This window comes from Chelonia mydas, chromosome 3 (genome assembly GCF_015237465.2).
Source record: "Chelonia mydas isolate rCheMyd1 chromosome 3, rCheMyd1.pri.v2, whole genome shotgun sequence".
NCBI lineage: Eukaryota > Metazoa > Chordata > Testudines > Cheloniidae > Chelonia > Chelonia mydas.
The window spans coordinates 10,727,706-10,797,637 of NC_057851.1; the positions used below are offsets into that span (position 1 = coordinate 10,727,706).

The following is a 69,932-nucleotide window of genomic DNA, read 5'->3' on the forward strand; positions in this document are numbered from 1 at the left end:
GTGATTGGCTGGAGCTGGGATTCATTCCCGTCCTTCCAGTTGGGGTCCTCCCCTCACGCTCGACTATTGGCTGGCTGCTAGCCGGCGCCGTCAGAGGCTGGCCAATGGGAGAAGGCCAGGCTGGGAACCTTTTTGTGACCTTTTCCGTGGCGGGAAAATGCATCGCGTTTTGGCGCCAGGGGCGGAGCCGGCGGCAGTGCGAGCGCGAGCGCGGCGGGCCCGGCCTGCGCCCCTCCAGCCTCTGCCCCGCGGGTTCGCGCCCCTCCCCCCGGCCCCGAGCAGCCTCTGGTCCCGTCCCGCCGCCCCTCGCCCCCGCGCAGCCGGCCCCGAGCGCAGGGAGCCCCGGGCAGGGCGCGCTCCCCGCTCCCCAGCGCGGGCAGCATGGCGGCCCCCCCGGCGGGGCTGGAGGACGCGGAGCTGCGGGAGGCGCAGCGCGACTACCTCGACTTCCTGGACGACGAGGTGAGGCGGCGGCGGCGGCGGGGGGCCGGAATCCCCGAGCTCCCGGCCCTGCTGCGGGGCGGGGGGAGCCCCGAGTCTCGCCGGGCCCGGCCGCGCCAGTCGCGCCTCTAGCCGCTGCCGGGGAGGCTGCAGAGGGGATGGGGAGGGGTCAGTATGGAGGAAGGCGAGGGGTGCTGGGGGGAGAGAAGGGGGAGGCTGCAGAGGGGATGGGGAGGGGTCAGTATGGAGGAAGGCGAGGGGTGCTGGGGGGAGAGGAGGGGGAGGCTGCAGAGGGGATGGGGGAGGGGTCAGTATGGAGGAAGGCGAGGGGTGCTGGGGGAGAGGAGGGGGAGGCTGCAGAGGGGATGAGGGAGGGGTCGGTATGGAGGAAGGCGAGGGGTGCTGGGGGGAAAGGAGGGGGAGGCTGCAGAGGGGATGGGGGAGGGGTCGGTATGGAGGAAGGCGAGGGGTGCTGGGGGGAGAGGAGGGGATGGGGGAGGGGTCAGTATGGAGGAAGGCGAGGGGTGCTGGGGGGAGAGGAGGGGATGGGGGAGGGGTCAGTATGGAGGAAGGCGAGGGGTGCTGGGGGGAGAGGAGGGGGAGGCTGCAGAGGGGATGGGGAGGGGTCAGTATGGAGGAAGGCGAGGGGCGCTGGGGGAGAGGAGGGGGAGGCTGCAGAGGGGATGGGGGAGGGGTCGGTATGGAGGAAGGTGAGGGGTGCTGGGGGGAGAGGCGGGGGAGGCTGCAGAGGGGATGGGGGGAGGGATCAGTATGGAGGAAGGCGAGGGGTGCTGGGGGGAGAGGAGGGGGAGGCTGCAGAGGGGATGGGGGAGGGGGTCAGTATGGAGGAAGGCGATGGGGTGCTGGGGGGAGGAGAGGGGGAGGCTGCAGAGGGGATGAGGGAGGGGTCAGTATGGAGGAAGGCGAGGGGTGCTGGGGGGAGAGAGGGGAGGCTGCAGAGGGGATGGGGAGGGGTCGGTATGGAGGAAGGCGAGGGGTGCTGGGGGGAGAGGAGGGGGAGGCTGCAGAGGGGATGGGGGAGGGGTCAGTATGGAGGAAGGCGAGGGGTGCTAGGGGGAGGCTGCAGAGGGGATGGGGGAGGGGTCGGTATGGAGGAAGGCGAGGGGTGCTGGGGGGAGAGGCGGGGGAGGCTGCAGAGGGGATGGGGAGGGGTCAGTATGGAGGAAGGCGAGGGGTGCTGGGGGGAGGAGGGGGAGGCTGCAGAGGGGATGGGGGAGGGGTCAGTATGGAGGAAGGCGAGGGGTGCTGGGGGGAGGAGGGGGAGGCTGCAGAGGGGATGGGGAGGGGTCAGTATGGAGGAAGGCGAGGGGTGCTGGGGGGAGGAGGGGGAGGCTGCAGAGGGGATGGGGGAGGGGTCGGTATGGAGGAAGGCGAGGGGTGCTGGGGGAGAGGAGGGGGAGGCTGCAGAGGGGATGGGGGAGGGGTCGGTATGGAGGAAGGCGAGGGGTGCTGGGGGGAGGAGGGGGAGGCTGCAGAGGAGATGGGGGAGGGGTCGGTATGGAGGAAGGCGAGGGGTGCTGGGGGAGAGGAGGGGGAGGCTGCAGAGGGGATGGGGGAGGGGTCAGTATGGAGGAAGGCGAGGGGTGCTGGGGGGAGAGGAGGGGGAGGCTGCAGAGGGGATGGGGGAGGGGTCAGTATGGAGGAAGGCGAGGGGTGCTGGGGGGAGAGGAGGGGGAGGCTGCAGAGGGGATGGGGGAGGGGGTCAGTATGGAGGAAGGCGAGGGGTGCTGGGGGGAGGAGAGGGGGAGGCTGCAGAGGGGATGAGGGAGGGGTCAGTATGGAGGAAGGCGAGGGGTGCTGGGGGGAGAGAGGGGAGGCTGCAGAGGGGATGGGGGAGGGGTCGGTATGGAGGAAGGCGAGGGGTGCTGGGGGGAGGAGGGGGAGGCTGCAGAGGGGATGGGGGAGGGGTCAGTATGGAGGAAGGCGAGGGGTGCTGGGGGGAGAGGAGGGGGAGGCTGCAGAGGGGATGGGGAGGGGTCAGTATGGAGGAAGGCGAGGGGTGCTGGGGGGAGAGGAGGGGGAGGCTGCAGAGGGGATGGGGGAGGGGTCAGTATGGAGGAAGGCGAGGGGTGCTGGGGGGAGAGGAGGGGGAGGCTGCAGAGGGGATGGGGAGGGGTCGGTATGGAGGAAGGCGAGGGGTGCTGGGGGAGAGGAGGGGGAGGCTGCAGAGGGGATGAGGGAGGGGTCGGTATGGAGGAAGGCGAGGGGTGCTGGGGGGAAAGGAGGGGGAGGCTGCAGAGGGGATGGGGGAGGGGTCGGTATGGAGGAAGGCGAGGGGTGCTGGGGGGAGAGGAGGGGGAGGCTGCAGAGGGGATGAGGGAGGGGTCGGTATGGAGGAAGGCGAGGGGTGCTGGGGGGAGGAGGGGGAGGCTGCAGAGGGGATGGGGGAGGGGTCGGTATGGAGGAAGGCGAGGGGTGCTGGGGGGAGAGGCGGGGGAGGCTGCAGAGGGGATGGGGAGGGGTCAGTATGGAGGAAGGCGAGGGGTGCTGGGGGGAGGAGGGGGAGGCTGCAGAGGGGATGGGGGAGGGGTCAGTATGGAGGAAGGCGAGGGGTGCTGGGGGGAGAGGAGGGGGAGGCTGCAGAGGGGATGGGGGAGGGGTCAGTATGGAGGAAGGCGAGGGGTGCTGGGGGGAGGAGGGGGAGGCTGCAGAGGGGATGGGGGAGGGGTCGGTATGGAGGAAGGCGAGGGGTGCTGGGGGGAGAGGCGGGGGAGGCTGCAGAGGGGATGAGGGAGGGGTCAGTATGGAGGAAGGCGAGGGGTGCTGGGGGGAGAGAAAGGGGAGGCTGCAGAGGGGATGGGGAGGGGTCAGTATGGAGGAAGGCGAGGGGTGCTGGGGGAGAGGAGGGGGAGGCTGCAGAGGGGATGGGGGAGGGGTCGGTATGGAGGAAGGCGAGGGGTGCTGGGGGAGAGGAGGGGGAGGCTGCAGAGGGGATGGGGGAGGGGTCGGTATGGAGGAAGGCGAGGGGTGCTGGGGGGAGAGGAGGGGGAGGCTGCAGAGGGGATGGGGGAGGGGTCGGTATGGAGGAAGGCGAGGGGTGCTGGGGGAGAGGAGGGGGAGGCTGCAGAGGGGATGAGGGAGGGGTCGGTATGGAGGAAGGCGAGGGGTGCTGGGGGGAGAGGAGGGGGAGGCTGCAGAGGGGATGGGGGAGGGGTCAGTATGGAGGAAGGCGAGGGGTGCTGGGGTGAGGAGGGGGAGGCTGCAGAGGGGATGGGGGAGGGGTCGGTATGGAGGAAGGCGAGGGGTGCTGGGGGGAGAGGCGGGGGAGGCTGCAGAGGGGATGAGGGAGGGGTCAGTATGGAGGAAGGCGAGGGGTGCTGGGGGGAGAGAAAGGGGAGGCTGCAGAGGGGATGGGGAGGGGTCAGTATGGAGGAAGGCGAGGGGCGCTGGGGGAGAGGAGGGGGAGGCTGCAGAGGGGATGGGGGAGGGGTCGGTATGGAGGAAGGCGAGGGGTGCTGGGGGGAGAGGCGGGGGAGGCTGCAGAGGGGATGGGGGATGGGTCAGTATGGAGGAAGGCGAGGGGTGCTGGGGGGAGAGGAGCGGGAGGCTGCAGAGGGGATGGGGGGAGGGGTCAGTATGGAGGAAGGTGAGGGGTGCTGGGGGAGAGGAGGGGGAGGCTGCAGAGGGGATGGGGGGATGGGTCAGTATGGAGGAAGGCGAGGGGTGCTGGGGGAGAGAAAGGGGAGGCTGCAGAGGGGATGGGGAGGGGTCAGTATGGAGGAAGGCGAGGGGTGCTGGGGGGAGAGGAGGGGGAGGCTGCAGAGGGGATGGGGAGGGGTCAGTATGGAGGAAGGCGAGGGGTGCTGGGGGGAGGAGAGGGGGAGGCTGCAGAGGGGATGGGGGAGGGGTCAGTATGGAGGAAGGCGAGGGGTGCTGGGGGGAGAGGAGGGGGAGGCTGCAGAGGGGATGGGGGAGGGGTCAGTATGGAGGAAGGCGAGGGGTGGTGGGGGGAGAGGAGGGGGAGGCTGCAGAGGGGATGGGGGAGGGGTCAGTATGGAGGAAGGCGAGGGGTGGTGGGGGGAGAGGAGGGGGAGGCTGCAGAGGCGATGGGGAGGGGTCAGTATGGAGGAAGGCGAGGGGTGCTGGGGGGAGAGGCGGGGGAGGCTGCAGAGGGGATGGGGAGGGGTCAGTATGGAGGAAGGCGAGGGGTGGTGGGGGGAGAGGAGGGGGAGGCTGCAGAGGGGATGGGGGAGGGGTCAGTATGGAGGAAGGCGAGGGGTGCTGGGGGGAGAGGAGGGGATGGGGGAGGGGTCAGTATGGAGGAAGGCGAGGGGTGCTGGGGGGAGAGGAGGGGGAGGCTGCAGAGGGGATGGGGGAGGGGTCGGTATGGAGGAAGGCGAGGGGTGCTGGGGGGAGAGGAGGGGCAGGCTGCAGAGGGGATGGGGAGGGGTCGGTATGGAGGAAGGCGGGGGGTGCTGGGGGGAGAGGAGGGGGAGGCTGCAGAGGGGATGGGGGAGGGGTGCTGGGGGGAGAGGAGGGGGAGGCTGCAGAGGGGTGTGGGGGGAGAAGAGGGGGAGGCTGCAGAGGGGATGGGGAGGGGTGCTGGGGGGAGAGGAGGGGGAGGCTGCAGAGGGGATGGGGGGAGAAGAGGGGGAGGGGTGCTGGGGGAAGAGGAGGGCTGTTCCTGGGTTTCCTATTTCCTCCTCTAGCCCCACAGGGTGAGCTGTGGGTTTTCAGCTCTCCCCCACCCTGGCCTCTATTGGGTGGAGATCCTCCCCCCCCATTACAAACTGCTCCTATGCTGCCATTCCCAGCTGGAGGAGACATTCTTGTGCTTGCTCTGATTGAGCTAATGTGCTATAAATAGATTGTAACTCTGGCGGCAGGAGGGTTACACCTCACATATGTGCCTGTGGTCTCAGACAGGTACATTATTTGGGTGGTTAGCCCCTCCTGCGGCTCACACTGGTATGGCTATGCTCTGAATTTAGTGAGCCAGCTCCATCAGAGCTGGTGTGGGTATGTCTCCACAAGTTGGGAACTGCACCTCCAACTCAAAGTGCAGACATACCCCAGGGTGGGGAGGGGGATTGAGAGTGCCTCCCTCTATCTGGCCTTTCCCTGTGTCAAAGTTCCTTCCCCACTCTGAACTCTAGGGTACAGATGTGGGGACCTGCATGAAAACCTCCTAAGCTTATTTTTACCAGCTTAGGTTAAAACTTCCCCAAGGTAGAGACTATTTTCCTTTTTCCCTGGACTTTATTGCTACCACCACCAAGCGTCGAACCGATATATAACCGGGAGAGAGCCCGCCTAGCAACGTCTTTCCCCCCAGAATCCTCCCAAACCCTACACCCCCTTTCCTGGGGAAGGTTTGATAAAAATCCTCACCAATTTGCAGAGGTGAACACAGACCCAAACCCTTGGATCTTAAGAACAATGAAAAAGCAATCAGGTTCTTAAAATAAGAATTTTAATAGAAGAAAAAGTGAAGAATCACCTCTGTAAAATCAGGATGGTAAATACCTTACAGGGTAATTAGATTCAAAACATAGAGAATCCCTCTAGGCAAAACCTTAAGTTACAAAAAGACACAAAGACAGGAATATCCATTCCATTCAGCACAGCTATTTTATCAGCCATTTAAACAAAACTGAATCTAACGCATATCTAGCTAGATTAGTTACTAAGTTCTAAGACTCCATTCCTGTTCTGTTCCGGCAAAAGCATCACACAGACAGACAGCCTTTGTTTCTCCCCCCCTCCAGCTTTGAAAGTATCTTGTCTCCTCATTGGGCATTTTGGTCAGGTGCCAGCGAGGTTACCCTAGCTTCTTAACCCTTTACAGGTGAAAGGGTTTTTCCTCTGGCCAGGAGGGATTTTAAAGGTGTTTACCCTACCCTTCCTATTTATGACACCTTGCAACAAAGAGATTCTGGCATCAATAACAGTTAGGGACTTTCTGAGCCACTAAAGACATTCCTCTGGAATCAGATCAAAGGGGCTGCATCTCACTGGCTTAACTTTGTAAAATGGAACCCTTCTCCCATGGCATGTTGCAGGAGGATCAGGGGATTTACCAGAGCAAAGTCCGGGATGTGATCAGTGACAATCAGTATCGTCTGATTGTCAGCATCAATGACCTGCGGAGGAAGAATGAGAAGAGAGCCAACCGGTAAGAGTGGCCTCTGAAGGGACTGGATAAGAGCGGTTAGCAAGATACTTTCCATTTGGCTACTGCATAGCACGCAACCTTCTGAATGTCCTTAGGTTTTGTGACTGGCATGAGAGGAGAACCATTACAGTTGTTGCCCTGTTGGCAAACTTTGTAGGCAGGCCAATGGGTTAAGCTATTACTTTCTCTCTAAAGCCCAGTCTGCGCTAGAAAAGGTTTGCCTGTGTACTTATACCAGCAAACCATCCTAATGTAGATGCAGCTTACACTGACATCTAAAGTGTTTTTGCCACTATACCTTATAACGGGTCCCTGAGCAACAGAAGATATATCAGCCAAAGCACTTAACCATCTACCATAGGCCATATTAAAATGGTGCTGCCCCCCCCCCCCCCCCCCCCCCCCCCCAAAAAAAAAAAAATTAACATTAACAGACTTGCAATACTGGCAAAAGTTTCTTGTGTGGACCTGACCTAAGGTTATGTCTTCGCTGCCAAAAAGGGGTGCGTGTGTAGTGTGTTTTTTTTTGTTTTTGTTACCGTGCATTAGCCATCTTGATGTAAAATCACAGGAGATGAGTCACAGGTAGCTTTTATCATGATGTAGTTAGATGATGTCAACGCTATGCTCCCCTCCTGGGTTTGACCTTGGCAAGCAGAAAGCGAATATAAGGGATGGGAACACTTTCAAAAGCACCCAGGTAATTTAGGAATCTAATGGGTTTAGGGCCAGACTTACACAAATATTTCAGCACCTACAGATAGACACCTAGTAAGACTTTCAAAACTGCCTCAGTCACTTTGGTTCCTAAATCCCATAGACTTGCGGTGGGGGTTAGGTGCGTAACCTGGTTAGGGACTTAATGTCCATAGCACATTCACTTCTTGACTGAAGTGAATTCTCATGTGAGTGGTGGGGAAACATCTGTTGGTGTTTGCCCAGCTCTGCTATTAACCTGTGAAGGCATTAGGAATTGCCACTGTGTGAAAGAAGGGTCTTCCTGCTGCGGATGTGCTGGCAAGATCCTCTCCTAGCAGCTGAACTGACCAGAGTCCTGCTGCCCTTTGCTACAGGCTCCTGAGCAATGCCTTCGAGGAGCTGGTCGCCTTTCAGCGCGCCCTGAAGGACTTTGTTGCATCCATCGATGCCACGTACGCTAAGCAGTATGAGGAGTTCTACGTCGGGCTCGAGGGCAGCTTTGGTTCCAAACACGTGACGCCCCGGACACTGACATCCTGTTTTCTGGGCTGCGTGGTCTGCGTGGAGGGCATTGTGACAAAATGTGAGTATGGTGTGCTGGGGCTGAGATGTTCCCTCTGAATGCACACGTGGGATTGATAGCTATCTGTAGACACTAGAGCGGTGGGAACGTCAGGGATGCTCTAGGGTATAACTAGGAGTCATGGAGTGAAAGGTAGCTGAGAAATTTAGGCTTGTTGTCAAGGAACATGCCCCGAGAGCTGTTACTTTGTGGGATGATCTCCCAGTGGAACAGGTAGAAACCCCACTGCTGAAGCCATGGTGAACAGGAGTGGACTATAAGGTGGATAGAAAGCTGGCTAGATTGTCAGGCTCAATGGCTAGTGATCAATGGCTCCATGTCTAGTTGGCAGCAGGTATCAAGCGGAGTGCCCCACGGGTTGGTCCTGGGGCTGGTTTTGTTCAAAATCTTCATTAATAATCTGGAGGATGGCGTGGACTGCACCCTCAGCAAGTTTGCAGATAACACTAAACTGGGAGGAGTGGTAGATATGGAGGCTAGGGATAGGATACAGAGGGACCTAGACAAATTAGAGGATTGGGCCCAAAGAAATCTGATGAGGTTCAACAAGGACAAGTGCGGAGTCCTGCACTTAGGGCGGAAGAATCCCATGCACCGCTACAGACTAGGGACAGAGTGGCTAGGCAGCAGTTCTGCAGAGAAGGACCTAGGGGTTACAGTGGACAAGAAGCTGGATATGAGTTAACAGTGTGCCCTTGTTGCCAAGAAGGCTAATGGCATTTTGGGATGTATAAGTAGGGGCATTGCCAGCAGATAGAGGGACGTGATCATTCCCCTGTATTCGACATTGGTGAGGCCTCATCTGGAGCACCGTGTCCAGTTTTGGGCCCCACACTACAAGAAGGATGTGGAAAAATTGGAGAGAGTCCAGCGAAGGGCAACAAAAATGATTAGGGACTGGAACACATGACTTAGGAGGAGAGGCTGAGGGAACTGGGATTGTTTAGTCTGCAGAAGAGAAGAATTGGGGGGGGGGGGGGGGGGGAAGGGATTTGATAGCTGCTTTCAACTACCTGAAAGGGGATTCCAAAGAGGATGGATCTAGACTGTTCTCAGTGGTAGCAGATGACAGAACAAGGAGTAATGGTCTCAAGTTGCAGTGGGGGAGGTTTAGGTTGGATATTAGGAACAACTTTTTCACTAGGAGGGTGGTGAAGCACTGGAATGCGTTACCTAGGGAGGTGGTGGAATCTTCTTCCTTAGAGGTTTTTAAGGTCAGGCTTGACAAAGCCCTGGCTGGGATGATTTAGTTGGGGATTGGTCCTGCTTTGAGCAGGGGGTTGGACTAGATGACCTCCTGAGGTCCCTTCCTGAGAGTCTATGATTCTATGAGTGGGGAAGGTCTACAGGGTTTCTTCCCTCCTAACTTTTTCCTCCCACCAAACAAATCTGAATGCAGGCTCTCTGGTACGTCCAAAGATCGTCCGCAGCGTCCATTACTGCCCTGCTACCAAGAAGACCATTGAACGCCGATACACGGACATGACGACTCTCGAAGCTTTTCCATCCAGCTCTGTCTACCCCACTAAGGTGAGCAAACGGAGGCAACGTCAAATATTTGCCAGAGACCTGGGGAAGGAAGTGACTTGCCCAAGGCCATACAGTAGGCCAGTGGTAGAGCTGGGTATAGATCCCAGGTCTCCTGAGTCCAGTGGACCTCACTGCAGTCGTCCCATATAGCTATTGGGAGCGAGTTACCTCCCTCTGGCTTCATCTGTGGGGCAAGCATGTTGATTAAACAACAGTAATGTATCGGCTCTGCTGTAGCAGAGGTGCCGATATATGTGGAGCCCCTCCTAGCGGCCAGTTGAATGCCCTCCCAAGAAACAGACATCCGCATCGGCTAACACCGTTTCAGTCCTGAAGGCAGCAGCGCAGAGGAGGCAGCTTATGAATTGTTTTGCAGTCTGTGCTGGATTTGATGGAGTTCAAACCTAGGCTCCTGGTGAGACGGAAGCATCTGTTAGTCAGACTGGATCAAATGGTCTGTTAGGCAGAGTGATCACTCGGTCTCTGGAGAACATAGTGGGTAATTGGGCTGCCAGTGACCAAATAACACTCTTCTCACCTGAAGGTCTTGCACGGGTGATCTGTGACTGCCTGTCTGGTGTAGCCAGCAGAGCTCTCCATGACTGCTTAGTCTGTCCTAGTGCTTGGGTAGGCCCAAGGGGCTCACGCTAGGTAGTACAGGCTGTTAGTCTGGGAGCTGGAGAGCCTGGGTGAACCACAAGGTCTCTGTGTCCAGCAGCCTCAATAAAAAAGCCCCTTGCAGCACAGTCCTGTCTCACTGCTACCACAAGGGACACTCCCGCCTCCCTTCCCTGTGTGGGTGACCCCATCTGATCCCAGAGACTCCTTCCTCATGCTCCTGTGAATGAGGCATCTCATTACTGTGTCGCTCATCCAGGATGAAGAGAACAATCCCCTGGAGACGGAATTTGGCCTCTCCGTCTACAAAGACCATCAAACCATCACCATCCAGGAGATGCCTGAGAAGGCCCCAGCTGGTCAGCTTCCTCGCTCTGTGGACGTTGTTCTGGATGATGACCTGGTGGACAGGGTGAAGCCTGGGGACCGAATCCAGGTTGTTGGAACTTACCGCTGTCTGCCCGGGAAGAAGGGGGGCTACACATCAGGGACATTCAGGTGAGGCACACAGTGTAATCGCCTTCCCTTCATATTGCTGCTTTCATCGTGAAAGATCCCAGAATGCTCTGTACCTTTTATAGGAGGAGCACTTCACTTGCCACTGAGATGCAGCCAGCTCTGGGGTGGGATGCAATAGCTGTTGAACAGCAGCATGGCGTTGTAATTAGGCCAGAACACAGAGTCAAACACCCTGAATCTCTTGGAAGGTTCCATTAGCTCTCTAGTGACTGTGGATGGCCAGGACCAAACAAAGGATAGAGATGTAGTACTGCAGACACAGATGAAGAATGGTCTTATTGCTCAGTTAATTAAGCAGACACGAGGGCACCAGGATACATCGTTTTCTGAGCTTTCCAGAGTCTCCAAGACTCGGCTTGAGGAGTTGACCCTTATGGAAGGACGCTGTGGGTGATTGCTGTAATCTGTCAGTCCTTGGATGGTTGGGTCTGTCTTCAGGGTTTTTGTGTTCTAGACTTGACCAAGCTCCCTCTCCTTTCCAGAACCATTTTGATCGCCTGCCATGTGAAGCAGATGAGCAAAGAGGTTCGGCCTCTCTACTCTGCCTCTGATGTGGCCAAGATCAAGAGATTTAGCAAAAGTCGCTCAAAGGTATTAAGCTTTATTTTCAAACACACCTTGTAGAAAATTGTATATTAGAGATGGGAACATAAACACTGGTCAGCTAACCCATCCCCATGGCACAAGGCGGGGTAGCTCTGAATGTTTTCTAGTACTTTGTCCAGCTTTAAATGGCTCTAAAGATATAGCTTCCCCCACTTATCCTGTGCAGGTGTAGGGGGGCTCTTACTCAGTCATCCCTGTATCATTTGCTTAGTTTCTTCTCATCGCTTCAGCCCAGCATAAACAATTCCTTTGCTTCATGTTGATCCTCTTCAGATACTAGCTCAGCGTCTATCTGATCAAACGTCTCTCTTGTGCATGCACTGATCACACTTGAATCCAGTCGTGTCTGCTCTTTGCAGAAGTCTTAGGTTTTCTCACTCTCAGACCCTCCCCTTCTCCTTAGCTGATCAAAGTTTGAGCATTGCCAAGACTCAAAGGATACAAGGTCATATCCTACACTTACCTATTAGAGAAACAAATCAACCCTAATCCATACCCCTCCTCTCTTACTGCAGTGCCTGCAGGTCTTTTCTTAACCAGAGAGTGCCCTCAGATTGACCTTCCCTTCAGAACCATGTCCTGGAGAGATTTCCCAGCCGACCATGCTCTTAAAGGGGTTGCTGCTTTACCATGAGGGGGAGAACTTGAGCAATGGGCAGGAATGTTAAAGGAAGCTCAGAATCTTTCTTCTGTAAATAACATCGATGTAAGGTCTGGCCCAATATAAAAAACAAAACAAAGAAAAATCCTCCCTTTTTTGTCTCTCAGAGGTGCACCCAGGTTAAAATAGCATTGTAAAAATTCTTCCCCTTAGGTCACTGCTGAAGGGATTTAAAACACCCATTTTTTCTCAGCTGGCTGAGATACAGTGGACTAGTTGAATCAGTGTCTCTCTTTCTAGTTCTCCTGACCTAGCCCCGTGTTGTCGGGTCTCCTGTCCTGCAGGGGAACGTGCCTGATGTGCAACAATTGCCAGTGAAAGCCCCTTCCTTTCCTCTTGATTTAAGCCCACTCATTAGACTAGCAAAGCCTGAACTACCTGATCGTGTCCCTTGAGAGGGAAGCCATTCTTGTTGGCTGGATTTTTTTATGTGGTACACTTCGTTTCCTCTGCCTTAGGATGTCTTTGACCAACTCTCGAGGTCTCTGGCCCCCAGTATCCACGGGCATGAGTATATCAAGAAAGCGATTCTCTGCATGCTGCTTGGAGGGGTGGAGAAGGTTCTGGAGAATGGGAGCCGCATCCGAGGAGACATCAACATCCTGCTGATAGGTAGGGCGGAGGGGAGTGGCATTGGGATGCTATGGTGACGGGAGGGCAAAGCCTGTGTGATGGGACACTTCATAATTGCTTGGACTCTTCCTTTCCAGGAGACCCTTCAGTCGCCAAGTCTCAGCTGCTGCGTTACGTGCTCTCCACAGCCCCCCGGGCCATCCCCACCACCGGTAGGGGCTCCTCCGGGGTTGGTTTGACTGCTGCCGTCACCACGGACCAAGAAACCGGTAAGGTTATCGTTGAAGTGCTCTGCTGGCAGAGGATGCTGTGAGGAAGGAAGTAAAGGGAATGGCTCTGTAAGATGTGAGGCTGCTGTAACATCTGTCAGCCATCACAGAACCACTAGTTGCTCTTGCTGGAAGCTTTTACATGATGGGAACCTCTTCTCCGGTGCAAGAGCATTGTTGGTGGATGTCTGCTGGGGTTCGCCTTCTTACATCTTCTCAGGCTGCATGTCTCTGAGTGGCGCCTGCCCAGGCAGCTAGGTAGATGGCTCTCAGCTCTCCCATATCCTGTGTGGGATCCCAATAGGCAGCAGGAGCTGGTTGTGCCATGTCCCTAAATCACTGCACAGATGTTCTTGACCTTCCTGCTGCTGGAAATACCTGTGCGAGAACTAATGGTACTTGCTTCTTTGAATAGGATCTGGTTACTTTCCACCCAAGGTGGTCCCATCCCACCCCCAGGTCCTCCCATGCCTCTCTGTCTTGAAGATTCATCTCCCTGGCTTTCCCTGCGTTACCCCCACCACTCTCCGCTGCGGAGAGCTAGGCAGAGCTGTCTCTGAAGCCAGGATTTCATGTACTCCTTGGGCACCAGAGTTTTGGGGATTTGAACCCCCAGATGCCAGGGATCTGTCAGATCTCTGTGAATTTCAGAGCAAAGGGGAGGGCTTGGGGATGATGGCCCATACATAACCCTGGACTACTCCCTGCTCCACCCCCCAGGTGAACGCCGCTTGGAAGCTGGAGCCATGGTCCTGGCTGACCGGGGCGTGGTCTGCATTGATGAGTTCGACAAGATGTCCGACATCGACCGCACGGCCATCCATGAGGTGATGGAGCAGGGTCGCGTGACCATTGCCAAGGCAGGCATCCATGCCAGGCTCAATGCCCGCTGCAGTGTGCTGGCTGCAGCCAATCCTGTCTACGGCAGGGTGAGTCAGGGCGAGTGCTGGCGGGGGGGCTCTCTCGGATCAGCTCTTCTCCTAGTAGCTACTGAGACCGGACCCACGTTCCAGGAGAGGATCATCTGATCTCCTGAGGGGTGAGCAAGAGGCTCTGATGGAAATTCTAGATGGTAAAAACCCTTGATCAAAATAACAAGGTCCTGGGTAGGTCTCCGTGCAGCTGTGGATGCCAAAAACATATCCTAATGTCCACACTGGGCCCAGACTCTGCCCTCACGTCCAGTGCACCCCATCTTGAAATGAATGAGCTGGAGACTGAACATGGCCTCTAGCCCATTTTCTGGAGCTCAGCCCAAGAGCTGTTAAACTGAGCAATTAAAGCAACACGAGGTTTTCAGCTCTGATCTGGAAAGTGCCTGGCTTGGTGTCGACTCTGGGGGAGGCAGAGTGTAAAATGTACCAGTTCCCTTTGTAAATGGGGCAACAAGGCATGGTGAAGCGGAGCAATGCTGCTGGGTTTATTTTCCAGGGGCAGCGTTCAGACCGGGGTGGTGTGTTAGCACCTTCGTTCTTAAATCCTGTGACACCCAGTCCCTCGAAAAGCCACGATGTCCAAGTTCTTCTGATAGTTTCAGGGTCTCCTGTAACTCATCTCCCTGCTCTTTGCAGTACGATCAGTACAAAACTCCCATGGAGAACATTGGCCTTCAAGACTCCTTGCTGTCCCGATTCGATCTGCTCTTCATCGTCTTGGATCAGATGGACCCGGAGCACGACAGGGAGATCTCGGACCACGTCCTGCGAATGCACCGGTACCGAGGACCTGGCGAGCAGGATGGGGATGGTGAGTTGAGTCTTCTCTCTTTTTTCCCCCCTACCTGCTTTCATCCTGACTCCTTTGTGAAAACATCTGCTCAGTGTGCAGTGGCAGTCCAAGCTAACAATATTATGAATCATTAGGAAAGGGATAGATAATAAGACAGAAAATCATAACGCCACTATATAAATCGATGGTACGCCCACACCTTGAATACTGTGTGCAGTTCTGGTCGCCCCAGCTCAAAAAAGATATATTAGAATTGGAGAAGGTAGAGAGACGGGCAGCAAAAATGATGAGGGGCATGGAACAGCTTCCATATGCAGAGAGGTTAAAAAGACTGGGATTTTTCAGCTTGGAAAAGAGACGACTAAGGGGTGATATGATAGAGGTGTATAAAATCATGACTGATGTGGGGAAAATGAATAAGGAAGTGTTTATCCTTTCACATACCACAGGAACCAATGGTCACCCAATGAAAGTATTAGGCAGCAGGTTTAAAACAAAGATAAGGAAGTATTTTTTTCACACAACGCACAGTTAGCCTGCGGAACTCATTGCCAGAGGATGTTGTGAAGGTCAAAAGTATAACTGGGTTCAAAAAAGAGTTGGATATGTTCATGGAGGATAGGTCCATCCCTGGTTATTAGCCAAGAAGGTCAGGGACGTAACCTGATGCTGAGTGTCCCTAGTCCTCTGACTGCCAGAAGCTGGGACTTGACAACAGGGGATGAATCACTTGATAACTGCCCTGTTCTGTTTGTTCCCTCTGAAGCACCTGGCACTGGCCGCTGTCGGAAGACAGGCTACTGGGCTTGATGGACCATTGGTCTGATCCAGTCCAACTGACCGTGTTTCTTCTCCCTTGCCCAAGACCGTGGGATCCCTCCTACCCATCCCACCCCCAAATTTCTCTAGGCTTTATGTTGCACTCGCCATCTGGGGACCCGTAGTCCCTGGTCGGAAGCTTCTCTTTATTCCTGTGCCCTGAGGGGCTGGACTCTGATGTCCCCCATTGCAGTGCATTGACCGTTAAGCAGACTAGCTCTCGCCCGCCAGTAGCTTGCTGCATGCCTGGTTATCCGAACTGTCGTGGCAAACGTGGTAGGTGAAAGCCAGCAGCAGAATAAACAGCAGGTTGAGCTACTGGGAGTGGCTGAGGTATCTGACTCGGACAGAGCCATACTAATCTCCAGTGCTCTCCTGCATTGTTCTGTGTCTTGGTTGATTTAGTGACCGGGTGAGCTCAGCTGAGTGATATGCAAAACTCCTGGGGGCTCAAAACCTGCAGCATAATTGGTCTCGAGCTTCTCCTTTCTTAGAGTCTTAAATAAGAGGAAAATCCTATTGGATCTAGTCCATCTCCGGGGTAGGGCCAGTGCAAGATTGTTGTCTGCAGCACGTTCTCCAGTGGCTTGTCCTGTCCAGTTGGGCGTTTCCTCCACTCCCCCTGGAAGGATACTCAGATCTCGCAGAAAATGAGCTTTCCCTGATGTGTGGTCTACAGTTTGCTTTGTTCAGTCGCATCCCATTTTGCCTAGTTATACACGCCCTGTTACCACCCTAAACCTTGGCTCTCTCACCTCGGTGCTAGTCAGCTGTAGAGGTTTCTGGGGTGATATCTGTGGCTTAGCCAAGCTACGTATTAGCCTCTCAAGGGTTCGGGCCTGGATGATGTGTAAATCCTGCTCTCCTAATGTCTCCCCCAGCCATGCCCCTGGGCAGCGCAATAGAGATCCTGGCTACGGATGATCCTAATGTGGTGCAGGAGGAGGACCAGGAGCTACAAGTGTATGAAAAACACGACAACCTTCTGCATGGCCCCAAGAGGCACAAGTGAGTGTGTCCCTGTCTGCCCCATCCCTGTAGTGATTCAGTCGTGGTTTTTATCTTCGAGGAGGTTCACGGTCTGACTGGTTGTAAACTGCTGGGGCTTTGGCACCTAAGCTCCTTTGTGGGCTTGGCAAGGGAGTGGGAGAAATGTCGCCTGCAGCAGCAGTACCTTGCCTTTATATAGTGCCATTTGTGTGGAAGGATCCCTGGAAGGATCACTAGCCCACTACAGACAGGTGTCCAGCCCTGGGATGGAACACAGCAGCCGTTCTGCACCTGGCCCATACCACAAGTCTGTAAGAGGATCATGAAGAACATTGTATGTGGCTGAGCATTCCATGCATGTGTGTGTTCCTGTTCTTTGTGTGTTGCTCATGTTGCTGGGGGGACGACTTCCTTTTGGAAGGGAGCGGCACAGTAAAAATGGAGTCTCCTGGTTCCATTCCGTAACTTGTGTATATGTTTGTGTGTCTCTGCCAGAGAGAAGATAGTTAGCATGGAGTTCATGAGAAAATACATCCACGTGGCCAAGATCATCAAGCCGGTGTTGACCCAAGAGTCAGCGAATTACATAGCGGAGGAGTACTCCCGCCTCCGCAGCCAGGACCAGATAAGCTCCGACATTGCCAGGGTGAGCAAATCTTTCCGGGGTGTGGGAGGCAGGAGCAGACAAGGAAAGAGACCAGAATGGGTTAGCTCCATCCTTTTGCCATGGGCCAAGGAAACAGTCACACATCTGGCCCTGAGATGTTCTCTCTTGTGAGACGCCCACTTAGGGGCATGATGCTCCAGAGAGGTGAACTCCTCTCATTCTCCCAGGCTTTTGCTAATAATTCTCTGGGGTAGGGGGGGAATGTTGGTCTATTTCCCTTGCCCTAAAGTTGAATTGCAGTTTGGAGCCTGCCAGTGCTTCTCAGAGCAGCACATTTCCGATGCTGATTCCCCGAGGTGGGGGGCACAGAGGAGGAAATCGCATGCACTTAGTTTCATGGTCCTTTCTCCAAAGACACATGCTGAGCCTCAAGCGAAGGCTCACTCTGGCCTAGTACGCTGGGATGCTATGGATCATGTGAGGCTATAGCCCACAGCATACCATGTACATACTATTCCTGTTCCATGACTGGCACTGTCCCTCAACTCTTTGAGGGGTGTGTCTTCCACAGGCTTCCTTTGCATCCTAAGACATATGTAGACTACAGCAAAGATGCACGTGACTAAGGCTTTCGGGGGTGTGGCCTTGCTCATTCTGTGCTGGGACTCTGCCTGCAGCTGTTCAGCATGGACCATAATGAACATGTGGGCCTTGCCGCAACATGGAGCCATTGTCTGATCCCTCAGTTGCTGGACTGTCTTCTCCTCTCCTCTCCCCTCCCAGACCTCCCCTGTCACGGCCCGTACGCTGGAGACACTGATCAGGCTTTCCACAGCCCACGCAAAGGCCAGGATGAACAAAACGATCGACCTGCAGGACGCGGAAGCTGCCGTAGAGCTGGTGCAGTTCGCCTACTTCAAAAAGGTGAGAGTGTAGCCAGGGTGCCCGCAGGTAGTGGCAACCACCCAGGGCTCTGGGTGCCAAAGGATTAAATTAAAGGGGCAAACCCCCTGTTGGAATTTCCAGGATCTGGCTTTTCTTTGTGTGGCTCTCAGCTGTGGTGCTGGCTGTTGCTGTAGTCCAGGCTGAGTGCTGGGGCTTGGCAGCTGTAGCGCAGGGTAGAAGACTCCCTGCTGCGAGCCACCTTCCAAGACCCCAGCTGCGATGGGCTCCTTGTTGCGTGGTCTAGGAAGCAAGCAATGGCAGTTGCTCTTGGCAGTCTTAATCTGGGAGGGATTTGGAGTTTTGCTCTTTTTCGTGGCGAGTTGACTTAATCCTGGGTCATGGTGCTTGGAGACTGCAGCAAGAGGTACCATAGGAGTAAGCATTGTAGTAATTTTGGAATCCTGGGTGTCAGGACTCCTGGGTTCTATTTCTGGTTATGCTGCTAACTGTGGGCAGGTGACTCCACATCTGTGCATGTTTCCCTGTATGAAATGGGCATGACAGGCTACATCTTGGGGTGTTGAGGCTTAATTACGATACCCAACTCTCTGAGATCTCCATTGCTACATAAAATGCTTTCTGTTCCCAGACCACGGCTGTGATTTCTCTGTTGGAGGCTCAGCATGTATCAAATAGATTCATAGATATCAAGGTCAGAAGGGACCATTATGATCATCTATTCTGACCTCCTGCACAATGCAGGCCACAGAATCTCACCCACCTGCTCCTGCGATAAACCTCTCACCTGTGTCTGAGCTATTGAAGTCCTCAAATCATGGTTTAAAGACTTTAAGGAATGGAGAATCCTCCAGTAAGTGACCCGTGGCCCATGCTACAGAGGAAGGCGAAAAATCTCCAGGGCCTCTTCCAGTCTGCCCTGGAGGAAAATTCCTTCCCGACCCCAAATATGGCGATCAGCTGAACCCTGAGCATATGGGCGAGATTCACCAGACAGATACCCAGGAAAGAATTCTCTGTAGTAACTCAGATCCCACCCCATCTAACATCCCATCACAGGCCATTGGGCCTATTTACCATGAATAGTTAAAGATCAATTAACTGCCAAAATCATATTATCCCATCATACCATCTCCTCCATAAACTTAGAGTTTAATCTTAAAGCCAGATAAGTCTTTTGCCCCCACTGCTTCCCTTGGAAGGCTATTCCAAAACTTCAGTGCCTGAGGGGTTGACTCTCCTGTTAATCTGCTTGGGTTGGGTTGTTTGGCTCCCTTTTGCAGGTGCTGGAAAAGGAAAAGAAACGTAAGAAGCAGGCGGAGGATGATTCAGAGACTGAAGAGGAAGAAGAACCAGAGGGTGGAGAGAGAAAGAAAAAGAGGTGTGTTGGGGGGGGGGCTGGAGATGCATGTTGGGAGGGAGCACTAGCTGGGACTGGCGAACCCAACTGGGTGGGAGAGACTGTGAAATTGACCAGCCGCATCTGTGTGCAGAGACAACCCCAGGAATGGATTTTCTTGGAGAGGTCAGACTGCATTTAACAAAGCTAAATCCCCCAAGGCTGTTGGCTAGAGGGTATTTCACCAACTGTCTGTAGGCTTGGAACCTCTCTCTGGGACTTGGGGGCAGAGGAGAAAGCTTTAGAAAATGTCATGTTTTTTGAGGGGTGGAAATCTGAATCTTTTTATAAACTTCCAAATGCTTTGGCCAGCCTCAGAGCTGCTCCTCATTTGTTACCAGAACCAACCCAGGTGTCTTCCTTCAGTGTTTGAAGAGAAGCACTGAGTTCCCCAGTAATCTGCAGGTGGCCCAGCTGTATCCCCACCCAGTGGTTAGAGGTGTGAAGTGCCTCCCTTGTGGCATTGGAGGTGTATTGCCTAGAGTGGTGAGGAGTGGCAGTAACCTTCTGTTGCCCTGCAGGAGGAAGAAGGCGCACCCTGGCGATCAGGAAGCGAAGGAGGGGGAGTCCTATGACCCCTATGACTTCAGTGACACAGAAGAGGAAATGCCGGAAGGTGAGTGGCTTTCTTTCCCTCTCTTCCTGGATCCTGTGTGCACAAGGGGCTGTATGGTGCTGTCTCCTGCCTGATGCTGGACTTGAGCACGCCGTGGAAGAGTCCACTGGATGGCATGCTGTGTTTCAAGCTGCCTGCTGACACAGCTTTTGGGGCAACAGATGAACTGAGCTTCTCCCAGACACTGGAAAGTGGGAGCGAGACACCTTGGATGATCAGCTCCAACCCCTGGGGCCAGTGCAGGATTGTTCCCTATAGCCTCTGTCCAGTTATAGAAAGTGGGCTTCCACCGCTTTGCTTGGGAGACTGGTCCAGGATATAGCAACCCTTGCTGTTAGCAAAAGTTTACCGTGGTCATTACACGTTGATGTTGCACTCTAAATTCTTGCGGTGCTTTACAAGGGCCCACTTTCAAGGGACTGTTGTTTTTAGGCAACCAGGGATGAAGACCCTGCTCCCATCTCAAAGAGTGTGCATAGGGCAAGTCTTCCTGGGAGGGAGATCTCTTGGGCTGAGGAACAGTTTATTGGCCATGATGGGCACATGAGTGCTAAAGACCTCCTAAAATCCAAACTGAGTACCAGGGTGGTATGCTATAGGTAGCAATGCTGTGTCATCGTCATGGTCCCATTTCCCCAGACATCTGAATGTAACCACTACAGAAATCAGATACAGCTATGGAAATCACCAGGGTGTACCAGTGGCATTATTCCTTCCATGGCTTTGGTGAGAGAGTGGATATTAATTATTATGGTAGCATCCCAGGGCCCCGTTGTGCTAGACACTGAATTAACAGTAAGACTAATTAGCCACTGTAAAACTACATGGAAGGAATAATATCCTTGCTCTGGAAAGAAGTTAGTGACAGCGCCATGCTGCAAGATACTGTACAGATACAGGCTAAAAGATCGTACTAATCCCCTGGTTGCTGCAGCAGATTCTACTGTGTCTTGTGTGCGTGCAGGCACTGGAGGGATGACGTGTAGCTCTTAGTTGCCAGATGTCTCATCTTCGCTTTCTGCTTCCAGTCCAGGCACATACCCCAAAGACTCCTGAACCTGCGGAGACTGGAGGGAGCAAAAAGACCGAGTTGGCTGACTCAAGGTGAGTGGTGGGCTAAAGAAGGCGTGGGGAGTTATGTCATTGGATCTCAAACGGGTCAGCTCTGTGGCTTAGCATCAAATAAACTCTTATCCAGAAACAAAGATGGAAATCCTGGGGGATTCACACTCTTCCTTTTAAATAAAATACTGAGCCAGCTTGACAATCCTGGAGACTGATGTTCACAAAACAGGTTCAGCCTAATTGGGCAGTATGAGCTGGCCCACCCTGTGTGGCCTCTCTTCTTGCTTGGGGGAGAAAGAGGGGCAGTCCAGACCTTCCTCTTCCTGCTGAGTGTGTATAGAAAGGCTGCTTTTGATGCAGGTACTTAACTAGCCCTGACTCACTTCAAATAGGCATCTGGATGGTAGCAACTCCTGGTCATTACTGGCTTGGGTGGATTTGAGCCAGACGCCATGTAGGTAACAGACTCTTTGTCCTGCTCGCAATATTGAGTGTTAATTGGGGGGGGGGGGGGTGGATGGGGTAGGGGCTTATACTGCAGACAGAATTTAGGATAATGTACGTGTCTTCATGGGATTTAACTCCAGCTGGGGGAGCAGACTGGGCGTTGGAAGACGTCCATTCCTTAGAGTAAAGAGAATAAGGAGACCAGCTGTGGCCTTGCAAGTCTCACCTGAGCCTGCGGTTCCAAGTGCCAGGGAAATGTGTGCACTCCACTGGTATCTTGTGTTCAGATATACCCAGAGCACCGTGCTTTTTCTGGGCACTAAGTCTGCCTGAGGTGGAAGTTAATTACTATATTATGCATCCATAGCCCCATCTTGGGTTAAATCCCCTTAGGCCTTATAAACTCAGCAGCGTTGGGCTAGAGCAGTATTTGAATGGGAAACCTCTGGTAAATACCCAGGAAGGGGTATGAGTGACCCATTTAGCATCTCTGATTAGGTACTGAGCCCTTGCCCCACATGGTGCTAAGGGGAAGACTGTTGTTTGAGGTGCATGCTGCCACTTAAGACAGATGTAAGATATGGTCAGGGCTTCTGGTCACGGGAGATCACATGGCACTCTTTGTGACAGGTGTCTGTAACCCCTGTGTTCTCAGGTCTCCAGCCATCCCGTGTCTCTGGGCAGGGTCCCATGTCCCACTCCCTTCTAACTGGTGGTTGTAAGACTGCACTGTGATAGCTCCAGTCTGCCTTAAGGCCAGCCTCTGGGCTGTGCGTTGTCACCAAAGACCGTTACAGGTCACCACACAGCTTTGCCAAAGCAAAGTACTTTTATTCTTTGAGTAAAAGCATTACAGAGGAAACATATCGAATGACAAGTCATACATGCTTACTAAACCTGTCAGAAATCACCCGTCTCCCACATAGGGAATCTGATTGGCCAACGTGCTTTCCAACCCTTCCATGAGAGTTGTCGCTATCTGTTTGCTGAAGCCTTGGGTCTGTTTATGTATCCCACGTTCATTCTTTCTTGCTTGGGCTTTGGCAAACCCAGTCTGAACCAAACCACCCCAGAAAATGGTCCTTCTCTGGGCAAGTTTTACAGTCTTAGTGACTTGCCTTAATCCCTCCACTGTTTTTAGTTCTTGGTGAAGCTGTGGTGACCTTTCCCCCGTGGAGTAGAACACAATCATGCACAAACCATTCATACATTTAATAGCAGTCACAAGAGTTAGGGGACTTTAACTCCTATGAGCTGACCAGATTCTGAAGTGGGTAAAATACCACCTGCAGTTCAGTTGGGGTATTTGCTTCCTGTCCTGAACAGCATTTCCAGGTCGGGTGCAGCAATTCTATCTAGTTTGTAAAGCACTTTGGAATCCTACTGCTTGGAAGGCACTCTGTCAGATAGCTGATACCATTGACCCCGACTCACGTGGTTGGCAGGTAAGGCACTAAGGTACTAGTGGCACCTTAGAGACTAACCATTTTCACAGAATATTGATAAGGTGACCCCTTAAAAATTCCCAAGATAGGTTGCAGGTGCTAGGGCCCTCAATCTTTGATCTCATGCTGGGAGCTGTGACTCTCTCTGGGGAAGAACTAATGGCTGTGAATGAAGAATGATTTGAGTCTAGCTTCTGGTTCTAATTACCTTTCCTCCTGCTTGGCTAGGCTGAAAGCTTTCAAGGCTGGTCTTCTGGAGGTGTTCAGAGCTGCCCATGCGCAGTCGGTGGGTCTGAAGAGCCTGATGGAGTCCATCAACCGGGACAACCCTGAACCCTTCTCGGCAGCTGAAGTCAAGGTGGCATTGGAGCGCATGCAAGACGATAACCAGATCATGATGTCTGATGACATTATCTTCTTAATCTGAGCTTCGGGGTGGGAGATGCCAGGTTCTCATGAATTGGAGTTGGAAACGCTTCTCCTATGAGTCCTCAGGCCCATCCTGAATGCATTACTTGGCAGAACTGAACTTTCTGCCACTTATAGCCCAAGCTGGAATTGGCGAACTCTGCAGCTGTAGCTCTGTACTGTCTCATGAAGTTTGAGAAGAAATAAAGAAGCTGGTTCTTGAAGGCCTGGGGATCCAAAGTCTGTTTTGGTTAGTTTGATCCCAAAACCATTGGAATGTTTTTGTTTTTATGAGTAGCAAAAAGCCCTTAAGTACAAATTACTTGTCTTCTAAATGTGCTTTAGGTGAGTCTCAGCTGTATGCAATCTCTAACGAGCTTCATTCAGGACACAATAGTTGAGGCTGATTTGAGATTTTTATCTCCATGTGGAGAGCTCAGGATACAAGTTTTTGCTATACACTTTCACGTAGCATAGATTTCTCATTCCGAGGTGGTCCTTTTAAACCCCTCCTCCATTTTTTAAATGTCTGCCTAAAGTGTAATTTTTACTTTTTTACAATGGCAATGCACAAATTCACCATTTGGTGGCGACAGTTTTATAAATTCTCATACTTTCAAGTTTTTAAATGGGATATTAATATGCACTTAGTCAGGAAAATGACTGTCAAAATGACATTGGGTTCCATAATCTCTAGTGATTCAAGACCTGAATCTGCTTCATTTACAAGTCAAGATAATTTGTCCTTTTCCCTGAATACTTATGCTGCAAACTCAACCTGAGCTGTGATATTTGGACCATTTTGAACAATGATTCTACAATTGGATTTTAATTGATGCTCCCAGGAGTAGGCAGGTTTGACTTGGCAGATGTGATTCAAAGGCTCTTCCTGCTGTGCAGTGTTAGACTTGATGGTAGGTGAGAGAAGCCAAGGATGAGTGAATCTCACAGCCCTATCTGGAATTTCAAAGCCAGATTGGTGACAGGGTTTGGAAAGGTTAGGAACCGTTGAGTTGGTAACCTGTTTCAATACCAGGGTTCTACATATCAAGGAATTTAAGGCTGCAGAGTTTCTAAGGGATACATGTGGTTCCAGATCTCTGTCCAGAGTTCTCATCCAGGTTAATAAGTCTTCCTGTAGAATGAGTAGAACAAGACACATGATACGTTGAAAGCCATGTCTAATTGTTTTAGGTGCTTTTGAGCCTAGGTCCCATTAATTTTCAAAGGGATTTAAGCACCAAGTCCCACTTAAAGTTAACAGGACTCAAGCACATATGAAAACTTTACCCAGCAACTCCATAAATACTGTCAGCTGAATTAGTGCTCATTTCTATCACTGCATCCTTCTCTGCTTGCCCCTGGAGAACAAAGTGTTACTAACTCCCTTTTGCCCAGTGATTTGTAAGACTGAAGGTTTGGACTTCTGCATTATATGGTGTAATAGGTTTATACACAGAGAGATGATATATTGATAGCTCTAAAACCATATGCCCAGAGTTGTCAGATGACTTGTGTATAATGGAACCTGTCCTGAGTAATTTTCTCATGGTGCCAGTGCCTGCCTAGCAGTGTTGGTGCAAGGTCTATCAGAATTGTACTAGTAACTCTCTGTAAAGGGCTCTCAGCAGGAGTGGATGTTGAAAGTGGTCCTTACTATTTCACTCTCTGTACAGCTAATACTGCTTTTTCCTTTGTGTAATTGGCATCTCAGTCTTGTGTTCAGTGATGGGGATGCTACAATACTTATTCAAATAATAAAATGTCAAGATCATATGTCTCCAGTGCGGTGCCTTATGTTGCGGATGTTCTGTGGGATTGGACCAGCCCTGACCCAAGCAGAGGTGTCATGAAGGTGTAATTTAGCTGAGAAGCAGTTGGGGGAAGGTGAATGTACTATAACACTTCTGCCAATGGTGCTGGGAGTAACAAGGGCTGGGTCCTTCTTTCTAGGGGATTCTCTGCCATTTGTTTACTATTGGCTGGAGCCCCCCGCAGTAATCTGGGAACCCATATCCACTCTGGCCACCTTTGATAGGCAAAACTGGACCCACTCGCAAGCACATTCAACAGAGGTTTAAATGAGTTTTATTGGGGAAAGGAAAGGGTGAACTCGGACAAATTTTGCAGTTTCACTTTGTCACCTACTACCTCAGGGGGGCATGGGTCACAGCCCCAAACAATTGGATCCTGAGTGGCTGATGCAATTTTTCCACCTCCCAATCCCCTATCTGCAGTTCATGGGTTCCCAGTTTCCCCACTCTGTTTGTGGTCCCAAGAAAATCAGCGTCCCTGTTTCTTAAACAGTTCTCAGGCTCTGCCACCTGTCCTGCTATAATGATTTTAGCAGCTAGGACAGGGAGGCCTCACTAGAGGGGACCAGTGAAATGGCCTGCGAACTCCTCTGCTCCCACCGTAGTCCACCTAATTGCTCTGTCTGCAGGTTACTGTGGTTGGACCCACCTGCCACTTTGCTCTACCTACTGCTGGCCAGCTGACAAAAATGGCTGCTGAGCTCTGCCTCCTTCTTGTCAAACAGCAGGAGTCACAGCTGAGCTCTGCTCACAAAGGCAACTGCAGTTCTCAGCTCAGCTCTTTCCGTTGCAAAAGGACCAGTAAGTGAAAGAAGTGCATCTCAACCTCTTCGATACCAGGGACCAGCTTGCTGCTTTCTTAAAATGTCTCAGGGAAATCTCAGGGACCGGCATGGAGGTTGCCATGGAACGGTGCCGGTACATTGAGGAAACACTGATCTAAAGAATCCAGCAGTGCCCATGCCACCAAAAAGACATTTCTAACAGCAAACCAGAACATAATCAGACTTCAAAGAAAGAGAGAGTAAGTCCCAGGCCTCTGTCCCCAGCCTCAGCAAACATTAGTCTCCCTCAGGGTGATCCCAACCCAGTCAGTATCCAGGCTTTGCCCAGGTGGTTCCCAACAGGATAATCTCCAAAATATTGTCCCCAAGTACAAAATGTAGCCAAATGATACCCCAATGTCCCCAAAATAGCCGGTTAATATGTAAACGAGGTATTGCCTCTCTGTTGACTCCCCTTGCTCTCCAGCAGATGACAGCAAAGAACGCAGTTGGTATTTAAATCAGGTACAACCTCACTCAGTCGATTCCCCTTGCTCTGCAGCAGATGCCAGCAGAGAGCTCACTCAGCTACATCCCTTCTCTGATAGGCTTCAAGTCACTGGTCCATCTTACTTTTTTTTGTGCTGATTTTTTTTGAGGAAGTGCTCAACTTTTGCAATGAAAATTGTCTGTCTTCCTCAGTTTTTCCCAACCAGCTGAAATTTCTAAAAATTATTTAGTACTTTGTTTTTCAGCCCATTCAACGTGAAATTCTTTTCTAGATATAGGAAAATGGGGAAGGGGAAAGGGGGTATGGTAGAACTAGCCTAACTCTTCACTTTTCCAGGCAGTTGGAGTAGGGTGAAAGAAATCTGTAATACAGCAACTTCTGTGTCCCAGGCTTTGTAAAAAGATTGGCTGTCCCTGACAGAAAACATTTTGACCTCAGCCTGCTATTTTTTGGTGCAGACAACAAGCAAATGTAACACCTCTTGCCTTGATCCCAGAGGTAAGCCTGTGTAATTATGGACTCCTTACACACCTCGATGCATTTACTCACACAAATAGACCTATTGGCTTCAGTGAGACATTGTGGGGTTGTGGATGTAACTAACTACTCAAGCACAATCTAGACCTAAATCTTTACTGTAGTCTCAGCAGTAGCACTAACTTGCATTTTTCACCTTCCCTGGATTTCACTCTTGTTATTTAGGGCTGGACTGGACGTAGACTTCTACTGGTGTCACTGTATGGGGTAGGGATGTAATTTTTTACAACAGTTGTACTTGTAAAAACCCTAGTATAGACAATTACACCAAATCAGAATAAGCTATATTACCATAAGCACTTTTTATAGCAGTATAATTGCATCCACATTAGATTCTCCCCCTCCGCATGCCCCTTTTATCTGTACCCACATAATTAGACTGTTACCTTGGTTGAAAATCCCCAAGCTCATTTTCATTCCGTTAGTTTTCAAAATAGAATGATTTGTTGTTTGACATTGTCTGCATAACTGTTATTGCACATTGTCACGGGGTACATACACCCCATTCAGGGGTATCCAGTCATGTTGGCAGGGGGCTTTACTCCCCAGCTGCGAGAGTCTCTCTGATGGCCTAAGCCACAAAAACAGGAGTGTGTGGCCTAGCAGTCAGTTCTTTGGGCTACCCTTTCTCTCAGGGCAGTGTGACCTAGAGGTCAGAGTTCTTTGGGGCCATTACGCAGGGTCTCAGACCTTCAAGCCAGGTAGAGAACCCAACCAGTTGGGTCTTAGGATTTCAGACAGCGTAGAGCAACAAACATGCAGTCTGGGGTCCTCAGGCAGGGTGGAACAGCAAACAGCCTGTTGTCCTAGCTCTGGCAGACAGCAGACAAACACAGGCCTGATGTGGGGAGGCTGCCACCCCAGGGGTGGGGTTGGCAGCTGGTGGTAGGGGACCCACCCTACTCCACCGGATCTCAGCCCAGGCCCCGAACAGTGGCGGACGGTTCCGCTACTGGGTCAGCGGGGATCCCACCACAACACTATGGCTGGGCCAGTGTCTATTTTCCCTGGGCCACTTCCTATCCTGTCTTTCGGTGCAGCAGTCCGCAGGTCCTTTGGTCCCAGGGGTCTCCAGCTGGAGAGGTCTCTGCCAGGTTCAGTTCCCTCACAGGTCTCTGTAGGCAGTCCGTGGTCCACCTGGGGTTTGGCGTGCCTGGTCAGTGTGGACTGGGGCTCCCGCAGCTCTCCGGAGGGAGCTTGCTATACACATCCTTCCTCCTTGGTGGTCCAGCCCAAATGAGCAGCACGGGCTTCCCTTTATACTGTGTCTTCAGGCTGAGTATGCCCAGCAGGGAGGGAGGGGCATGGCTTCCTCAGTCTGCATTAACCCCTGCAGGTCCAGTGGAAGGTAGATACACCCTGTCACACACATTTTTCATTTTCAAAAATGATTTATTTTTTTTTACTTTGAAATCAAAGGTTTTCAAAGAGACACTTGGTTTGATTTTGGGAACCCCCGGTGGCTGTGCTGTCCAATCAAAATCAGCAATGCAGCAAAAACAAACCAGCAGTGTCGATGCCTGAACACGAAGAAGGCTTACTGACTGAACGCACACAATCACACAAAAAAGAAGGGAGGTATAGTGAGAACTGCTAAACACAAAGGTTCAATGATGGCTGAACATAAGGATGTTAGAACACACAGCCCAAAGAAGACAACTGTGTGGGAAGACTAAATGTACAAGGAGAAGAAGATCAAAAACTAAAATGGAGATTGTGACTCTCTTTTTGTTTTGTGTTTGTATAGTGCCTAGCACAGTGGGTTCCTGGTCCCTAGCTGGTGCCCCTAGGTGCTACTGTAGTGCAAATAATAATATTCATTAATAAAATAATTAATAATTGAAAAAATGAAGGCCAAAAGCCCAACAGGCTAGCTTTAAAAAAAATATTTGCAGTTTCTATTAAAAACTTTTGAAAAGTTAAGCATTGCCAAAAGAAAACGAACTTACTGGCTTCGCAAAATGTTTCATTTCTGAAAAGGTCATTTTTTTGCCTCCCCGATAAAAGACGATTTGTTTGCAAGATTCTACCCAGCTGTAATCATTCTGTATTTCCCCAGATGCAAATAATCATGGTAGCAAAAAATAGATGAGTGAAACGTACAGCCATATCTTAACATCACCATGTTTCCTGAGCGCTGGGATAGCATTCTTGCTATTCAATGAAAGACCACATTTGCTCTTTTCTTGGCATAGCTGCTATGAGATCCAGTTGGAGGCCTTGATTTCTAGGGCCTGTCATGGGGCGATTATCCATCTGACACCCAAGTCTGCCTAGACAGTCCCTCCTCCCCCCATTGACTTTCATGGCTAGAGGCCCCGAATTGGGCTTATTTACAGATAAAATCTGAAGCTCGGCTATGTAATATGCAAATACAGTACTATCAAGGAAACAGTTTAACCTAATTATGCTGACCAAACTTTCGATTCCCATCTCATGAAGCGAATGCACTTGTTCGAGTCAGCAACATTTTGATTGTTTGGGTCAAAGATCTGAGGCCAAGACTCTCGCAATTGAAGGCATTCTTCTCCCACAGCTGGGATCGAAGCGTTCCTGCCCTAAATTTAGGCTTAGACTTTGAGCTGCATCTCTGTGGTGGCTTTCTCTGAATTGTTAGCGCAGACCCCATCCCTCTCCTTACTTGGATAAAAATGCAGATCAAAATCAGGAACCGAGCTCACAAATGATGGACCAAAGGAAAATAATAACAGTTAGCAAATGAGATAGCACCAAAAGCAAGGGTTAGGCCGCTGATTCTCTGCTCAGACGGCCTACAATCCCACGGTAGCTGGTTGTTTCTGCTGAAGACATCAGTAATAAAATGGTTAACAATGTTGATATTTAATTTTTCATAAGGCTTCACAGTTAATTGTGCCCACTGAGATGACGGGGGCAGTTCCCATCTCTCTTATGACGAGATCTTGGGAACTTCTGAGTGCCCTCAATTCCCACGCACTTTAATCAGCACTAATTTAGCTCTTAGGTGCCTGAATGCAGTGGTAGGTGCTCAACTTAATTTAATCACCTAATTTCTAGGCCCAAAGTGAGCTTCATCTCCTCAGACAGAACCAGCGGATAAGGATGTGACACACTGAATACAGCTTCACTTTCTATGGAGTCCTTTATACAAATGGTCTCCCATAGCATCTTACCCAGTTCAAACTCATGCACATTTCCCACACTCTGAGCATCAACCTCCCACAGCTGTGAGGGCCGGTATTGCCAAGAACAGATGGGGAAAGTAGGCCTCAGAGAGGAGATGCAAGCAACACTCACCCAGTTAGGGAGCTGAGACTGGAACCTTGATCTTCTAACTCCCATGCTACAGGCCTCAACCACCTGAGGTAAAGAAATTTGCCTTCACTTGACACTAGTAATAGGGCCCTTATCCTCTCTAAGCCAGGCACCATACACACAGCACTAGCCCCAGCTCACCAGAGCAAGGATTAGAACATGGGTCAATTACAGGAGTGGGTGGGGAAAGTTCTGCAATGTTCTAGCTGGGATGGCCACCGCAGCAGGATTTGAACTGGAGACCCTTGGAGCTAAAGAGGCAGGTTCCTGAAGCAGTGTGATTACGTTGGGATGTAATGCCAAAACGCTGTATCAAGACACCATTCCACCCGCACCTGAAGTTGTGGCAAGTAATGCCTACAAGTGATTTCAGGGCTGGGTACCGTTAGTAGCCCTGGAACCACTGGGACAGGTGAGAACTGTTTTCACAACGCTGCCAGCCCCTGATCATCTGGAAAGTGAGACACTGGGCCCGACAATAAGATTTGGTTTTTTTGCATGGTGGCTTTGGATATTCATTACAAAACTACAGGGCTAGCCTGGTTGTTTTGAAAGGACCATCACCAAGACTTTTGCCACAGAATCTTTTGTGTCCTCACTCTTGTGTACACGTGGCCCCTGGAATACAACGGTGATAGCAATATCTCCAGGAGCTTCTTTCTAAGTGACTCCCTGGTCCCACCTAACTTTCACCAGCCCAGGGTTCCCTTCTTGTAAGGACGTTTCTCGCTTGCCCCCCAGCATGGCTTTCTGGGACTTTTCTTTTAAACTGAGCAGAGCCAGACAGCTGTAATCTTAGAGCGGCCATTTTGTAATTAGCTGCTGTTTGCTGTATCTTCCGCTCTTCCAGCTGGTTTGTTCCCTGCTTTGTTTTCCTGGTTCTTATTGCTGAGGAGCTGGGACATTCTCTCAGGCCTACATATACTCTAGTAATCGTGCAGTTCCAAATGTAGCACACCAGGGGGCGCTCTAGTATAGCTAAGGCTTTGGCTTTTTATCACCATACTGTCTAAAGAAAAGGAGGACTTGTGGCACCTTAGAGACTAACCAATTTATTTGAGCATGAGCTTTCGTGAGCTACAGCTCACTTCATCGGATGCATGCTGTGGAAATCGCACAAGACATTTTATACACAGACACCATGAAACAATGCCTCCTCCCACCCCACTCTCCTGCTGGTAATAGCTTATCTAAAGTGATCATCAAGTTGGGCCATTTCCAGCACAAATCCAGGTTTTCTCACACCGTGCGTCTCTCAGACCCTCTCCCTGTCTTCCAGACCTCTGGTTAGAGCGTCTACAGTTGGTAAGGCCTTATCTACACTGGGGTTTAACCACCAGGTTAGGTGTGCTGCTGCAAACCCGCAGTGTGGACAGGCAAAGCAGCTGTCAGCTGTGATTTCCACTGATGCAGTTTATTTCTGCTTTGAACCCAGTGTAAGTTACACTGGGGCATATAGCGGCTTTGCCTGTCTAAACTCGGGGATTGCGTTGATTCAGCTACACCAATGATTGGCTGCTGCTGGCAGACATGAGCAGACCCAAGAGCAGACCCCCATGATCTAAGGCCTGTGGAGGCATCTTTCACTTTTTTGCAATGGTTTTGCTCATCCCAGAAAATATCAGAAAATCCAAAAGCATTCTCCCCTTGCTACTGCCTCACTAATAATCTCTGTATTGTGTGGGGACGGGCACTGAGAGCGCCAGATGTTGTGGGATGTTTGAAGAAACACACTGATGTCTTTGAAGAGCCAAGACTCGCTTTGATATTCATTGATATCGCTGCATAATTCCGGGCTCCCCTGCTGCTGCAAGAGGGGAAAAGAGGATCGGCTAGGTGATTGAGTTCCACAGTGCCACATGGCACAAAGGCCCTTGCCTGCAAGTAAATCAGCAAGTGCTAGTACATAGACAGCAAAACCAAGCTGCATCCTTCGAGGAAGAGCAGCTCAGTACAGACATGGCTGGCCTTTCCCCAGAGTGTCTTTGATAATATGTTTCAGAGTAACAGCCGTGTTAGTCTGTATTCGCAAAAAGAAAAGGAGGACTTGTGGCACCTTAGAGACTAACCAATTTATTTGAGCATAAGCTTTCGTGAGCTACAGCTCACTTCATCGGATGCATACTGTGGAAAGTGATAATATGATAATATGCTAACTAACTTTTTGATAATATGCTAACAGCTATCTGAGTGGAAAGGAGTCAGGTGGCAATGCTGACGGTGGCAATCAGACTGAGAAAAACTCCCTGCTGTGTGGGTTAGACTCTGCTAAGTGCTGCGAGGTGCTTATGCAACCTACACTTCCATTGAGATCGCTGGGAGTGGAGGAACAGTCAGCCCTGATCTGGAGCATGGACCTGGGCACTTAATGAGCATAAGGATGACAATTAATAATAACACCTACCGCTTACATAGCACATTTCATTAGGAGAGCTCAAAGCATTTTACTCACGAGGGCAGTATCATCACGCCCATTTTACTGATGGGAAAACTGAGGCACAAAAAGGTGATGTGACTTGCCCATGATCGCCCAGCAGCAGAGCTGGGAATAGACCCCAAATATCTGAGTCCCAGGCCAGCGGTCTATCCACTAGGTGACACTGTCTCTATCAAGGAGCTGTTACTGAGGCTATGGTGAGTGAAATGTGCTTCTGTTTTTGACAAATGACCAAGTTAATTTAAAATGAAAATGTCTTGATGTTGATTACCAGGAACTAGATGCGACTGTCCTCTGCCCCAGAAGAGAATTTGCCAATGAGCACGGTGTCTTAACTGGTGGTTAGAGCATGGGGCTGGGAGTCAGGATTCCCAGATCTAGTCCAGGCACTGCCACTGATTACGAGACCACAGCTTAACCGCTCAATGCTTCGTTCTACCCACAGTGTGAATCTGAGAGCATAATTTTGTTCAGGGTGTGAAGGCACACTCAAGAAGTAATAAATGGTGAGGTTTGCATTGTAACCCTGGAGAGTGCTCTAGCCACACATCACAACAATCCCTCCTCATCTTTTAAGAAAGCTGGTTCTGACAATACAGAGGCAGAGCTGGCCGTGGCTGCTGTACCAGACAGGTGAATGTTTAAGAACCCAGGGAGAACATAAGAACATAAGAATGGCCATACTGGGTCAGATCTAGGGTCCATCTAGCCCAGTATCTTGTCTGTGGGCAATGCCAGGTGCCCCAGAGGGAATGAACAGAACAGGTAATCATCAAGTGATCCATCCCCTGTCGCTCATTCCCAGCTTCTAGCAAACAGAAGCTAGGGACACCATTCCTTCCCATCCTGGCTAATAGCCATTGATGGACCTATCCTCCATGAATTTATCTAGTTCCCAATGATGGACCTATCCTCCATGAATTTATCTAGTTTTGCTGTGGACTTCAATGGGAGCTAGGAAAGACAAAATACTTAGGCAACCTCTTTGTCCGCCAGAATTTGTTCTTTGTTGATTGGTTCGCCGTTTGATTACATTGATTTTCCATGTTGTTCAGAACTGCAAGCAAGTCAAACAAGTGCAAATGTCTATGCACTAGGAGAGCTTGTAGGAAAACCGATAGGATGTTATTTTAGAGAGTCTCGGGTAGCGAAGAGAAAGAGGCGGCGTGTAGAGTTATGCGGATGCAGTCATGGTCTGCGGGTGAAGTATATTACGGGCAGCGGGTAGCAGAGTCAAGGAAAACAAAATCACTCAGAATAAGTATTGCTTATTTGTATTAAGGTTTTGCTACACACTGTACATACATGCACACAGTGAAAACCTGCGCCTCTCCCAAAGAGCTTACTATCGAAATCGGTAAGATGGACAAAGAAAGTATTCCTGTCTCCATTTTACAGATGAGGGACTAATGCATGGAGAGATTAAATGTCAGTAAGGCATCGGTGGAAGAACTGGGCATTGAACCTAGGCCAAAATACCTTCCCTACAAAACCATCCCTATGGGGCAAGGATTGCTAAGGCCGGGTCTGCACTGGAAAGGTTTCCCAGGGCCAGTTTTACTGGCATATAGCAGTTGACATGACAATGTTGCTACAGCACACAGGCAGGCTGCCTTTACCGATCCCATACTTTATAGTGCCACTATTCAGTGACAAATAGAGTGTGGTCAGGTGATTAAAGACCATGAGTGATTTGCTTTATGGCAGAGGTGGGCAAACTACAGGCCCCATCTGGCCCACGGGACCATCCTGCCCAGCCCTGGAGCTCCCGGCCGGGGAGACTAGCCCCCGGCCCCTCCCCTGCTGACCCCCTTCCCCTGCAGCCTCAGCTCGCCGGGCTGCCAGCGCTCTGGGTGGTGGGGCTGCGAGCTCCTGCCGGGCGGTGGGGCTGCGAGAGCTGCCGGCCTGCCCCGCTGCTCTAGACTGCGCGGCGGCATGGCTGGCTCCGGCCGGGCAGTACGGTTGCCAGTCTTGGTGCTCTGAGCGGCATGGTAAGGGGGCGGGGAGTGGGGGGGGGTTGGATAAGGGGCAAAGGGTCCCAGAGGGCAGTCAGGGGACAGGGAGCAGGGGGTAGTTGGATGGGGCAGAGGTTCTGGGGGGAGGTCAGGGGATAGGGAGTGGTTGGATAGGTGTGGGAGTCCTGGAGGGCAGTCAGGGGACAGGGAGCAGGAGGCGGTTGGATAGGGTGGAGGTTCTAGGGGGAGGTCAGGGGATAGGGAGTGGTTGGATAGGTGTGGGAGTGCCGGGGAGCAGTCAGGGGACGGGGAGCAGTCAGGGGACAGGGAGCAGGGGGCGGTTGGATGGAGCAGAGGTTCTGGGGGGAGGTCAGGGGATAGGGAGTGGTTGGATAGGTGTGGGAGTCCTGGAGGGCAGTCAGGGGACAGGGAGCAGGAGGCGGTTGGATAGGGTGGAGGTTCTAGGGGGAGGTCAGGGGATAGGGAGTGGTTGGATAGGTGTGGGAGTGCTGGGGGGCAGTCAGGGGACAGGGAGCAGGGGGCGGATGGATGGGGTGGAGGTTCTGGGGGGAGGTCAGGGGATAGGGAGTGGTTGGATAGGTGTGGGAGTGCTGGGGAGCAGTCAGGGGACAGGGAGCAGGGGGCGGTTGGATGGGGTGGAGGTTCTGGGGGGAGGTCAGGGGATAGGGAGTGGTTGGATAAGTGTGGGAGTGCTGGGGGGCAGTCAGGGGACAGGGAGCAGGGGGCGGATGGATGGGGTGGAGGTTCTAGGGGGAGGTCGGGGATAGGGAGTGGTTGGATAGGTGTGGGAGTGCTGGGGAGCAGTCAGGGGACAGGGAGCAGGGGGCGGTTGGATAGGGCGGAGGTTCTGGGGGGAGGTCAGGGGATAGGGAGTGGTTGGATAGGTGTGGGAGTGCCGGGGAGCAGTCAGGGGACAGGGAGCAGGGGGCGGTTGGATGGAGCAGAGGTTCTGGGGGGAGGTCAGGGGATAGGGAGTGGTTGGATAGGTGTGGGAGTGGCGGGGGACCGTCAGGGGACGGGGAGCAGGGGGCGGTTGGATGGGGCGGAGGTTCTGGGGGGAGGTCAGGGGATAGGGAGTGGTTGGATAGGTGTGGGAGTCCTGGGGGGCAGTCAGGGGACAGGGAGCAGGGGGCGGTTGGATGGAGCAGAAGTTCTGGGGGGAGGTCAGGGGATAGGGAGTGGTTGGATAGGTGTGGGAGTGCCGGGGAGCAGTCAGGGGACAGGGAGCAGAGGGCGGTTGGATGGGGCGGAGGTTCTGGGGGGAGGTCAGGGGATAGGGAGTGGTTGGATAGGTGTGGGAGTGCTGGGGGGCAGTCAGGGGACAGGGAGCAGAGGGCAGTTGGATGGGGTGGAGGTTCTGGGGGGAGGTCAGGGGATAGGGAGTGGTTGGATAGGTGTGGGAGTGCCGGGGAGCAGTCAGGGGACAGGGAGCAGGGGGCGGTTGGATAGGGCGGAGGTTCTAGGGGGAGGTCAGGGGATAGGGAGTGGTTGGATAGGTGTGGGAGTGCCGGGGGGCCGTCAGGGGACAGGGAGCAGGGGGCGGATGGATGGGGTGGAGGTTCTAGGGGGAGGTCAGGGGATAGGGAGTGGTTGGATAGGTGTGGGAGTGCTGGGGGGCAGTCAGGGGACAGGGAGCAGGGGGCGGTTGGATGGAGCAGAGGTTCTGGGGGGACGTCAGGGGATAGGGAGTGGTTGGATAGGTGTGGGAGTCCTGGGGGGCAGTCAGGGGACAGGGAGCAGGGGGCGGTTGGATGGGGCGGAGGTTCTGGGGGGAGGTCAGGGGATAGGGAGTGGTTGGATAGGTGTGGGAGTGCCGGGGAGCAGTCAGGGGACAGGGAGCAGGGGGCGGTTGGATGGAGCAGAGGTTCTGGGGGGAGGTCAGGGGATAGGGAGTGGTTGGATAGGTGTGGGAGTGGCGGGGGACCGTCAGGGCACGGGGAGCAGGGGGCGGTTGGATGGAGCAGAAGTTCTGGGGGGAGGTCAGGGGATAGGGAGTGGTTGGATAGGTGTGGGAGTGCCGGGGAGCAGTCAGGGGACAGGGAGCAGAGGGCGGTTGGATGGGGCGGAGGTTCTGGGGGGAGGTCAGGGGATAGGGAGTGGTTGGATAGGTGTGGGAGTGCTGGGGAGCAGTCGGGGGACAGGGAGCAGGGGGCGGTTGGATGGGGCGGAGGTTCTGGGGGGAGGTCAGGGGATAGGGAGTGGTTGGATAGGTGTGGGAGTGCTGGGGGGCAGTCAGGGGACAGGGAGCAGAGGGCGGTTGGATGGGGCGGAGGTTCTGGGGGGAGGTCAGGGGATAGGGAGTGGTTGGATAGGTGTGGGAGTGCTGGGGGGCAGTCAGGGGACAGGGAGCAGAGGGCGGTTGGATGGGGTGGAGGTTCTGGGGGGAGGTCAGGGGATAGGGAGTGGTTGGATAGGTGTGGGAGTGCCGGGGAGCAGTCAGGGGACAGGGAGCAGGGGGCGGTTGGATGGAGCAGAAGTTCTGGGGGGAGGTCAGGGGATAGGGAGTGGTTGGATAGGTGTGGGAGTGCCGGGGAGCAGTCAGGGGACAGGGAGCAGAGGGCGGTTGGATGGGGCGGAGGTTCTGGGGGGAGGTCAGGGGATAGGGAGTGGTTGGATAGGTGTGGGAGTGCTGGGGGACCGTCAGGGGACGGGGAGCAGGGGGCGGTTGGATGGGGCGGAGGTTTTGGGGGGAGGTCAGGGGATAGGGAGTGGTTGGATAGGTGTGGGAGTCCTGGGGGGCAGTCAGGGGACAGGGAGCAGGGGGCGGTTGGATGGAGCAGAAGTTCTGGGGGGAGGTCAGGGGATAGGGAGTGGTTGGATAGGTGTGGGAGTGCCGGGGAGCAGTCAGGGGACAGGGAGCAGAGGGCGGTTGGATGGGGCGGAGGTTCTGGGGGGAGGTCAGGGGATAGGGAGTGGTTGGATAGGTGTGGGAGTGCTGGGGGGCAGTCAGGGGACAGGGAGCAGAGGGCGGTTGGATGGGGTGGAGGTTCTGGGGGGAGGTCAGGGGATAGGGAGTGGTTGGATAGGTGTGGGAGTGCCGGGGAGCAGTCAGGGGACAGGGAGCAGGGGGCGGTTGGATGGGGCGGAGGTTCTAGGGGGAGGTCAGGGGATAGGGAGTGGTTGGATAGGTGTGGAAGTGGCGGGGGGCCGTCAGGGGACAGGGAGCAGGGGGCGGATGGATGGGGTGGAGGTTCTAGGGGGAGGTCAGGGGATAGGGAGTGGTTGGATAGGTGTGGGAGTGGCGGGGGGCCGTCAGGGGACAGGGAGCAGGGGGCGGTTGGATGGAGCAGAGGTTCTGGGGGGACGTCAGGGGATAGGGAGTGGTTGGATAGGTGTGGGAGTCCTGGGGGGCAGTCGGGGGACAGGGAGCAGAGGGCGGTTGGATGGGGCGGAGGTTCTGGGGGGAGGTCAGGGGATAGGGAGTGGTTGGATAGGTGTGGGAGTGCCGGGGAGCAGTCAGGGGACAGGGAGCAGGGGGCGGTTGGATGGAGCAGAGGTTCTGGGGGGAGGTCAGGGGATAGGGAGTGGTTGGATAGGTGTGGGAGTGGCGGGGGACCGTCAGGGGACGGGGAGCAGGGGGCGGTTGGATGGGGCGGAGGTTCTGGGGGGAGGTCAGGGGATAGGGAGTGGTTGGATAGGTGTGGGAGTCCTGGGGGGCAGTCAGGGGACAGGGAGCAGAGGGCGGTTGGATGGGGCGGAGGTTCTGGGGGGAGGTCAGGGGATAGGGAGTGGTTGGATAGGTGTGGGAGTGCCGGGGAGCAGTCAGGGGACAGGGAGCAGGGGGCGGTTGGATAGGGCGGAGGTTCTAGGGGGAGGTCAGGGGATAGGGAGTGGTTGGATAGGTGTGGGAGTGCCGGGGGGCCGTCAGGGGACAGGGAGCAGGGGGCGGATGGATGGGGTGGAGGTTCTAGGGGGAGGTCAGGGGATAGGGAGTGGTTGGATAGGTGTGGGAGTGCTGGGGGGCAGTCAGGGGACAGGGAGCAGGGGGCGGTTGGATGGAGCAGAGGTTCTGGGGGGACGTCAGGGGATAGGGAGTGGTTGGATAGGTGTGGGAGTCCTGGGGGGCAGTCGGGGGACAGGGAGCAGGGGGCGGTTGGATGGGGCGGAGGTTCTGGGGGGAGGTCAGGGGATAGGGAGTGGTTGGATAGGTGTGGGAGTGCCGGGGAGCAGTCAGGGGACAGGGAGCAGGGGGTGGTTGGATGGAGCAGAGGTTCTGGGGGGAGGTCAGGGGATAGGGAGTGGTTGGATAGGTGTGGGAGTGGCGGGGGACCGTCAGGGGACGGGGAGCAGGGGGCGGTTGGATGGGGCGGAGGTTTTGGGGGGAGGTCAGGGGATAGGGAGTGGTTGGATAGGTGTGGGAGTCCTGGGGGGCAGTCAGGGGACAGGGAGCAGGGGGCGGTTGGATGGAGCAGAAGTTCTGGGGGGAGGTCAGGGGATAGGGAGTGGTTGGATAGGTGTGGGAGTGCTGGGGAGCAGTCGGGGGACAGGGAGCAGGGGGCGGTTGGATGGGGCGGAGGTTCTGGGGGGAGGTCAGGGGATAGGGAGTGGTTGGATAGGTGTGGGAGTGCCGGGGGGCCGTCAGGGGACAGGGAGCAGGGGGCGGATGGATGGGGTGGAGGTTCTAGGGGGAGGTCAGGGGATAGGGAGTGGTTGGATAGGTGTGGGAGTGCTGGGGGGCAGTCAGGGGACAGGGAGCAGGGGGCGGTTGGATGGAGCAGAGGTTCTGGGGGGACGTCAGGGGATAGGGAGTGGTTGGATAGGTGTGGGAGTCCTGGGGGGCAGTCGGGGGACAGGGAGCAGGGGGCGGTTGGATGGGGCGGAGGTTCTGGGGGGAGGTCAGGGGATAGGGAGTGGTTGGATAGGTGTGGGAGTGCCGGGGAGCAGTCAGGGGACAGGGAGCAGGGGGTGGTTGGATGGAGCAGAGGTTCTGGGGGGAGGTCAGGGGATAGGGAGTGGTTGGATAGGTGTGGGAGTGGCGGGGGACCGTCAGGGGACGGGGAGCAGGGGGCGGTTGGATGGGGCGGAGGTTTTGGGGGGAGGTCAGGGGATAGGGAGTGGTTGGATAGGTGTGGGAGTCCTGGGGGGCAGTCAGGGGACAGGGAGCAGGGGGCGGTTGGATGGAGCAGAAGTTCTGGGGGGAGGTCAGGGGATAGGGAGTGGTTGGATAGGTGTGGGAGTGCTGGGGAGCAGTCGGGGGACAGGGAGCAGGGGGCGGTTGGATGGGGCGGAGGTTCTGGGGGGAGGTCAGGGGATAGGGAGTGGTTGGATAGGTGTGGGAGTGCTGGGGGGCAGTCAGGGGACAGGGAGCAGAGGGCGGTTGGATGGGGCGGAGGTTCTGGGGGGAGGTCAGGGGATAGGGAGTGGTTGGATAGGTGTGGGAGTGCTGGGGGGCAGTCAGGGGACAGGGAGCAGAGGGCGGTTGGATGGGGTGGAGGTTCTGGGGGGAGGTCAGGGGATAGGGAGTGGTTGGATAGGTGTGGGAGTGCCGGGGAGCAGTCAGGGGACAGGGAGCAGGGGGCGGTTGGATGGAGCAGAAGTTCTGGGGGGAGGTCAGGGGATAGGGAGTGGTTGGATAGGTGTGGGAGTGCCGGGGAGCAGTCAGGGGACAGGGAGCAGGGGGCGGTTGGATGGGGCGGAGGTTCTGGGGGGAGGTCAGGGGATAGGGAGTGGTTGGATAGGTGTGGGAGTGCTGGGGGACCGTCAGGGGACGGGGAGCAGGGGGCGGTTGGATGGGGCGGAGGTTTTGGGGGGAGGTCAGGGGATAGGGAGTGGTTGGATAGGTGTGGGAGTCCTGGGGGGCAGTCAGGGGACAGGGAGCAGGGGGCGGTTGGATGGAGCAGAAGTTCTGGGGGGAGGTCAGGGGATAGGGAGTGGTTGGATAGGTGTGGGAGTGCCGGGGAGCAGTCAGGGGACAGGGAGCAGGGGGCGGTTGGATGGGGCGGAGGTTCTGGGGGGAGGTCAGGGGATAGGGAGTGGTTGGATAGGTGTGGGAGTGCTGGGGGGCAGTCAGGGGACAGGGAGCAGAGGGCGGTTGGATGGGGTGGAGGTTCTGGGGGGAGGTCAGGGGATAGGGAGTGGTTGGATAGGTGTGGGAGTGCCGGGGAGCAGTCAGGGGACAGGGAGCAGGGGGCGGTTGGATGGGGCGGAGGTTCTAGGGGGAGGTCAGGGGATAGGGAGTGGTTGGATAGGTGTGGAAGTGGCGGGGGGCCGTCAGGGGACAGGGAGCAGGGGGCGGATGGATGGGGTGGAGGTTCTAGGGGGAGGTCAGGGGATAGGGAGTGGTTGGATAGGTGTGGGAGTGGCGGGGGGCCGTCAGGGGACAGGGAGCAGGGGGCGGTTGGATGGAGCAGAGGTTCTGGGGGGACGTCAGGGGATAGGGAGTGGTTGGATAGGTGTGGGAGTCCTGGGGGGCAGTCGGGGGACAGGGAGCAGGGGGCGGTTGGATGGGGCGGAGGTTCTGGGGGGAGGTCAGGGGATAGGGAGTGGTTGGATAGGTGTGGGAGTGCCGGGGAGCAGTCAGGGGACAGGGAGCAGGGGGCGGTTGGATGGAGCAGAGGTTCTGGGGGGAGGTCAGGGGATAGGGAGTGGTTGGATAGGTGTGGGAGTGGCGGGGGACCGTCAGGGGACGGGGAGCAGGGGGCGGTTGGATGGGGCGGAGGTTCTGGGGGGAGGTCAGGGGATAGGGAGTGGTTGGATAGGTGTGGGAGTCCTGGGGGGCAGTCAGGGGACAGGGAGCAGGGGGCGGTTGGATGGAGCAGAAGTTCTGGGGGGAGGTCAGGGGATAGGGAGTGGTTGGATAGGTGTGGGAGTGCCGGGGAGCAGTCAGGGGACAGGGAGCAGGGGGCGGTTGGATGGGGCGGAGGTTCTGGGGGGACGTCAGGGGATAGGGAATGGTGGGATAGGTGTGGGAGTCCTGGGGGGCAGTCAGGGGACAGGGAGCAGGAGGCGGTTGGATAGGGCGGAGGTTCTGGGGGGAGGTCAGGGGATAGGGAGTGGTTGGATAGGTGTGGGAGTGCCGGGGAGCAGTCAGGGGACAGGGAGCAGGGGGCGGTTGGATGGGGCGGAGGTTCTGGGGGGAAGGTCAGGGGATAGGGAGTTGTTGGATAGGTGTGGGAGTGCTGGGGGGCAGTCAGGGGACAGGGAGCAGGGGGCGGTTGGATAGGGCGGAGGTTCTGGGGGGACGTCAGGGGATAGGAAGTGGTTGGATAGGTGTGGGAGTGCCGGGGAGCAGTCAGGGGACGGGGAGCAGGGGGCGGTTGGATGGGGCGGAGGTTCTGGGGGGACGTCAGGGGATAGGGAGTGGTTGGATAGGTGTGGGAGTCCCGGGGGACAGTCAGGGAACAGGAAGCAGGGGGCGGTTGGATTGGGCGGAGGTTCAGGTGGGGTGGCGCGGTCAGGGGACAGGGATCGGGGGGGTTGGATAGGGCGTGGGAGTCCTGGGGGGCCTGTCAGGGGATGGGGGTGTGGATAGGGGTTGGGGCAGTCAGGGAACAGGGAGCGGGGGACGGGTTGAATAGGGGGTGGGGTACCAGGGGGGCAGTTAGAGGCGGGGCAGTCCCCGGAGGGGGCAGTCAGGGGACAAGGAGCAGGGGGGTTTGGGTAGGTCAGGAGTTCTGAGCGGGGCAGCCAGGGGGCGGGAAGTGGGAGGGGCAGATAGGGGGCAGGGGCCAGGTTGTTTGGGGAGGCACAGCCTTCCCTACCTGGCCCTCCATACAGTTTCAGAACCCTGATATGACCCTCAGACAAAAAAGTTTGCCCACCCCTTGATGGGCTTGAAATTCATTTTTTGAGTGAAATTTCCAAGGTGTTTTTATTTAAAGCAGACTGGAGAAACAAAGCAATTCCATCACATGCGCCTGTGCTCGACAGCAGTAGACCTCCCGACTCCGGGAGGGGGATGTGATCTTAGAGGTGAAATTTGGAAAAGGGCTGAGAACGGGGACTCCTGGGTCCTCCTTGGTTTTTTAATTGTGATTTGTGTTGCATAGTGCTCGTTCATCTAACCATGGGGGTCTCAACATAACTTTGTGGCTCTGTAGAACTAGCCGACATGCCAGAGCCCAGCACATACAGACTGCATAGTCCTTCTGAAAGGCAGGGCAAGTAAGTGGATGAAATTTGGGTCCTCCACATTGTACACCTACTTTCTATTCTCAGCTCTGTCAGCAGCGCACTTGTGCACTGGGTGTTCTTAGCTACCCATCTGGGAATGATACCTGCCTTGCTCGGTAGGAAAGGTGGTGAATTACAGAAAATTATTAATATCAGTAAGTGGAACAGATGAGTCTTTGACTCACAGTCTCCTGGCTCCTAGGCCTTCCTCTGTGCCAAAAGGTATTTCAATAGCAGCAGTGTCTATGTCCTGTTCAGAGCTGTCACTGCATACATTTGTCTCAAAGTGATGCAGGAGGCTCAGTGGGCTGGTAGGAAGAAGTTTTCAAAGGCATCTAAGGGAGTTCGGCATGCAGATTCAACTGATATTGTTTGAAGTATTTCTTCACGCAACACATAGTCAACCTGTGGAACTCCTTGCCAGAGGATGTTGTGAAGGCCAAGACCGTAACATGGTTCAAAAAAGAACTAGATAAATTAATGGAGGATAGGTCTGTCAATGGCTTTTAGCTAGGATGGGCAGGGATGGTGTCCCTAGCCTCTGTTTGCCAGAAGCTGGGAATGAGCGACAGGGGATGGCTCACTTGATGATTACCTGTTCTGTTCATTCCCTCTGGGGCACCTGGTGCTGGCCACTGTCAGAAGACAGGTTACTGGGCTGGACGGACCTTTGGTCTGACCCAGTAGGGCCATTCTTATGTTCTTATGAAATTCAATGGATGTTGATCACATAACTCCGTAAGGTGCCTTAGAAACTTCAGCCAAAGAGTGCAATGAATTCCACTGTGAAAATGGTGATATTCTTAATTGTAACTCAGTCAAATATGGGCAGATTCTTGTGACGCCAGTAAAAGGCACCCCTCTGACCTCTGCACTACATCCCTGCCAAATCTGGATTCCCTGCTCCTTTACCCTGTGATGTGAAAGTTGTTCAAACAGTGCCTGGAGATTTGTTTTATGGATCAAAAAATCACCTCTTTTGGACGGACCGCCTGGAAAATGAGTGCAACCTTTTTGATGAATGTGTCATTAAACTTCAACCCAAGGCAAGTGCCGAGCATGGAAAATTTGAGCTTGAGAAGTTAATATTTGCTGAAGTTACAAAGTTTGCTGAAGTTACGTAATCAAAAATAGGGGGCGATAATGGAAAGTGTTTGGAAACCTTAAAAAATGTCACCATTGCGCTGCCTGTACTTATTTCCATTTGACGTGATACCTGCAAAATCTAACCCAATATACAACGCAACGCTTTGCTCTGTTCCTTTACCTCAAACAGTCAATTAGGAAAAAGAAAAGACCAGAAAATAGGTCAATTGTTGACCTGTAAATGTGCAACGTTGGTAATTCTACTGTCACTCGGTCTCCTTCCACGTTCCATTCGTCGTCGTGTTCATCTGTGGATGTAGAGACTGACGACAGTCTGGGCCATTACTGGCAAACAGGAAGCAGTCAGAAGAGAAAATGTGTCATGAAAGTTGCTGTCATCCAAAGAGAGGAGCCTGCGTGATGGTGACTGTAGTGACCTGAAATATCAAAAGTTAATGTGACACGAGTGGCTGGTGTCAACATGATTCCTACCAGATAAGTGTCCGGGTCCAAAAATCAGGATTACAAGTGGCAAGGACACTAAGGGTTGATGGGTATGGTTCTCGGGCAAGAGCCCATTGTGTTAGGCACTGTACAAACACAGAGCAAAAAGTCAGCCCCTCCAGATACTTAGAGCATACAAACTAAGTATATGACAAGAAACAATAGATGGATACAGACAGACAGAGGAGCACAAGGAAACATTGATCAGCATGATGGGCAGTGGACTCTGCATGCCAGTGAAGAAGAGTTTTAAGGAGGAATTTGTAAGGCAAACAATGAAATACTCTACAGGAGGTCAGACTAGTTGATCATAATGGGACTTCTTGGTCTTAAAAATCTGACTCTATAATTGGCTTTCTAGTCCCTATCTTTCTACAAAGGTAGTGTGGACTGGAGGAACGAACACAAAGTTGAGTTAGGAAGTCCTGTGTTTTAATGCACTGCCTTGGAATTTACCATGTGGCTGTGGGAAAGTTACTTCACCTTCTGTCTCCGGGCTTGTCTACAAGGAGGGAGTTGACTGGAATAGCTATTCTGGAACTTCTCTGTGTGTGGACACTCTAGGCTGGAGTAAAAGTCACTATTGTTTCAGAATAATTACTCCACTTCCACAGTGGGGTAACTATTCTGGAATTGAGTGACTTTTATTCTGGAATAGAGTGTCCACACAGGGAGCTATCTGCAACAGCTGTTATGGTCAGTTTCCTGTGTCTCCCCATGCCTAGTACTGCAGTATGCTCACCCATCCACCTCACAGTGATGTTGTCAGGATTCTAAAATAATCTGTACAGTGTTTATCTCTGTGTGACCCCTGCTTATCATGATAATCGTAATTGTCTCAGTGTTGCCCTGTGCTCCCCCAGTTATTTGTTGCATCTACCTCTTGTTTCTCATCTTATACTTAAATTGTAAGCTCTTCAGGGCAGGGATCACCTTTTGTCATATGTTTGTATAGTGTCTAGCAAAGTGGGCTGGGACCCCTTGGTTGCTACCCCAGACCAAAGCAATAATAATGAAGTGCTTTGAACGTGTGAAGTACTACATTCATGCTAGAACAATTAGATTATTCTACACTAGTTATTGTTCAGGGCCCATCATCATAGTATCTGAACACCTAGAAATGGTCCCTCCATGTCCTGGCAAGGGTGAATAAAGATCAACAAGAACTCAGCATCACGTTCTCTCAGTGGTGTATTTTCCCCTAATGGTGGGGGTGGAGAGAAACAACTGGCATCTAAGTTCTAGTTATATGGAAAGTGTCTGTGCAATTCCTGATTCAACATTGAGGTTGGTGAAACGGAGCCTGGTCTTATTGTCTCAAAAAAAGCCATGCAAAGCAATAGCGAAAGGAGCGCTTGTTTTGGGCAGCTCTGCTAGGAAATTTTATGCATGGCCATGGGCGTGGTGGGCTCCCCCCAGGTCACAGCACAGAGACCACCATCACGCTTATCACCAATCTGCTTCCTGATGAGCGGCATGAGGAAGGATGGTTGAGTGCATAGGGTTGGGGTGTGCCCCCTAGGCCAGTGGTTTTCAAACTTTTTTTCTGGCGACCCAATTGAAGAAAACTGTTGATGCCCGCGGCCCATTGGAGCTGTGGATGAGGGTTTTGGGGCGTGGGAGGGGCTCCGGGCTGGGGCAGGGAGTTGGGGTGCCAGAGGAGGTCAGGGCTCTGGGCTTGGGGTGCAGGCTCTGGGGTGGGGCCGGGGATGAGGGGTTTGGGTTGCAGGAAGGGGCTCCAGGTTTGGGGGGGCTCAGGGCTGGGGTAGGGGATTGGGGTACAGGTTTGGGGCGCGGGCTTACCTCCGGTGACTCCTGGTTAGCGGCGCAGCTGGGGTGCAGAGGCAGGCTTGCTGCCTGTCCTGGCATCGCGGACCATGCTGCTCCCCAGAAGCGGCCAGCAGCAGGTCCGGCTCCTAGGTGGAGGTGCGCAAGCGGCTTCGCGTGGCTCTCGCTAACAGGCATCTCCCCCTCCTCCAGCTCCCATTGACCATTGCTCCCGGCAGGGGCAGCACGTGGAGCCCCATGCCTCCCCCCCGCCTAGGAGCCGGACCTGCTGGCTGCTTCCGGGATGCAGCGCGATGTCGGAACAGGAAGGGACTATCCTGCCTTAGCTGGGCAGCTTTGCCAATGGGACTTTTAATGGCCCAGTCAGCGATGCTGACCAGAGCGGCCATGACCCAGTGCCTTCCATTCCCAGAACTGGGTCGCGACCCACGGTTTGAAAACCACTATCGTAGGCAACTTGTTGTCAATTCCCCGCTCAGCTGCAGATTGCCTGGGTGGCCTTGGGTAAGTGACTTAATCTATGCTGTGCCTCAGTTCCCCAAATACTTCACGTGGCTGTTGTGAGGCCAAAATCCACAATGAGATGCGTGGATGATGGGGGCCATGTAAGTATCTAGACAGACAGAAAGCTTTAGAGGGGGTTCCTGGGCAACAGGGATGAGGTGCTTGTGAGGAGAGTTTGCAGGGCTCGTGATACGTCAGTTCAGTGGTTAAAGAGGGGCCCCGGTCTCCAGTGCAATCATCTGTCCACCGGCACCAAATTCACTAACCAAAGAAAAATACAATGCTAAGAAAATGAGCTGCCTAATGTAACTGTGATGGCTCTGGGATGAAACCCCGAGATAGGCGGCCTGGTGTCTGTTGCCGTTTCATGGCATGACAGTCTGTCACTTTCCCACTTCTTTTGAGGGGTTGGGATTTTTTTGAGCTTTCATTTCAAATCTGGGAAACCACCATAAATTCAAAACCAGTGATCCAAATCCAGGGTTCCTTGACCACATTTCTCTGTGTATTTTCAGTGCTGCCAGCCCGTCGCATGTGGAGTTAATGGCAGGTACATAAGCATTGCTTTTTAGTACTTCACATACTGTGATCCTTTACACTGTGTTTAATAAAAGCATGTACAGCAATGCTAAGATGAGTGCTTGCAAAAAATGGGCCCAAGCGTCTCATCCTGTAATGAGCTCTGTCCAGGAGTGAATGAGGATCCAGCCGGGGGAGCTCACAACACAATAGGTGTATGCTGAATGGAGTTGAATGGTTCTGTTTACTATAATGATCCAAGGATAATCTTGATTATCATACACATTGTAAGGAGAGTGATCACTTTAGATAAGCTATTACCAACAGGAGAGTAGGTTTGTGGGGGGGGAGAAAACCTGGATTTGTGCTGGAAATGGCCCAACTTGATTATCATACACATTGTAAGGAGAGGTTTCAGAGTAACGGCCGTGTTAGTCTGTGTTCGCAAAAAGAAAAGGAGGACTTGTGGCACCTTAGAGACTAACCAATTTATTTGAGCATAAGCTTTCGATGAAGTGAGCTGTAGCCACAAGTGCTCCTTTTCTTTTTGCCAAGGATGGCAGTCTTGAGGGCTTCTTTACTAGGATCCTCCATGCTGCCCTCTATGCATGGCGTGACCTTCCAATGCAGGGGCCCCAGGCCCATTCAGAACCCTTGCCCAGAAACACTAACCCAGGGCAAATGCCCTCTCAAGCACAATGTATGCATAAAGGGAAATTTACAAGGCTTTCTTGGTCATCCCCCGACCATCCCCAGCCCCTGAGGGATCGTATACCCGATCATAGAGTCAAAGAGGATGCACATGCTTTATTCTAACAAATTTTCAAGTATGTGTTTTGGATTTTTTGCAATATTCATGCATCTCCTAAATATGAATTAGAAGCAAAACCCTCCTGAGATCAACAACAACATTATTTAAGGTTGCCAAATCAAGCACTCAGAAAGTAGGAAATACAAGAGTTACGGTTGCTTGTACAAACTCAGTATGGTCCCCTTGTGCATGTACATTATGAAAAAGACTTTAATTATGTGATCACGTACTATTTTGCCCCACAGACTCTTGCCTCATTCCGTGTGAGGATAGATGAGTCATTCAATATTTCGATTTCTCCTCATTGTTCAGTGTGAACCCTGCCCAGAAGACTGAATCACTGAGTGCCTCCCGCGCTTCTCTAATCATCACAATAGTATCGGAGTGCTCACACAAACATCAATTCACATGTTTTTACAATCCCCGCTCTGAGATGAAGGGCTGGTATTATCCTCATTTGATAGATGGGGAACTGAAGCACAGGGAGCTTAAGGTCAAAAGCAGCCATACATTTTGAGTGCCCAGTTTGAAAGGTGCTTAGGGAACCTCATTTTTCAGGGTACTTATCATTGTATAGCCCTCTACATGGTCAAAACACAGGTCCCATTGCAGCTATGCGTGCTCAGCACTTCTGCAAATCAGACTGCAGGGTCTCAAGGCAGGTACCCAGACACACGCAGTTAGTAACCACCTGTAAAAAGTTTGGTTTAAGTGACTTGCCCAGCACCACACAGGAACTCTGGCAGAGGAAGGGATAGACTGCAGTTCTCCAGGACAGCATTTAACTGCCTTAATCATGAGACCATCCTTTCTCTTCCTGCAGTCTGCTGCCTTATTCACTGCACACCTTCCAGCTTCTGCAACAAAGGAGGATGGGGCCCTGCAGAGATGTTTCCTTCACTGCACAGTCCTGATTCATCCCCAGAGCAGGTCCATCCTGAGCACTGAATGAGGCAGAGGTCCTGGGAAAAAGAGTGCTATGTGACCATGTAACTAAAAACTGTATCATAATATGTATGCACAAGGGGGTGAATTAAGGTTGTACAAGTTCCTTGCCCAGCAAGTTCCAGTCTTTCCCCCTATCCAGTCTCCTTGCCCAACCATTCCCCGTTCCCAAGACACACTCCTGGCTCCTTGCCCTGCCAGTCCCAGTTCCCTGCCCTCCCAATCCATCTTTCTCCCCCTTGGCCTCCAGTCACCACCCACCCATGTTGCCCATCAGCTCCCAGTCTCCCTACCCAGGCTTCTTGTCCAATCGTGGTGTTTCCACCTCCCCTGGTGCCTTGTCCCAGTCTTTTTGCCCAGCCAGTCCCAGTTCTCCCTTTGCACTCTGGCTCCTTGTCAGATCTGTCTCTCCTCTCCCACCTCTTTCTCTGCATCCCACTGGTTCCCAGTTCCAGACTCTACAATGGCACCTCCTCCAATTTCAGTGTCCCCCCCCACCACTAGCTCCCAGTATCCCGCATTTCCATCCTCAGCTTCCAGTCCCAGTCTCCTTGCCCAGTCAATCCCACTCTCCTCCCAACACCCAATCCCACTTTCCTTCTCTCCCTCACACTAGCCACCAATCCCAGTCTTCCTCCACCCCAGCTTCTTGTCCCAATCTCCTTCCCACACCTTCCCCTCCTAGGTCCAGCTCTTGTCCCCTCTGCATTTGAACCAGGTGACTTCCTCTTCCACACTGCCTGGTTGCCAACAGAGAAGTCACTGAGAACATAGGAGAGGCAGGGTCCCTGCTCTCAGTTCTGGTGCCCGGCCCCACCTTGGTCCTGAGCAGCCATTATAGGGAAAGTCCAGCTTGTCCCATGTAGCCCTGAACTGGAAGGACCATACTTAATCACTTTGTGGGGATGCGCAGTCTGGTCAACGGTACTAGGACCTGAGAGAGGCTCCAACATGCACAGTGAGGACAGAATCTTCAGAGATTTTAACGGCTCAGCGCTGAGAAGTCTCTACTGAGCATGTGGGAATTGGGGTTTTTCAAAGGCTTATAATTTGGCCAAATTTGGGAGGATTTTCATGGGAACACCGAAAGGCACACCCCCTGACAAGTTTCAAGTCCTTGCCCCAAAATATAGGGGTCCAAGAGCTTTCCAAAGGAATTTTTTTATCATGGGCAAAACAAAATACTTTCTTCTCGTCTCAGAAATGAGTCAGGAATATAACCTAGTCCCCAGTGCCTTTAACCACAAGGGAACAGCCTTTCTTGTCTTGTAGCCTGCTGCCCCATGCACTGTCCAGCCTGGGCACAGAATGAGGCAGGGGACCGGTAGAGGAACTAGCAGGTGGTCATGTAGTTAAAGACTGTACTCTCATGCTCAGGTACATGGGCACTTAAAGTGGCACCAGCAATCTAACTTTTGAGTGCTTGACTTTGTGATCTTAATGTTCTTGTATGTAGATTTTTGTAGGCAGTATTTAGGTCTGTCTACATAGGTGCGTGTGTGTCTGTGGCGGACGCATAGAGAGAGAACTGACTAATATGAAGAAAGAAAAAAATGCTGACAACACAAGTGCAAAAACGGATGGCACCAGTCTACATCTCTTTCGGGCTATTTTATCTCTTATTTATCACTTTATCTGCATCTGAGCATTTGGTCTGGGATTCTGATATCTGGGTAGTCGGTTCATCACGTGTATTTTCCTTTCTGCCTCCCCCCCTGTGACAGCTTGAGGATGTGGCATAGAAAACGTCAAATGTCAGCTCTGCCTGACCCAGAACCGCAAGGAAGGGTGGAGAAGCCACATCTTCGCTGCAATGGAAATGATGGGAGTGATTGAAAACCCTTATAAAAAGGAGCTGTAGCTGGCTGATAGATATATTCGCAGTGAAAGACCTCCTGCGGAAGGATACTCACCTACTGCTTCAGACCGTCCAGCTCTGCAGCGGAAGAGAGATGGCCATGGCTTTTGCAAGACACCCCTCACTGGTGAGTACTTTTATTTAACCCAGGTGGCCACAAATCTCACTCCTTTGGACACCAAGGGCGAGGGTGACCATCCGTCCCATATTTAAAGGGACAGTCCCGTTTTTGGGGACTTTTTCTTATATAGGCGCCTATTGCCCCCAGCCCTCTGTCCCGTTTTTTCACAGTTGCTATCTGGTAACCCTACCAAGGGCCCACTTATGCCAGCGGTGCGTATGAGTGACTCCTCTTGCCTGCAGTGGGAGCTACTCACAGGCAGCATGATTAAGCCCTCAGGCAGTGGGACGAGTTTGGGATTTTCTTTAAAGCTTTCTCAGGTGGATTTAGGGCTGGTGAGAAGTGCTGGGTTGACAGCCCTGGGGACTTACCTCTGCCATTTCTCCACCAGACAGGGGCTACAGCACAAGCAGTGCAAGCTGCCCTTCGCTGTTTCAATAACCTACCCCAAGCCTGTTTTGAAAGGAGCCCTTCCGAGGGGGACAGGACTGTGCATTATTGTTATTTAGTTGTAATGACAGTGCCACTTACTGGTCCGGATTGGGAGTGGCACTGTATAAGTTCATTGACAGAGACAGTATTGGGACACTAGATGGGAAGGGCTCTGAGTGACTACAGAGAATTCTTTCCCAGGTGTCTGGCTGATGGATCTTGCCCGCATGCTCGGGATCAAATTAACCCCCATATTTGGGGTCAGGAAGGAATTTTCTCCTGGGTCAGATTGGAGGAGACCCTCAGTTATTTTCACCTTTCTCTGCAGCATGGGGCCTGGGTCACTTGCAAGTTCAAGCTAGTGTAAATGGTGGATTCTCTGTAACTTGAAATCTTTAAACCATGATTTGAGGATTTCAGTAACTCAGCCAGAGGTTAGGGGTCTATTCCAGCAGTGGGTGGATGAGGTTCCGTGGCCTGCAATGTGCAGCAGGTCAGACTTAGATGATCATGGTGGTCTCTACTAGCCTTAAAGTCTATGAGCCCCTGCCTCGACCAGCTTACAATCTAAGCAGACAAAGGCTGGGTGGGGAAAGAGAAGGTGAAAGGAAGGCGATTTGCCCAGGGACACAAAGCAGGTCAGTGTCAGAGCTGAGAACTGAACCCTGACTTTCAGCTCAGTGCCCTTATCCACTGATTTTTCAAAAGGGCTGCATACCCAGGGGAGTCAATGCGAGCCTGATGGAGCTACGCAAAGCTTCAGCGAGGCAGGCACCTCTTCCCGCAGTGCCGCCAAAGCCGCTCAGCTGTGACTGTCCCCCTGCTGGGTTGCCGGGCACGTTTAGTCCTTGGCACCTGCCTGGATGCTGTGTTGCCCCGCCACGCGGCTGTAACCTTTGACGAATGCGGGTTTGAATCCTGTCTTCAACAGGAATGTGTCTGGGTTTTCTCCTTCCACAGCCCGTGATGGCAGCAACACTCTTGCAATGTTCGCTATTTTGGTGCGTCAGAGTCTCAGCTTTTACTCCAAAGAAAAAGGGAGTGTCTAGCACAGCAAAGCTTGAGCACATGACACGAGTGCACCCCAACCGCCCCCCAAACCAGAAGCCAAATCAAAAGCAGCCAATAATAATCATTATTATTTTTAAAAAAATCTCATGATTGTCGGGGCCTGACCCGTGATTGCCGAGTGCTTTGGGATGGCAGGGCTGTCTTTGTGTGTGCCACAAAACCGCAGGATCCAGCTGGCACGATTGCCAACTCTGCCAAAGGCAGGCTGCGGGCTGGAAAAGAAGGGGGTAGTTCCTCCAGCTCCGGGCTCAGTTTCTTTGGCAGAGCAGTGCAGGAGGCCTCAGGGCTTGCAGGGGCTGTTTGAGGGCGGAGGGACTTTGGTAGAGCAGCCCCACGGCCAAGGATGTAGCCTAGCAGGGATGATTGCAGGTCAGGAATCCTGCAGGCTGGGGCAGGGCTGTAGGGAGGCCTGGGCTTGACAGAGCTGCGGATGCTACTTGCCAGTTAGAGCTGATGTGCTGGGGCAGAGAGGTGTGGAGGATACTTCGGCCTCTCTGAAGCTTAGCTTAACCTTGAGCATCTAAATTAGGCCCTCCCTGATGGCTGGGACACTTTGGAGAACCAGGTCCCACAGTGTGGGTTTAAAAGCTTAGCATTGTACTCCCCTTTTTGAAAGCTTCAGCCAAGAGAGAACGCGCAGCATTCCTCAGGTGCCCGCGTGTGATATAACCTTCCCAGGAGTGATTCGATCGCCTGAATCTTCAGCCTTGAATCTCATCCAAACCTGTTCACCCAGTGCTCACTTCATGTCCTGGGCCATGTGTAGACATGGATCTGCAGAAAATCCCCCTGATCTAAACACCCCTGGACTTTGGGAAACTATCGGATAGGAACGATCCAGTCCTGGATCCAAATCCAACCGCTGTGGAGCTGGTTTTCTCTGAACCTACTTTTCTGCTTACCAGGGACAGAGATTTTCTTTGGCTGGTCTGTCTCTCATTGGCTTGGATTTGCTCCTTTGCCTTTACCCTGCTTAGAGCGCCACCATCTGATTCTGTTGATTGTCCTTAGCTTTGCTCCTTGTGATGGTGTCTGCCTCCCCCCTTGCTGGATTTCACTGTGCCCTCGTCCCCAGCATTTCCAATGTTTGGCTGTGTCCCTGGAGCCCCCTGCATGCACAGAGAGACCAGGGAAAATGGACTGGACTTTGCATTGAAAAGTACTCTACCAGATGCAGTAAAAGGGAGTAGGGGAAAGGGAGAAGTGTAAAAGAGACTGGGACAATGCAAGTGGGCAGCTGTGGCCTTCTGGATCGAGCTAGGGAGTCAAGCATCCTGGATTCTATTTCTGCCAGCGCTGGCTTTGGGCAAGTCACTGTAGCCAAAATGTTCAAATGTGGGTGTCTAAAGTTAGGCACCTAAATCCATATTTAGGCTCCTAAGTGGCTCGATTTTGCAGAGGTGCGGAGCATCTAGCTGCTTCTCTTCCATATCCAGCCTTGTGCATCCTAGCTTGATAATAATCAACCCCCAAGAGCAGGACCTGTCATAGTTCTTAGAAGAGGCATCTCTGCTGAGTGCAAATATTTATTTTAAAGACAAAGATAACCGTAAACAAAGATTTTCTTGAAAACTCTGGGCTCTGTCCACCTTTGAATTGTCTTCCATTGGAAGCAGCATAAGCCTCTACTGCTGTGCTGGCCAGTATGTTATACCCAGCTGAGCTAGAGTTGCGGGTGAATGGTAACCATAATCCAGCGCTGATTCCCCGGGATGGATGAATTGGCCTTCACTCTAAATCACTGTTCACCGCTTGTGCTTTGCTCTTCCTTCACAAGAGATTCCCGAGTGAGGTGTCCCTGGAGCTTTTTGATGCCCTCGTCAGTTCCAAACTCTGATCTGAATAGAATCAAGAAAGATGTTTCTCTCTTTCAGTTCAGGACACTGCTGCTGGTGCTGATCCTGGTGCTCTCGGCTAAACCAGCCCGTGGGAGGGCTGTACGGACTGTACCCAACAAGGAAGGAGGCACTAATGAGAAAATGAGCGACGACTGCCCGACCCAAAAGAATTCCAGATTCCCTCTAAGTGTGAAAGTCAACATACACATCAGCAGCCCCAGTCATGCTATCAGAATGGCTCATGATGTCAGAAACCGGTCTATATCTCCTTGGGATTACAGGTAACATGCACATCCCATTGGCTGGAAATGCACTGGCCACGCTGCACTGCACAATTATCTGTATGTTCCCATTGTGAACAAGAAGGTCGTTGCGTGCTTCCAGCATTTGCAAAGGGTATTGGGTGAATTTGCCATGGAACTCCACTAGGTGTCCTCAGCCAGAGCACTGCTACATTTATCTGGTACAGAGGAATTAAAAACACTCTCCTAAATTTTCAGCCATTTCTAGGAAATCACTCTAAACTAAATAGCATAGGGGGACTCCTTTTACCGTGTCTCCTAATGCGGATCAGTAGGCATGTAAGGGGGAAAAAGGATAAAAATATAAAATGAATAGAAGGAAGTACCTTTTGCACAGTGCATAATGAACCTAGGAAACTCACTGTTACAGGATATTCTAGCCTCTGTTGGAGACAGGATCATGGGCTAGATGGACCATTGGTCTGATCTTGTGTGGTCACTCCAATATTCCTATTCTCTGGGCAAATTTACAGTAAACATAGCCATGTCCAGACTAAGAATAGCATCTGTTTATTAAGTAGAATAAAATTACAAGGCCTATCAATCTGTTTGCTTCAGGCTAAAAATTGATCACAAGCTTAGGCTCATGAACTAGCCCCAAGATTGTATATTGTGTGGTTCCTAAGTGCATCATCTCTATGCTTCTCCAGAAACATCCATCACGGACCTCATTTGGAAATAGGGTGACCAGTTGTCCCAATTGTATAGGGACAGTCCCGATATTTGAGGCTTTGCCTTATATAGGGGCCTAATGCCCCCCATCCTCACCCTGATTTTTCACACTTGCTGTCTGGTCACTCCATTTGGAAATAGGTTATTGGGTGAGAATAAACACTGATCCGTTGAGTGATTCACAGAGGAGACTCAGACCCTGCCGCTCTGCATTGTCCTCCGAGGAATAGCAATTTCACAGAATTCATTCTCTTCGTGTCTTGATTCACAGCATGACCAAGGATCCCAACCGGTTCCCCGAAGTGATCGCCGAGGCCAAGTGCCGCCATTACAGCTGCGTGAACGCCTTGGGGCAGGAGGACTACAGCATGAACTCCGTCCCCATCCAGCAGGAGATCCTTGTTCTCCGACGGGAGCAGAGAGGCTGCCAGCACACCTACCGGCTGGAGAAGCAGCTCATCACCGTAGGCTGTACCTGCGCTGTGCCTGTTCTCCATCATCAGTCCTAAGAGGGTCAGGACAAGGAAGACACATGGACAGCTAGCCAATGTAACAAATGACGTGTAACAAATTCGTGACTACTCTGATCTGTCAGATCCTCATGAAATTTAACCTGAATTTCAATACAGAATTAGGGGTGGGGGTGGGGATTTTTTCCAGTGCTGATTATTAGTGTTATTAATTAATATTTACATTATGGTAGGGCCTCCAGGCTCTGATCATGGACCCCTTTGTGCTAGGTGCTGTACTGACATAAAAGTAGAAATGGACTATGCCCTGAAGAGCTTGAAGTCTAAGAAGACAAGCAACATACAAAAGGAAGGGAAGCAGGAGATGTAAATTCTGATTTGTGGGAGAGCACAGCTATGTTCCCAAATCATTTTGTGTGTGTACATGTCTGTATCTGACATAGAAAACTGAAAATCGATGTAAGACTAGCTCTACACTAGGAAGAGTTTGCCAGGACGCCCTCTCAGTGCTTTTGCCAGTATGGCTTATACTGGTTCAGCAAGGGAAATAAACTATACTGGCAAATGCATCTTTATGCTGATATAACTGCATCTATACTAGGGCTTTTTCTTATAGAAATATTGACACCCCCCCCAAAAAAAATCTCACCTCTAATTGACTTTGCTATTCCAGCAACTGTTTCTAGTGTAGCTCTGACTAAGAGACTTTGGGCCTGATTCTGATCTCATTTACACTGGTTTTATCCTGTTGTAACTCCTGTGATTAAGTGAGAGAAGTGGACCCACTGGCTTCTACTGGAGTTTAGCAATAAATATGATATAAATGAAAAACTCCGGGAGAAATGGCAAAGAACTGTTACATGTTTATATTTCTATTTATATGATCTATTTATATGACTATATTTATGGCCCTGTAAGTGCTCAGAGTATAAGGATGTTGTATCTGTTTATTTGTATTTATTCAATAAAGACAAGGACAGGTTCCTGTTTGCTACTGTTTTCTTTCTTTTAAAAAATGTTATTTTCCTGGCAGGGAAAGAAATCAGGCAACTAAAAGTTGTTAGTATTCCAGTAGGGACCTATAGATCCCAACTAAAACCAAGGCCCCGTGGTGCTAGATGTTGTACATACACATAGTAAGAGACAATCCCTGCCCTGAAATTATGGTCTAAATAGGTAATGCATGAAAATGATGGGATGGAAAAGAGAGGCTCAGAGACTTGCCCAAGGTCACACAGGAGGTCAGTGGCAGAGCTGGGAATAGACCCTAGGTCTTGTGAATCCAGTTCAGTGCCCTCGCACTCTGAATGACACTGCCTCTCACCTTCTCAGAAGCTGTGTTCAATATTACACTGATGTGAGGAGAATGTGAAGTAAATAGGTAGAGACTAAACAATAATAATTTGGCTTTTGGCCTTGCTTTTAGTTTCAACAGGCTAAACAAGCAAGCATTTTCCGAAGCCCTTCACACCAGTCAGGCTGTCCCTATAGGCCAAAATGATTCCTCCCCTCTTCCCCAACTACTGTTCTATATGCTGATCGAAACCCCTTCTTCTCCTAACCCCTAGCTCCACATGCCGATGGAGTTCCCTCTTTCGCCCCGCTCTTCTTGTCAAATTTAATTATACTTGTAATGCCCCTCCCTCCTCCGGTATCACCGTATTAGCCCCTTATTTTCAAGGCTACCAGCTTGCGACTTAGGTGTCCTGGCAGCTGCTTACCAGCCATGTCAAAGTGTGCAGCATGCTTGCCTTATAAGAGTACAGGCAGGTATGCTGGCTTGGGGTGTACTACGAGAGAAAGAGAGAGAGAGAAAAACTCCCATTGTGCCCTCTTCAACACAAGACCCACCAAACTCACTGCTACAGGATATTCTGGCCTCTGTCGGAGACAGGATCATGGGTAGATGGACCATTGGTCTGATCTTGTGTGGTCACTCCAATATTCCTATTCTCTGGGCACATTTACAGTTTAAGCGTCTTTATTTTTTCATCTCCTCTTGCCAGGGCCATGGCTGAGTAGAAATAGGATAAATTGACCCTCTGCATGACGCCCCTTGATTTTTAAAAGCCACAATCCGAAAGGTCGAAGGCCTTGATCCAAAGCCCCTTGAGGTCAGTGAAATGACTCCTGCTGACTACAATGGTGGCTTTGGCTCAGGACTGACATGAGGTAAACTGGATGGTTTGAGGTGTAAGGGTACGTCCACGCTGCAATTGGGAGGTGTGACTGCAGCAGGTGAGGACATACCCCCGCTAGCTTTGATCTCACTAGCTCGCTAAAGATAGCAGTGAAGTCACAGTGGCATGCACTAGCCGCCCCGCTATGATCCCTCCTGGAGCCCTGGGCATGTACTTGGGAGGCTAGCCTGAGCCGCAGCTTGTGCTGGTGCTACCATGGTTACCCTGCAGTTTTTAGTGTTGTAGCTGTGTTGGTCCCAGGATATGAGAAAGAGAAGGTAGGGGAGGTCCCTGCAGCATGTGAACCCCTTATGCTTAACCATCTAACCCTTTATTGCCCACTTCAGTTTAAGCAGTCTCCGACAGCCTTTGTGAACCTCTTTATGCTTAACAGTCTGTGTCCCACCTTGTAGTTAGTTCAGACACTGGTTACCTTCCCCAGACCTGAAGAAGAGCTCTGTGTAGTTTGGAAGCTTGTCCCTTCCACCAACAGCAGTTAGTCCAATAAAAACGACCTCGCTCACTTTTTCAGCCTGCTGTGTTTAGCAAGCTACTGTGCCTACAGATGCTTCCTTCACACCTTTGTGCTGCGAGACTCACAGCCATTCACGCCTGCAATTGTTACTTATTACATGAATTGCAATAATGTTACGAATAAAGAGGCACATTTTATGCACCTTGTCCAAAAAATATGCTAAACCTTCCTCCTTAAGGTTTTGGAATAAATTGATAAATTAAACAGTAATAAGTCACAGGTCCCGGCGGTACTCATCCAGGATGTCTGAGGGAATTCAAATATGAAACTGCAGAACTACTGACTGTGGTATGTAACATATTGCTTAAATCAGCCTCTGTACCAGATGATGGAGGATAGCTAATATGATGCCAAATTTTAAAAAAGGCTCCAGAGGTGATCCCGGCAACTACAGGCTGGTAAGCCTGACTTCAGCACTGGGCAAATTGGTTGAAACTATAGTAATGAAGAGAATTACCAGACTTATAGATGAACATGATTTTTTGGGGAAGAGTCAACATGGGAAATCAGACCTCACCAATCTATTATAATTCTTGGAGGGGGTCAACAAACATGTGGACAAAGATGAGCTGATGGATATAGTGTAACTTGCACTTTTAGAAAGCCTTTCACAAGGTCCCTCACCAAAGGCTGTTAAGCAAAGTAAGCAGTCATGGGATAATGGGGAAGGTCCTGTCATGGATCAGCAATTGGTTAAAAGACAGGAAACAAAGGGTAGGAATAAATGGTCAATTCTCAGAATGGAGAGAGGTAAATAGCGGTGACCCCCAGGGATCTGTTCTGGGAACAGCGCTGTTCAACATATTCATAAATGATCTGGAAAAATGGGTAAATGGTGAGGTTTCAAAGTTAGCAGATGATATACAATTATTTAAGACAGATAAGTCCAAAGCAGACTGTGAAGAGTTACAAAGGGATCTCACAAAACTAGGAACAGTAGTGGGGTGGTCACCCTGCTCCAGCCCTGAAGGGGTTAAAACCGCCCTGGGAGATGGCTGCCTGGGGGAGCCAATAGTAAAAGCAGCCCTGGAGAGGGCTGAGGCTGGGAACAGCTAGGCTGATTGGGGGAAGCAGCCACAGCTGTGGCCATGCCTCAATCAGGCCACAGCTGGCCCTTATAAGAGGGCTGTGGGCCAGAAGCCAGAGGAGTCTCATGCTAGCCCTGGAGTGGGAAGGGCTAGCTGCCTGGGGGCAAGGTACCCGAGGTGGAGCCGTGCTGGGGAAGGGGGAGCGAGCGAGCTAGCTCTAGCCTGGTTAAAATCCCAGGCTGCAGGCCTTGGTGAAGGCCTACAAAGGTACTGGGGCTGCAGAGGACCAGCCCAGAGGTAGGCAAAGGCAGCAGGTCCTACCCTTTGCCAGTGATGAGTGGCCATTACACTCCAGTCTGCCCCAGTGAGTGGGGGCTAGATGATGACTGGCAGTAGCCACTGAGGCAAGGGGGGTTTAGAGGGTTGGGGGTCCCCTGGGAGGGGAGACCCAGAGCGAGGGGGTACTGCTGGGGCAGAACCCCAAGGTAAGGGGCACTGGGGTCCAGGAGGGACACAGGGCCAGGGGCAGGTGAGGAGCCTGCAGAGGGCGCTCCCTACACTAGAGAGCTAATTCCCAGGCTGATCAGTAGGAGGCGCCCCGCCAGTGAGTTGGCGCTTCGCTACAGGAACAAAAGGGCAGATGAAATTCAATGTGTATAAGTGCAAAGTAATGCAAATTAGAAAACATAATCCCAGCAGTACATACAAAATGATGGGGTCTAAATTAGCTACTGCCACTCAGGAAAGGGATCTTGGAGTCATTGTGGATAGTTCTCTGAAAATGTCCACTCAATATTCAACAGCAGTCAAACAAGCTACCCAAATGTTAGGAACCATGAGGAAAGGGATAGATAATAAGACAGCAAATATGATAATGCCCCGATATAAATCCACAATAGGCCCACAGCTTGAATACTGCATGCAGTTCTGGTTATACCATCTCAAAAAATATGTATACGAGAATTGGAAAAGGTACCGCGAAGGGCAACAAAAATGATTAGGGTCAGTGCTTAATTTGTAATCAGAGAGGTGCTGGGCCTCAAGCATTTTTTTTTTTACTTTCATAACTGATGCAGCAAGCCCAGAGGTGCCGGGGCTATGTACTGCCAAACCTAGAGGTGCTGGGGTTCAGGCCTGCCACGCCCTGGCAAAAATTAAACATTGATTCGGGGTATGGAACAGCTTCTGTATGAGGAGAGATTAAAAAGACTGGGACTCTTCAGCTTGGAAAAGAGACTACTAGGGGGAGAGATGACAGAGTGCTATAAAATCATGAGTGGGGTGGGGAAAGTGAATAAGGAAATCTTATTTACTCCTTCACATAACGCAAGAGCCAGGAGTCACCTAATGAAATTAATAGGCAGCAGGTTTAAAACAAACAAAAGGAAGAATGTCTTCACGCAATTCACAATCAACCTGTGGAACTCATTGCCAGAGGATGTTGTGAAGGCCAATAGTAGAACTGGGTTAAAAAAAGGATTAGATAAGTTCTTGGCGGGTAGGTCCATTAATGGCTATTAGCTAAGATGATCAGGGTTACAACTCTATGGTGTGGGTGTCCTAAACCGCTAATTGCTAGAAACAGATGATCACTGTATAATTGCCCTGTTCTGTTCATTCCCGCTGAGGCACTTGGCGTTGGCCACTGTCAGAAGACAGGATACTGGGCTAGATGGACCTTTGGTCTGACCCAGTATATCTGCTCTTATGTTCTCCCTAAACCTTTGCGTTTTTGGAGTATTTCCTTTGTGTGATGCTTATTTCAGCACATGGCCCTGGGTGTGAAGCTGCCAGTTACAATCATGGGTCCTGATCCTGCAGTCAGACCCAAATTGTTTTAAGGGTCACGTTGATCCGATTGCAAGCTTGGGGCTATCATATGTATCATTGTATGTCCTACAGGAATTTGCAGGGGATCCCCCTGAATCTTCTGTGGGGCAGTAGCATATCCTACTCTTCACTGACTCATTTTCCTTTAATAATGAAACATTTTTACTCCGATTTGTAGTCTGGAAATAATCTGGTAATTAAGACTTGCTATTTATTGTTAATTATTATTAATTATTATTATTTGATTAGATTGTTGAGGGTTTGTATTTTAAAGTGTTATTCTTTTTTCTAGACATAGTGGGAGCTAGAGTCTTCCCTGGTGTAAATTCGTGTAGCTGTAACTTCAGTTTACGCCAGCTGTTTCCTTGTTTACATGGGGAAAGTTGCACCGGTTTTAAATGAAATCAGTTTTTAAACTGGTGTAAATCCCTGTGCTAATACTCTATCTTTGGTTTAGGAATAGTTAAACCAAAATTCTTCCCAATTGATTTAAGTTAAGCCAAAAATAGATAGAGAGAGAGAGAGAGAGAGAGAAGCCACTCTTAAACCAAAAGAGTGTCCATATAAGACTGTAACAAAATCAGTTTCAGTTCAGACTGGTGAAACTTTTTCATGCAGATAAACCCTGTCTTTTTCCCAGCTTATTACAAATCTGTGACCCAAACTTCTGGTTTGGAGCTCTCGTATTCTTCCGAATTGGAGATGAGGTAGGTCTGGGCGACTAACCTAGCCCTTGTCTAGTTTGCAGTGTGTTTCTCCTCCCTGGGGGTGGGGGGTGTGAGTGGGGTCTAGCCACACCAGTAAAAGACACTACTTTGATGTGACTAGAGGGGAAGCGTTTCTCATTCAGTTACAAAGCAAGGCGAACTCTGGTTGGCTGCGACAACAGAGCAGTTTCTTTATGACTGCCAAGCCCTTCATGTGGCGAGCACGTAAACCCACCAAGGCGTTCTGGCAGCTCCCCACATGATATGAGTTCCCTTGTTACAGTAACCCTCTGAGAGGGAAGCGAGCAGCATGCTGTGTACCAGTTATTGTTACTTAAGGTGACCTAAATTCTCTGCCTCCTGATAAGCCCTTTCTTGGTTGCCACCCCTGCTAATTTGCTGCTCTGGAATAAACAGCCCAAGGCTTTGTCTTAACACAGAGTTAAACTGGCTTTTAAATAATTTTAGATAAATTGATGCAAGTGCCTGTGTGGACACTCTTAATTCAATTTAACGTCTCAATTTAGCTCGAGCCAGCAACTTATTAACTTTAGCTAAATTGATATAAACCAGGTAATTAAGAGCATCCACACAGGGTTTTGGACTTGTCTAACTATACTGATTCAAAAGCACACCTTTAGTTAAACTAGAGCAAACCTGTGTGTAGATTGAGCCTGAACAGAACCAGTACCAAGGCTTATTTCATTCTAAAGAGACCATTTCCCTGGAGAGAGTTGGCTGAGCAATAGGACCATTTATCTGTGAACGATTATTTGATTTAAAAGCAAATGCCAAAATTTTCAATGACCTATTTGACTGGCTTTCGTTGCCAGGAATCTAACTAACCAAATGGCAGACAGACCTGTCATTGACTCCCTGTCAAGAACATAATTTCATCACCACCAGCATCAAATGAGTCCAATTCAAAATAGCTCTGCTTTTTTTCAAATTGCATCCACCTCAGCGGATCTTACAAAGCTAAGCCAGTGCTCCAGTGGTGTAAAGCAGCCCTTAAGCCAGTGGATCCAGGCCTCAGATGATCCCATGTCCTGTGGCACAGAGCTGCGGATGTGCAGAGACCACAGCCTGTCACGCTGATCAATATTGTCACTTTTCTTCCTTGTACTCCTCTGTCTGTCTGCATCCATCTGTTGTCTCTTATTTTACACTTAGACTGGAAGCCCTTTGGGACAGGGGCCATCTTTTTGTTCTGTGTTTGTACAGCACCTAGCACAAGGGGATCCTGATCCATGACTTGGACTCCTAACTGCTACAGAAATAGAAATAATAATAATAGGAGTTCGTAAGCCACCCTTCAAGCTGCAGCTACTGAAATTGCCCGTGGGGTCACAGGCAGCTAGTGAGCAGCCTTCAAGGACCTGACCAGTCCACAGTTAGTGTCAACACTGGGGAGCCACACAGGTACCATAAAACCATGTTGGTGCTTCCCCGCAACCCAAGCTGGACTGAACAGTCTTTGGCCAGATTTCAGTGTCGGGGCCTTTGCCTCTCTCCTTTCCACTTCTTATTCCTTCTGCTGGCCTGACACTGACTCTCCCTGTCCCTTCACACAGTCCTTCCTCCTTTGGTGTGAAAATCTCCTTCTTCTACAGCTCCTGCCACCTGGAACAGCCTTCCTCTACCCAGTCTCATGGACATCCCTTCGGCGCGTGGGACTATTCCACCCCAGTACTACCCCCAGACGATGGACCTATTGGAGTTGCCAGGAGATGCTAGGTCCAAAGCTAAAGGCCCTCCCCCTCCAACCCAGGCCGCAAGTAAATTCTGAGGAGCCCCAAAAGATGGAACTGCCTGGAGTGGCCTTCCTTTGTCATGGTCACCAGGCTGTTGTGTGTTATCTAAAGTTTGCAATCAGCCAGTGGTGAGATGGTATGGGTAGAGCATGTCAGATGATAGCATTCCTGAAGGTTTCATCATGACATAATCTTTAATTAAAGATTAATCATTAATTCCTGGAGACTCCAAGACAATCCTGGAGGGTTGGCAACCTGAAACCAGCTTCTTTATTCAGGCAAACTCAAATATATATCAGAGATCTCACCAAATTCCCCCTTGAGATTTTGGCCTTGATTTTCCGCTCATATCCAGCTTCTAAAGTATGTATCACATTTCCTCAGCCTAGCTCTCATCAACTGGCATTACATGACATAGCTCTATCTATCTATCTATCTACCTATCTATCTATCTACCTATCTGTCTATCATGACTCATCACTATAGTATCTGACCATCTTCCTTTTTTAACTGGGACTCAAAGTCATAGTTATCTGCTCCTTTGCTACATTAATAAAATCTCAAACCTTCCTTTCTGTTTGTCTTTAATCATTGATTTTTAATCACTTTTTAAGTTTAGCAGGGCTGCTGCTGCTGCTGAAATTTTACAAAGCTGACAGGAAACTCATGGACCCGAACTGGAAGGGAAGCCAATGCTGTGAACTGAGGCAAAAATCACACAGTCATAATTCCACCCCATGAGCTTAAATCAGGGAGAGACTGAAGTCTTTGAAAAAAATGGTGGTGGTCATTTATATTTTCAAAAGAAGGTGGTGGATGGACAGTTCTGGAGATGGATGTCCCTTATTCACAGAATGAGCCCTGACAGAGCAAGCTTTCCTATCTACCCATCCAATCCTGGAAGCACCATTTCTAGGCTAAAGAGAATAATGCAGCCTCCAACTCTCCTCAGTTCTTTACTTCAGACAGCGTCGACTATGGTCATGGAAGTTTGGCCACAGGAGACTGGAATGAAACCACTAAATGGCCATTAGATGGTAAAGTATCCGTTTATTTACATTTATTCGATAACATTTTGGGTGCATACTGAAATGAAAAGACAGACCTGTTTCTCATGGTGATGGAGGCCGTACGAGATTTTTGGATAGAATTGAAAAGAAATCCTTCCTGGTAGCAAAATAATCCAGGCAATCAAAAGTCGAGTTCAGTATTAGCGAAGAAACGTGCAATACCCAAGAAGCTTTCTGAACTCAGCAAGTGAGTACAACAGCAGCAGCAGGCAGGAATAGTCAATTGGGAATTTTTCCATGGAACTTTTTTTTGTCAGAAAATGTTGATCAACTAAACTAAAACTGGTTTCAGAGTAGCAGCCGTGTTAGTCTGTATTCACAAAAAGAAAAGGAGTACTTGTGGCACCTTAGAGACGAACAAATTTATTTGAGCATAAGCTTTCGTGAGCTGTAGCTCACTTCATCGGATGCATTCAGTGGAAAATACAGTGGGGAGATTTATATACACAGAGAACATGAAACAATGGGTGTTACCATACACACTGTAACGAGAGTGATCACTTAAGATGAGCTATTACCAGCAGCAGAACGGGGGGGGGGGGGGGGACACCTTTTGTAGTGATAATCAAGGTGAGCCATTTCCAGCAGTTGACAAGAACGTCTGAGGAATGGGGGCAGGGAATAAACATGGGGAAATAGTTTTACTTTGTGTAATGACCCATCCACTCCCAGTCTCTATTCAAGCCTAAGTTAATTGTATCCAGTTTGCAAATTAATTCCAATTCAGCAGTCTCTCGTTGAAGTCTGTTTTTGAAGTATTTTTGCTGAAGAATTGCAACTTTTAGGTCTGTAATCGAGTGACCAGAGAGATTGAAGTGTTCCACTAGCCATCACTTTCACCCCCAACTAAAACCTCTCCAACGCATCATCAAGGATATACAACCTATCCTGAAGGACGACCCATCACTCTCACAGATCTTGGGAGACAGGCCAGTCCTTGCTTACAGACAGCCCCGCAACCTGAAACAAATACTCACCAGCAACCTCACACCACACAACAGAACCACTAGCCCAGGACCCTATCCTTGCAACAAAGCCCATTGCCAACTGTGTCCACATATCTATTCAGGGGACACCATCATAGGGCCTAATCACATCAGCCACGCTATCAGAGGCTCGTTCACCTGCACATCTACCAATGTGATATATGCCATCATGTGCCAGCAATGCCCCTCTGCCATGGACATTGGCCAAACTGGACAGTCTCTACGTAAAAGAATAAATGGACACAAATCAGACGTCAAGAATGATAACATTCAAAAACCAGTTGGAGAACACTTCAATCTCTCTGGTCACTCGATTACAGACCTAAAAGTGGCAATTCTTCAACCAAAAAACTTCAAAAACAGACTTCAACGAGAGACTGCTGAATTGGAATTAATTTGCAAACTGGATACAATTAACTTAGGCTTGAATAGAGACTGGGAGTGGATGGGTCATTACACAAAGTAAAACTATTTCCCCATGTTTATTTCCCCCACCCCTTACCCCCCATTGTTCCTCAGACGTTCTTGTCAACTGCTGGAAATGGCCCACCTTGATTATCACTACAAAAGGTTTCCCCCCCGCCCCGCTCTCCTGCTGGTAATAGCTCACCTTAAGTGATCACTCTGGTTACAGTGTGTAAACCTGGTGCTAAATCATTTGTAGACGACCTGATTCTGGGTCAGGGTTTCGTGCGTAGCAGAGCAGCTATCTCGCTGCGATCTATTGAAAGTCAGCCTTTGACACAAGACTTTGCGGTGAGGAGAGCCGTTCACGTTGGGACCGGAGTGCGGACAGAAGGGAGCCGCCTCTTATCCCTTGCGCACCGCATGTTCGTGGGGAACCTGGTGCTAAATCATTCGTAGACAACCTGATTCTGGGTCAGGGTTTCGTGCGTAGCAGAGCAGCTATCTCACTGCGATCTATTGAAAGTCAGCCTTTGACACAAGACTTTGCGGTGAGGAGAGCCGTTCGCGTTGGGACCGGAGTGTGGACAGAAGGGAGCCGCCTCTCACCCCTTGCGCACCGCATGTTCGTGGGGAACCTGGTGCTAAATCACCCATTGTTTCATATTCTCTATGTATATAAATTTCCCCACTGTATTTTCCACTGAATGCATCCGATGAAGTGAGCTGTAGCTCATGAAAGCTTATGCTCAAATAAATTTGTTTGTCTCTAAGGTGCCACAAGTACTCCTTTTCTTTAAACTAAAACTGTTTGTGGAAATGTTTCAGTTTAGACTGAACTTTTGTTGGGAAAGGTGTGTCAGGTCAAGGATGGAGTGTTTGAAAACTTTTGTGGGGATGTGAAAACCGTTTCCCACCCAGCTCCACTAACGAGGCTTGGATTAAGATTTCATTATGCTGGCCGAGTGAGCTGTTAAGTGCTCCTGCTGTGAGTCATACACTGGGGAGCCTGACATGGGTATCTCTGCAGCTTGTAAATGGAGTGTTGACCAATGTAGACCAGAGTTGGGATGTCCTGAAGGGGAAAGGGGCTAAAGTCCATCACCAGCCCCTTGAGCCATTCAGTCACCATCTTGGATTAGAACATAAGAACGGCTATACTGGGTCAGACCAAAGGTCCGTCTAGCCCAGTATCCTGTCTTCTGACAGTGTCCAGTGCCGGGTGGGAGGGAGCCAACATGGTCCTTCCCACCCCACAAGCTGCAAAGCAAAAACTGTGGGTCAGCCAAAAGGCAGAGACAGAGAGAAAAGGCCATGGGAGAAAGGAGGTTGTAAATCTTATCGAACATAAGACTGAAAATAAGGGTGAACTGTCTGAGATGGTTTTTTGGCTAAAGTTGGTAATAGGCAATGACATCACGACTTTGTTAAAGGGTATAAAAAGTAAACACTTAAAGGGGTCATTGCTAACACCTGCCTGACCACATTGGCACTGACCAATATGGGTCTAAGCACCCCTGTGGCTAGCCTGTTTGTATGTCTCTTGATCAAATGCTTATAAAAGTTTTGTTACTGTTTGGATGTAGTAAATTGCATATTATTTAGGCTTGTTAGGCATGCTTAGAGCAATTGTATAAATACCATTTGATCTTTGGATTTAATAGAGGAATTTATGGTTAGATTAGTGTGGTGCAAATGCCCTGAATAAATAATAATAATTCCAACACCACCTACCATCCACACTGAAGAACCTCTGAGTTGGTTTTGGAGGTATTTTAAACCTGGGCTAGCTTTCGAGCCTGGAGTGTTAGTTACTCAGGCTCTGGTTTAACTTGGGCTGGGAATCTGCCCACTTTGCAGGCTAAAAGAAAAGGAGTACTTGTGGCACCTTAGAGACTAACCAATTTATTTGAGCATAAGCTTTCGTGAGCTACAGCTCACTTCATCGGATGCATACTGTGGAAAGTGTAGAAGATCTTTTTATATACACACAAAGCATGAAAAAATACCTCCTCCCATCCCACTCTCCTGCTGGTAATAGCTTATCTAAAGTGATCACTCTCCTTACAATGTGTATGATAATCAAGTTGGGCCACTTCCAGCACAAATCCAGGTTTTCTCACCCCCCCCCCGCCACACAAACCCACTCTCCTGCTGGTAATAGCTTATCTAAAGTGACCACTCTCCTTACAATGTGTATGATAATCAAGGAGGGCCATTTCCAGCACAAATCCAGGGTTCCACAAGAACGTCTGAGGAGGGGGGGGGGGGTAGGAAAAAACAAGGGGAAATAGGTTACCTTGCATAATGTCTCTATTCCCAGTCTCTATTCCCAGTCATAATGTCCCAGTCTCTATTCAAGCCTAAGTTAATTGTATCCAATTTGCAAATTAATTCCAATTCAACAGTTTCTTGCTGGAGTCTGGATTTGAAGTTTTTTTGTTGTAATATAGCAACTTTCATGTCTGTAATCGCGTGACCAGAGAGATTGAAGTGTTCTCCGACTGGTTTATGAATGTTATAATTCTTGACATCTGATTTGTGTCCATTTATTCTTTTACGTAGAGACTGTCCAGTTTGACCAATGTACATGGCAGAGGGGCATAGCTGGCACATGATGGCATATATCACATTGGTGGATGTGCAGGTGAACGAGCCCCTGATAGTGTGGCTGATGTTATTAGGCCCTGTGATGGTGTCCCCTGAATAGATATGTGGGCACAGTTGGCAACGGGCTTTGTTGCAAGGATAGGTTCCTGGGTTAGTGGTTCTGTTGTGTGGTATGTGGTGGCTGGTGAGTATTTGCTTCAGGTTGGGGGGCTGTCTGTAGGCAAGGACTGGCCTGTCTCCCAAGATTTGTGAGAGTGTTGGGTCATCCTTCAGGATAGGTTGTAGATCCTTAATAATGTGTTGGAGGGGTTTTAGTTGGGGGCTGAAGGTGACGGCTAGTGGCGTTCTGTTATTTTCTTTGTTAGGCCTGTCCTGTAGTAGGTGACTTCTGGGAACTCTTCTGGCTCTATCAATCTGTTTCTTCACTTCCGCAGGTGGGTATTGTAGTTGTAAGAATGCTTGATAGAGATCTTGTAGGTGTTTGTCTCTGTCTGAGGGGTTGGAGCAAATGCGGTTGTATCGCAGAGCTTGGCTGTAGACGATGGATCATGTGGTGTGGTCAGGGTGAAAGCTGGAGGCATGTAGGTAGGAATAGCAGTCAGTAGGTTTCCGGTATAGGGTGGTGTTTATGTGACCATCGTTAATTAGCACTGTAGTGTCCAGGAAGTGGATCTCTTGTGTGGACTGGACCAGGCTGAGGTTGATGGTGGGATGGAAATTGTTGAAATCATGGTGGAATTCCTCAAGGGCTTCTTTTCCATGGGTCCAGATGATGAAGATGTCATCAATATAGCGCAAGTAGAGTAGGGGCGTTAGGGGACGAGAGCTGAGGAAGCGTTGTTCTAAGTCAGCCATAAAAATGTTGGCGTACTGTGGGGCCATGCGGGTACCCATAGCAGTGCCGCTGATTTGAAGGTATACATTGTCCCCAAATGTGAAACAGTTATGGGTGAGGACAAAGTCACAAAGTTCAGCCATCAGGTTTTCCGTGACATTATCGGGGATACCGTTCCTGATGCCTTGTAGTCCATCTTTGTGTGGAATGTTGGTGTAGAGGGCTTCTACATCCATAATGGCCAAGATGGTGTTATCAGGAAGATCACCGATGGATTGTAGTTTCCTCAGGAAGTCAGTAGTGTCTCGAAGGTAGCTGGGAGTGCTGGTAGCGTAGGGCCTGAGGAGGGAGTCTACATAGCCAGACAATCCTGCTGTCAGGGAGCCAATGCCTGAGATGATGGGGCGCCCAGGATTTCCAGGTTTATGGATCTTGGGTAGTAGATAGAATATCCCAGGTCAGGGTTCCAGGGGTGTGTCTGTGCGGATTTGATCTTGTGCTTTTTCAGGGAGTTTCTTGAGCAAATGCTGTAGTTTCTTTTGGTAACTCTCAGTGGGATCAGAG

General features: G+C 51.3%; 2 protein-coding genes across 3 annotated transcripts; both read left to right on the top strand.

The window, feature by feature from the left end:
- The first annotated feature begins 283 nt into the window (after positions 1-283).
- MCM3 (minichromosome maintenance complex component 3) lies at positions 284-24,838 on the top strand. Of its 2 annotated transcripts, XM_043542121.1 has the most exons (18): positions 284-302; positions 356-462; positions 6,465-6,577; positions 7,651-7,859; positions 9,259-9,389; positions 10,267-10,505; positions 11,009-11,117; positions 12,252-12,405; positions 12,504-12,635; positions 13,356-13,564; positions 14,207-14,381; positions 16,064-16,190; positions 16,668-16,818; positions 17,563-17,703; positions 18,966-19,063; positions 19,603-19,697; positions 20,726-20,801; positions 22,883-24,838. In XM_043542121.1, exons 2-18 carry the CDS (start codon positions 382-384, stop codon positions 23,079-23,081), a joined length of 2,439 nt encoding a protein of 812 aa, XP_043398056.1. In that variant the 5' UTR covers positions 284-302; positions 356-381; the 3' UTR covers positions 23,082-24,838. The 2 variants fall into 2 exon arrangements, with proteins under 2 accessions (XP_043398056.1, XP_037749808.1); XM_037893880.2 differs by lacking the exon at positions 284-302 and having other exon boundaries at positions 321-462.
- A 25,784-nt stretch (positions 24,839-50,622) lies between these two features.
- Positions 50,623-55,547, top strand: IL17A (interleukin 17A). The gene is made up of 3 exons (XM_007061722.4): positions 50,623-50,649; positions 54,021-54,265; positions 55,230-55,547. The coding sequence occupies exons 1-3, from the start codon at positions 50,623-50,625 to the stop codon at positions 55,465-55,467; spliced, it is 510 nt and encodes a 169-aa protein (XP_007061784.3). The 3' UTR covers positions 55,468-55,547.
- Positions 55,548-69,932: the final 14,385 nt, after the last annotated feature.

Bases quoted from the DNA above. Each gene is read 5' to 3' on its own strand.
- IL17A (XM_007061722.4), top strand. From the start codon at position 50,623: ATGGCTTTTGCAAGACACCCCTCACTG. The intron at 50,650-54,020 runs GTGAGTACTTTT...TCTCTCTTTCAG, and splicing joins TTGCAAGACACCCCTCACTG to TTCAGGACACTGCTGCTGGT. The intron at 54,266-55,229 runs GTAACATGCACA...CTTGATTCACAG, and splicing joins ATATCTCCTTGGGATTACAG to CATGACCAAGGATCCCAACC.
- MCM3 (XM_043542121.1), top strand. From the start codon at position 382: ATGGCGGCCCCCCCGGCGGGGCTGGAGGACGCGGAGCTGCGGGAGGCG. The intron at 10,506-11,008 runs GTGAGGCACACA...TCTCCTTTCCAG, and splicing joins TACACATCAGGGACATTCAG to AACCATTTTGATCGCCTGCC. The intron at 11,118-12,251 runs GTATTAAGCTTT...CCTCTGCCTTAG, and splicing joins TTAGCAAAAGTCGCTCAAAG to GATGTCTTTGACCAACTCTC.